This window comes from Phyllostomus hastatus, unplaced genomic scaffold (genome assembly GCF_019186645.2).
Source record: "Phyllostomus hastatus isolate PE091 unplaced genomic scaffold, TTU_PhHast_1.1 phas_scaffold_78, whole genome shotgun sequence".
In the NCBI taxonomy this organism is placed as follows: Eukaryota; Metazoa; Chordata; class Mammalia; order Chiroptera; family Phyllostomidae; genus Phyllostomus; species Phyllostomus hastatus.
This window is the reverse complement of record NW_025334041.1, coordinates 81,798,216-81,870,304: the sequence shown is the minus strand read 5'-3', so window position 1 is coordinate 81,870,304 and position 72,089 is coordinate 81,798,216. Positions and strand designations below refer to the sequence as shown.

Genomic DNA, 72,089 nt, shown 5'->3' with positions numbered 1-72,089 from the left:
AAGGAGATGGTAAAAAAAAAAGTGGGCTTATACTGCCTGCAACCAGAGGGAGAGCAATGGCACAATATTTGAGATTATGTGGAAAGAAAAGTGGTAAGGAGGGATTATCTTAAAATAACACCTTTCTTTATTCTTATTTTTTCTTATTGCTTTTTATTAAGAGATTAGGGACTTCCTGTGCAGATCAGATACTTTGGGTCCTGCTGGTGTTCCTCCTCTTGGGAGTGTCGGGTTTGTTTTCTTTCAGGTGTCTGTCCGGGTGTGTCTGTGTGAGGCAGCCAGTGGGGTCAGCTTGTGCCTTTTGCATGCTCCCCACTGCTGGGCTTCATTATGTGTACCTCACAGTGGATCACTTTGGTCTTCCTTGAAGCCACACTGGACTGCTTGGAATTTATTGCACTTCAATGTGTAATATAAAACCTTTCATACAAAAACAAAGTGTACCAATGCTAGGAAGATTTATAGAAATTGTCAGTGCACTTGAAGTGAAGGTGAGTTACAGAGCCAAAGCTCCTGCAGTCGATAGCTCACTCCCGTCTAGAAGTATGTCTCTCTGCCCTTTAGAATAGAGCTTTTGTTTGCCTTGCACCATCATCTCCTCTTGTGACTTGGATATGTCTTCCTAAGTATATCCTGGGCATTCAGAAAAGAATCACCTTGCTACAGAGGTTAGAATCCACTGGATCCACCTGATGGGTTTCCCAGGGCTCATGAGCAAGTACCACATGCTACAAAATGAGGGGGAAGAACTCTGAATCAAAAGACTGCATGTGTAGACACACTTCCCATTTTTCCAAAGAAATTCTCTTATGCTTATTAAGGGATATGAGTTGTTAAAGTGATGAAAAAGGATGAAACTGGGAGGGGATCATGCAGTGGGGAGGGAGGTTATTAGCTACACCAACTTTTGTGCAAATTTCTTTTGAATTGGACTTGAGGTATCACCTGCCTATTCATGACAGATACATGGTAAGTGCAAGCCTAGATAAAGTGTCCTAGTATTTGGCAAACACAAACCACCTCTGCCCTCCACCTTGAAGCTTCTTCTACACCTGGAAGTCTATACTTTTGCAGAGCAGAGGAGTCCTGAAAATACTGAAAAAGATGATAAATAAGGTGAGTTTATATCATATTTGAATTGACTCTATTCTTATTTTCCAAAGCATTACCTCTTCTAACCCTCATAATAGCCTTACAAAATAAATGGTATGATCCCATGTTATGGAAGAAAACTAATTCACAAAGAAGGAAAAAAAAAAAAAGTCTAGTGTTAAACAGCCAAGAAGTGGAAGGGAGGAGGCCAGGTTCAACCCAGGCAACTCCTACTTCTAGTCTGCTCTTAGTAGACTCCAGCCTCTAGCTCATAGTAGAACATAAACTCATCTGCTGATAGTGAAGTGAGCCAGGTTAGTTAGCATGTTAACCAGTCTGGGAGTGTTTGAAACGAGGTTGAAGAAGACAGAGAGAGAAAGAGAGAGATCTCACTAGTGTTGGTTAAAAAAATTGTGGGGCATGCTGAAGAACGGGAGTTTGCAGAAGCACCAGTCCACATGCTTGGGTGATTTTTGTTTTTCATTAGTGGTCTATATTTTAGAACAAAAAAGATAAACAGTTGGGTTTCTCCAGACCAGTACACAACCAGATGGCATATACTTCAGAGAACATGGGGCTTTGACTCAAGAATAGAGAATGATTTTAAAGAAGCAACAAGGAGCTTGGAGAAGGCAGACCACTCCAGGTCCTGTGCTTCCCGAAACTGGGAGGCTAGGCAGCCTCCATCCAGAGACTGCAGGGAGAAGGGATGCCCTGGAGAGAAGTTTCGTTTCTATTCCAACAGATGTGCAGGAAACCCTCAGGAAAGAGGTTGATGATATAGGATAAATTGTGTTTTTTTTACCTTATAATGAGGTCTCCATAGGGCATAATAGAAGAGTTTGGAAAGGACAGGGGAAAGAAAGCAAGGGCTGTATGGTATGGAGACCAGAACAGAATGGCCCACCAGAAGGCTTGTATCACAGGCATTGGAGGTGTTTAGTGGGGGAGGAGAGGTACCTGCCCTACAGATCCCCCGGATTTGTCCTGGCTAATTCAGAGTGAGGTTCCAGAGTGCTGGTCTGCAGATGCTGAGGCATGGGCTAACTAGGACCAAGGGGGAGGGGCAAGTGGGGAGGGGAGAGGGGATTGTTCTCTCCTGCATTTTCAATGTGTGTGTGTTCTTACCAAGAACCACCTGAAGGACTGAGGCTGAGACAGGAAAGCTGTGTAAGGTAGAGAAAACCCCAGGGAAAATGGTGCCTTTGGGCCACTACCCACGTGCCTCAAGTTCCAAACAATATGGACTCAAAACTAGATTTGCTCTCAACCCACCGTCATGTATGTGGGAATAGAAAGCAGGAGATCTGAGCCAGAAATTGGTAGGAGCACCCTGCCCTCTTGATACAAGTACGGCACAGGCCTTCTTCCACATCCTCGCAGAAGCCTTCTCTGCGCCCTGGTTGTTTGTGCCAGCAGAGGTGCTGTGTCGGTTTGGGCTTTGGCCAACACTCAGGACAGGAGTTCCTGAGGTGATTCAGGGAAGAAGTCTGCCAGAGCCTTTTCCCTTGTGACCAAAGAAGCTGATTTTATTATTGTTTTTAAGTCATTTTACAGCTCAGTGCTGTGTCAAGAATGTCACTTTTGACCTGAATGTAAAGCCTGGCCCCATTCATCAATACCCTCCTCTCAAGCTTCCCCCACTGGGAGGCCAGGCCAGACCTCTCCGAGTGTGGTCTGAGGACCACCCACAGGAGAGGGACCCGCTCCAATCTTCGGGCTCCCGGTGCTCGGCTGCAAATGCTTATCAAGTCCCCTATACACTCTCAGGCACATTCTAGTGCGAGGATCACTATTGGCATGTTTTGACTGCCATCTTTTCTCCTTAATAGAATGTTCCTTATTTCTTCCATGAACTTTAGTCATTCACTTATCAAAAGCCATGAGAATGGAAGGTCTACAAAAAAAAGCGGATATGTCTATCTTGTTCACTGGTGTATCCCAAATTCTTAGATGAGTGCTCACATAGTAGTTGCTTAATAAATATTTGTTAAGTAAAAATGTTTTTTGAATGCTCACCTTGTGCCTGGCACTACATGCTGGGGCTGCCTTGCAAGCTAGGCTGGCCCATTTGGATCATGGCCTCAAGTATTTGGGGGAGCTTAGTGGGGGACCGCAGACTTGGCAGATTAAACAAGCGATTATAATACAGTGTACAGAGTATTATGATAAAGAGTGGTGAGAATAATTTTAGGGTTTGGGTCAGTGAGTCTAAAGGCCACTGAAGAGAGGGAAAGGTCTAATACCCTTATATGTATCATTCAAATGCAGATGCCCCCCCACCTCACCCTACTACAGACTTGTGGGAGCCCATGCTCTGTTACACCTAAAAAGACCCAGAGGACAGGCAATGTGGGAGGCAGACTGGGCATGCCCTACCCCCATGGGAATAACAGAGAAATACAACAGGGTGTGGAGAGCTGTACATCATCTGCAGAATGATGAGGTGAGGACAGAAGTCTGGGACCACTTATATTTCAGTGTCAGCGGGAGGTGGGCCACTTTCCCAGTCAGTCCCTGTGGCATCTGAAGCTTCACCCAGAGTAACAAGCAGCAAAAGCCAGAAAGTAAAACCAAGGTGGGCTTGCTCAGAGCACAACAGAAAGGGTGTTGTAAGAAGTTTACACTCCCATAATGCAGCCAGCAGCTAGAAGGTGGAAAGAAGACAGACCATGCATGGGTGAAAGTTTTATGGCCAGAAATAAGCGTGAGTGTGGGGCCAGCATCAGAGGGAGAAAGGTGTCTGTGTGGTGTGATTCTGTTCACTTCAGCGCTCAGTCTCCCCTTTGCTTTTCATCTTGGTTCTGCATCTCTTGCTATAGACAGGTTCCCTTTTCTAAATTTTGAATAATTAAAAAAAAACCCTGATATTTAATCCTTCTGCTCTCTTTTCTTCGACTCCAGCTATGAAAATTGTCCTCTATTTTATCGCCCTTGGTACTAGAAAATTCAGAGCTAAAGTCAATGTCCAATTAAAATAACCATATTTTTCTAGGCATTTTGTAAATTTGTTTCCTATTTCTTCCCCTTATTTTAAAACATATATATTTGTATTTCTATTTTAACAGCTGTACTGCAATTGTTTTGAAGAATTGTATTGCAATTCTTGAAAGCTGCCTTAAATTTCTGAAAGTTTGATGCAGATATAAATTATAAATAAATAGAACCCATGTGTCCATTTTTCCCATCCAATAATCCCTTAGCTCTCCAGGGACTAGCCACATTGCCATGTAAACATTGACTTGCCCTTTCTTTGGCCTTTCCCCAGTCTCCATCATAATCCTTTGTTACTTGTCACTGGAGGCGCCAACATACTCTTGGAAGCTCTTATTCCCTTCATTTTCTCCTTGATTTCCACTTGCTGGCCTTGCTTTGGCTCCTGCCCCTGCCTTGACCCCTAAGGTTAGAGTTCAGCATTCTTCCTGTCTATGATGCCTCACTCTGTCTCCCTGATCTTGGCGCCTGTTCTGCTTGAGTGGGATTGGTCGCCTTTCTTTCCACAAAGAATTCCCCCAGGGAAATCAAGCGTTCAGTTAGAGGGCACATAAGTGGAACTTGGATCCGGGATTCTCACACCCTGGCTCCCAACCCCAGGCAATGAAATAAATTAACCTGGATCTCCCTTTGTGTATGTCTGTCCTTCCTCCTGCTTGGTGAGTGTGCACTCACTCATTCATAACTAAGGCTTTCAAACCCAGCATTGCTCATTGTGCTGTTTGACAGTTGTGCCTCCCAGACTCTTTGAATCTTAAATTAGTGTCACTGCAATTGTATGATTCATTGCTCTAAATCTTTCTCAAGATTCTGGTTGTGATTTTTTTAAAAGCAGCTCTTCCATTAAGGTGGAAGAGCCAGCATAGAACACACATGTGTCAGCCCAAACCCTCAGATCTGTGGGTGGTCCAGCTGTGTTCCAAATACAGCCTCTGACAAGGGGAGGGAAGGGAAGTTATGCTTGTTTATCCTTTCCTAAAACTTAATTTGCAATGGATGTTGGTACTTGTACGTGTGGGTTATAGGGATTCTACCCTCCTTTTCTTTCACTAAAACACAGTAAAGAAGTTTTGAAAGGGGTACAACTGTCTGAATGCTGTACTGTCCTGTGAGTTCTCTGGTCTCAAAGATAAATTTTATCTTAACCCAGTTCAACTAATACAGATCATGAAAATCATTCATTCATTCAACAAATGTAGGTTGAGGAGGCTCTGTTTTAGAGGCTGGGAATGTAGCAGTGAACTCCTTGTGGGTCTTATATTCCAGTGAAAATGGACAATAAAACATGTATACAAGATATAATATTAGATCATGCTGAGTGTTATGAAGAAAAATAAAAAGATAATTTTGGATAGAATAATCAAGGAAGACCCCTCTAAAGAGGTGTCATGTGAGCAAAGATCCAAATAAAATTAGAAGCCCTTCCTCTTTCTCTTGCCCATGGTGGACATCAATAATCAATCAGATCCATCAATTCTTTTCCATGGAGCCATCCGGTCCTCTCAGCACATAAGGCCATCACTGCCATTTGATGGTCAACCTGTATAATTAGGCCTATTTTCCATCCTGTTCCAAAAACACTTTCCTTTCTAAAGCAAGAAGGAGAATGTAAAATAGAGAATGATCTAGGGACCAGCTTTTACTCTTCATTTCAGAGCCTCATGATGTAGGATCAGTTGTGTTCTTTCCTTTTCTTGTCATAAATACAAAATGTTTGCCTCCCTCTGCAGTGTTTATTCAGTATGTTTGAGTTTATAACTCAACCCTCCAGTGTTTTCTGACCTGTTCACATTCACTGCGCTCTGCAGCTACCGAGGCTGATTAAGCCTGACTACTGGCCTTAAATCATGGATGCTGTTATGCTGGAGGCATATTCTCAGATTTCAAACTGAGGCACATTGTAAATAGCATGTTTCCTCTGGCAGAATCCACTTTCACAAGTAAAACGTTCTGTATATACACCTGCATTTTATTAATTCATTCATTGAGCACCTACTGAGCACCAGACAGAGTGTTAAAGATGAATAAGAAAATAATGTCTCAATTCAAGTCTTATTCAAATGCCAATGGAGAATAAAGTGCTATAGAGGGCAAGATACAAATCTTATGCTCTTATAAAGATTTTTTAAGACCATGACCCTGCAAATCATTACTTCAATGATAACCAATGACTTCCAGTTGCCAACTCAGTGACTATCTTCATTCATCTTCATATTTGACCTTTTCTTAATCCTAAGGACCATTTCCTTCTTCATCCAATTGGCTCTTTTAGTTCTTATGTCTAAGCATTTTCCTGATTTTGTTTCCTCCCATCTTTCTCTACATTCTTCCTCTCGGGGACCTCAGTCACTACCACAGATTTAGTATGTAAATAAGTCTCAAATATTTATCCCTGGTTATTACTTCTCTTCTGATTTATAGTCCACCAAAATGTCATTCTGGAAACTGAGATTCCATATGTTTGGAGTCAAACACATTATCACTGTATTTACCAGATGTTTTGAATTGCAAAATGAAAAATCAAAAAGTAGCTTATGTGGGAGATGAGAAATATTCCCCTCTGTGCCCTGGCTGGCATAGCTCAGTGGATTGAGCACGGCCTGGGAACTAAAGTGTCCCAGGTTCTATTCCCAGCCAGGGTACATTCCTGGGTTGCAGGCCATAACCCCCAGCAACCGCACATTGATGTCTCTCTCTCTGTCTCTCTCTCTATCTCCCTCCCTTCCCTCCCTAAAAATAAATAAATAAAAATCTTTTAAAAAAAAAAAAAAAGAAATATTCCCCTCTGTAACCCTGAGAATCCTGAGCTCAGTCCAGCAACTCAAGTGATGTTGCCTGAAATTGAATCTCTTCTCTTGTTAATTATTGATCCTTGGAAGCTATGGATTAGCTTCAATCAAATAAACTTTATCCTCTAGAAAAATTGAGAAAAAGGAGGAAGTATATTGAATAAATAAAAGAAACAGATATTAATTACATTCCATCCATCCCCAAAATAAGTTTTCCCCACTGATTTACTTGTTTCTGTTAAAGACATGATGTATATAAGATGATACATAAACTAAACTATTTCTCAAATGTTATTAATCTTACTACTATTTGAATGATATCACATGTTTAAATAATTCGCACTTCAACACTTCCATCCTCCTTGACTTTATCTCCTCTCCATTGTCTCCTATCAACATTTAATCAGTTGTCAGATCTTGATTCTGTAACAAAACTATTGTAAAAGTCTTCTGCTTCAACCCCTTTCCACAAAACTCCACCCTTTCTAATCCAGATTCTTTAATATCTGAGGACATCTTATTTACCCACAAAGGACTTTGATAATTTCTTGACCTCATAGAATTTAGAATCTACTGGAGGAGACAGAAAATTAAACAAGAAATTACCTGCTGATACCCCTTATGCATTGAGTACATAAAACAGTTAAACTCAATGGACAAATTGCATGCTTCTCTACTTGCAGTATGTTGATGTTGATTCTTGGGGTTCTGTTTTATATTCAATTGGAAAATACCAGCATTCTTATAATCCTTCACACTTTCAGAATTAGGCAAATGGGGTAGCATTGGTCATTCAGCATATCAAGGAGGACTTTTGTGCACTTGCTGCCTTTCTGGTCCCTAGAGAAGTCTTGACTACGGTTCCCATCACCTAGAAGGAACTGGTGATTTTGGGCTGCAGGCATCTTGGGAAAAGGAACATTGTGGGTCATTGCATCCATATGTAAGTTGTTTCAGAAAGTTTAAAAACCACTCAGATATTTGTAAAGAACCTCCAAAAGTAGCTTTGTATTTTCATGCTTTTATATTCATATTCTTCATAAATAATTTGAATTGTAGAATCTGTTCCAGTATAGACCATAATTTCTGAAAAATCCTTAGGAATTCCATGTACTGGTATATTTTCTGAGATCTGGAACAGAAGCAGGAACTCACCCCCAATTTCTTTCAATCTGTGTTTTGCATTCAGTTTTAATAACTTAAGGAGGTTCTTCCCAAACTGTGTTCTATGAACTCCTGGTTCCCAGGAATGGTAACTGGTGATCTGCAGGACAAAATTTGAGATATGTTGTCTTAAGAGATATTGGTCTGTTTAGTAAATAGTTCTGGAATAAGGACATAATTTTGATCTGTAAGGGCTGTATCTGCAACAAATTCTGGTTGCCAAGGATACCACTGTGTGAAAATAACAGAAAACACAATGTACAGATAGATTCTTCGTTGGAGGCAGAAAAAATTTATCTGAACTTAAGAGGTAGGTGGAGATAAATATTCTAATTGGCTGACAAAAACACACCCTTCCGATTGTAAGGGTTTTCTTCCCTTTTACTCTTCTTCCAATGGAGACATCATTAGAGTTCAAACAGATACCTGAGTGGAATCCATTCAAAACCTAAGCCTAGTTAATGCAACTACCTCTCATCTTTCAGGCCCCTCAATCATTTACATTGACTTTCAGCCATATTCCCTCAGGCAGTTCTTTCTTCCCTAACGGATTATAATTGAGCTCTCCCTTGGGTGCCTTTTCCAAATGCTCTCTAACCCATCAACCTGCAATTAGTTGTATGTTCCACACTCTAATCTTCCTCTCACAACTTTACCCCTCCCTCTGACCCAGCTTGACTGTAGAAATTCATTATACTTTGGGAGACTCTATGGTAAAGCCTATGATTCTTCTGCAACCCAAGAAGCACAGGGATGATATATATATATATATATATATATCATCCCTGATATATATCAGGATGTGTATATATATATACATATACACACACACACATATACATATGTATATATATACATATACATACACACACACTATACACACACATATGTATATAGGAGACTGTGTGTGTGTGTGTGTGTGTGTGTGTATAGACTACATATATAGGAGACTATATATAGTCTCCTATGGCTACTATAACAAATTAGCACAAACTTAGTGGCTACACTAACAACACAGACTTATAATTTTATAGTTCTGGAGTTCAAAAGTCCAAAATGAGTCTTATGTGGCTAAAATCAAGGGAAGACTGTTTCTTTGCTTTTTTTAGCTTCCAGAGGGTACTCAAGTTTCTTGCCTCATGGTGGCATCACTGAAACCTCTGCTTCTGGCATCACATATCCTGTGTGATTCTGACCCTTCTGCTTCCCTCTTATTAGGACCCTTGTGAGTGCACTGGGCTTACCCAGATAACTCCAAATAATCTCACGTGTCAAGATCCTGATTAGTCATACCTGTGAAGTCCCTTTTGCCAAGTAAGGTAATACAGTCACAGGTTCCAAGGATCTGGACATGGACAGACATCTTTAGGGTCATTATTCAGCCTGCCACAGTTGGGGAGGGGATAGGATTCTGCACTAATCCTACTCTCTACTGATATTTCCAGGCCATTACTCTACAACAGGTATCAGCACACTTTTTCTATAAAGGGCCAGATAATATTTTAGGCTCTGTAGGCCCTGATGTAAAACCAAGGCTATTGGGTAGGTCTTATATAACCATTTTAAATGTAATTATTTTAAGATGCTAAAACCATTCTTAGCTTGCAAGTGGTACATAAACAGGTGGAGGACTGGATTTGGTTCTTGGACTTGTAGTTTGCCAAATTCTACTCTCCAGTTTCTTATAAAATACTATCTTAGCTCATGCCTCAACTAAATGTCCTCTACTTTATCTTGCCTTTATCATTTGCCCATATCATTTACAGACATGCTGGTGACTGTCATACATATTGATGAATTACTCACTTGAAGAAGTATCAAAAAAATCAGGAACAATCTCTTGAGTCCTAAATATGCAAAAGTCTAATTCTGCAAAGTAACAATAACATCATAAAAAGAAAATTTATTTCTGTTCATGCATCTCTCCTTTCTATCAAAAGTTCCTAATTCAAAAATGCATTTCTTTTTCATTCAAGGAATTCACTCACAAATATACAGATACTGCAATAAGTAGAAATAATTTTTCCATTTCAAAGACACATATAAGATCTGGTGTCATAACACAGTATGAGGCATTAGGTACTCTCCATGAAAAGACCGGAGACTATGAGTAAAAAATGTAAATTATCAGGAGTACAAAGGAAAACTTTTAGTTCATCACCACATTATTTTGACTATGCAGAGCTGGTTGCACAATTCTGAGTCTGAATGGACTCTCAAATATGGGTCCTGGCTTCAGGCCCAAAGAAATATTTCTTCTTAGAGCCTCAGAGTTCCTTGTGTTTTTCAAATGGGAATTGGAAGTACAAGTTATTTCTAATGTTATTGTTGTCAGTGTTAGGCCCAGACCTCTTTCCACTGCTAAAAGAAAGCCAAAAGGACTAGATGGCCAGGAAAAGGGACTCTCATCTGGCAGTCCCCTCTCACGGTGACTAAGTGACGGTTCTTCTGATAGAAAAGAGATTTGAAATGCCTCTGAGGGTTGAAGTGCCTCAGATCAAGTGAAACTAAGATGATGTTACAAGTAGTGATAATAAAGGATATATGACGTGACTGTTTCGGAGGCACAAGAGGCACACTCCCAGAGGTTCAGCTTCAAAACTTACCCTCTACTTCTTCAAGCACGAGGGACTAGAAAATGGATCAGTAATGAGGTTTATAACAGCCATTGTAACTTCAAGAAGGAACATCCATTCCTTACAAACCTGTAAGAACTTTGTGAGACTCTCTGCTGAATCGAACTTGAAAAAGTATATTGATAGCCATTCCACATGGCCGGCCACATATGAATTAATGTAGAAAAAGATGGTAGACTCTAAAGTTGAAAGAGGCAAGGAAATGATTAACAGCAGAGAAAACAATAAATAAAAGCAGATAAAGCTTCATAAACTTAAAATCATCTTCGTCACAAACAATTAATGCTTTGAGGCACTACAGAATAGCACACTGCAATAGGCCTTATTTTCCATTCTCTGAATCTTGTTACTTTACTAATTCCAAACTTTTGAAAAGTCAAAAATTTTTAAATCCTAATTAGTGATGAAGTCACGATGAAGATTTTCAGGAAGACTTGAGGAGATTATCATCTTGCAGGCTGATACTACTGATACTAAATTTTTAAAATATGAAGTCCAATATTTAGGGCAAGGAGATAAAGTATCCTGATCAACAGAGACTGATTTGGGCTGGCCTCCAATAGAAGACTGACACTTTGTGACCCCTTTTCTGACTCCTATTTTAAAGAGGAGTCCATTTTTCAACTTATGCAATCAGAAATAGTTTGAGATAAGGAAAGATAAAAAATGAGGCTAATTTTTCTCTGCCCAAAACTGATTGGAAGAACGAGTGTAAGAGCACTGACTTTATCAGAACTGCCACTCGGATGAGAATAGTGTTAAAGCTTTTGTGAAAACTCTGACAAAAGGCAGGAAGTATTACCTGAAACATTTTACTTCAACAAAGTGAATTTAAGACATGTTTACATATAAGTGAAACACTAGGATAAAAAGGAAGAAGTACTATGAGAAACATGTGAATAAATTTGAAAATATTTAGCACGAAGAGAGAAAAGGCAAGGAACTTAATAACTATGATCTGATATGAATCATCACAAAGGGAGATGAATAAATATCCTTGATGAAGATAATATAACTCCAAGAAGCATAGAAATTTAAAGGTAACCTTTTATGATTAAAACTCTCAACAAATACATAATAAAGGCAATATATGACAAGCCCACAGATGATGTCATACTCAGTGTTGAAAGGTTGCAAACTTTTTCTTTAAGATCAGCAACAAGACAAGGATGCCTCATTTTATCACTCATATTCAACATAGTACTATCCTAGCCAGAGAAATTAGACAAGAAAAAAGAATAAAAGGCATCCAAATAGAAATGAACAAATGGTATGATCTTACATATAGAAAACCCTAAAGACTTCACCAAAAATCTCTCAGAACTACTTAATTCAGTGTAGTTGCAGGTTACAAATCAAAATACAAAAATTCATTGTATTTCTATACACTAATAACTATCTACTTGAAAAAGAAGTTTATCCCATTTTTATTAGCACGTTTTACAAAAAGTGATGAAATATTTAGGACTAAATTTACCCAAGAAGATAAAAAAAATCTGTACATGGAGAACTGTAAGACATTGATTAAAGAAACTGAAGAAAACACATATAAATAAAAAAATACCCTGTGTTCATGGAGTGAAAAATTAATATTGTTAAAAATATATATACTTCCCAAAGCCATCTATAAATTTAATGTAATCCCTGATAATTTCAATGGCACTTTTCACAAAAATAGAAAAAAATTTCTAAAATTCATGTTGAACCACAAATGACCCCAAATAGCCAAAGCAAGTTAGAGCAAGAAGATAAAAATTGAAGGCATCACATCTCTTGTTTTCAAATTATACTACAAAGCTATAGTAATCAAAACAGTATGGGTACTGGCATAAAATAGGCCAATGGAACAGAACCAAGAGCCTAAAAGAAACCATGTGTATATGGTTAAGTGACAAATATTTGACAAAGGAATCATGACTACTCAACAGGGAAAGGATAGTCTCTTCAATTAATGGTGTTGGTAAAATTGGATATTGACATGCAAAAGAATGAAATTGAACCCTTATCTTACACAACTCACAAAAATCAACTCAAAATGAATTACAGACGTACATGTAAGACCTGAAATAGTAAAGCTCCTAGAAAGAAAAACTCCATGACATGGGTCTTGGCAATGATGTTTTGGATGTGATACCACAAGCATAAGTGACAAAAGCAAAAAGAAACAAGTGGGACTACATCAGACTAAAAAACTTCAGCACAGGAAGATGCTCTTAAGGGAAGTTGGTGGGAGCTTTCTGAGGCACCTACATTTCTAAACATCTTCTCAGATATATCACTGTCAACTACTACTTCTCTGTGGAACCATGGAAGATGACCAGGGAAGCTGCACCGAAAGCATCCCTTCCATGCTGTCTTCTGAGGTAGGTAAGCTGTGAATTTGTGGCAAATACATAAACACACATAGAACCTGTGAGTTGTGTGGGAGTTTGATCAGTGGCAAGCAGTCCAGCAGAGTATACTGGTACACATGTATGACTATTTCATCTGAAGTAGAGGAAACTGAGACCAGCAACAGAGAAGCAATGAGAGATGAGAAAGACTAACCTTTTGACAGCATTTGAACCTTAGGATGCAGTCATCCCTGAAGCCAGATTCAGTGCTGCCCTTCCCAGTTATATAAAAATGCTCTTCAGTTCAGTACCTTCCTATTGCAAATTAAAGTGTCCTGTTACAGAAACTGGAACCAGGAGTGGCAGACCTAAATTGTGAAACTGCTTGAGTCAAGATAGGGAAGATAACAATGGAGGCATCCCTGTCTCTGGCAGAAAAGTTGGAATCACTGGTATATAGAAGTAAAGCAGTGGGTAGAACTGTTACCTAGTGTATTTTCCCTTAGGCAAAGCCCCGGCCACCCTAGAAATGGCAACTTTATAAACTTGGTGGAAAGACATCAGGGTGTTGGAGAACTGGGAAGGCTAGACGCCCCAGAGCCTCCACCAACACCTCTACCACTGTAGTCTCAGTAGCCTCTGCCTTACAAGGGTTGTATCCCTCCCCATTTCCAGCGTTAGATGCGTCCTGGGGATGGAGGCAGCTCTCCATTGTTTCGTTTTCCTGCGAGCCAGAGACCAAGACAGATAATGTTCATCTAAAGCCCAGGGGATTTTTAGCAATTATTACTAGCCAATGAGGCTACCCAAAATGATAAAATTGGGCCAGCCACTGAGGGTTCCAAGCAAATTGTAATGTCCCCTTGGCAACTAGAGATCTGTGATTGTTCACTTCTTAAGCCAGCCCTCCAAGCCTCTATCTCAGAGAGTAGGTTGCAAAGCAGTAGAGACCCCAGAGGAGGAAGTCTCCTGACCATCCTCTGAGGCATGGTGATAAAGCCAATGGACATGGGAGATCCTCCCAGTCGAAGGCTCTGAAGCCCCCACACAGGCTATGGAACCCATTGCATGTCAAGAGAAGGGAGTGGACAGATAGAATCCACTGTTTCGATCTGGCTGGAGGAGGCTGCTTCCTCCTCTGTGATCCATTTCTGAAAGTGGCACAGCCCCGCCTCTCTTCCCTCCCTACCAACTTCTCTCCATGTGGGGCCACCACCCCATTTCTAGCCTTAGGTAATTCTATTTCTCTATCTGCTTAATAATTATTCAACTATCATGTAACCATAATAGATAACATACAGAAAATGAGAAGCCTTTAGTCACACAGGGGCTATTTCTCCATTTTTACCAATTCTCCAATAATTTCAGGGGCCTGGTAAAAGACCAAACCCACCTATATAAATGGGTTGCCATTTAAGGTAATCACAGAGACAGACATGAAACAAAAAAGATTTTATGTAACATTTATTTTTTTTATCCCATCCTAATTTTGACTTTATTCCTCATCTCCTATTCCAATTCTTTTCTTGGAAATCCAAACTTTTTTTTTAACAGAATGTTTAAAATCATGATTATCTAGAGTCAAAACAAAATTTTCTTCTCTCCAAAAAGGAGGGAGGGACATAGCTTTTATTCTTATGCAGCATTTTCAAATATCCAAGTTAATATATATTTTTAATAAACTATTTAAAATAAAACCCTTCATCCTTTGAGGTTATTGGCATTGTCTAGTTCACTGACACATCTCCAAAAATACATTAGTTCTATTCATTTTCAGGAATGAAGTGGGGAATACACTAAAAAATAGGATTTTAATCCCTGAGGTGCCAGTTAAAATGGACGAGGTTGCCGTTGCAACACATGACATAAAAAAGTCAGCCTTAAATAATAAGCACGGTTCATGCTCTCTGGGTCAGAATCGCCTCCACAGCACGAAGTCACTTAGACAGTTGCGTTTACAGGGTTAGGTTCACCCTGCTGCTCCTAGCCCTCACGCTATGATCATCTTTCCTTTCATAAAGGAGTAACACATAGCTATGAAGTCTGCAGAAACTTCTGAGATCCTCAGAAATCATGAGAAACCACAGTCCTGTTTCTCTCATCTCCATCCACATTATTGGAGAGAGTTCTTGAGCACCATTCCAAGACCTGGAAAGGTTGATAAACCGACTTGGTTTTTCTACTTCTCCATAACGTTAGGCAAAAAGGAGAAATCAGTCCTTCTGTCTAGAAAACAGGGTGTACTGCTTATCTCCGGCTTCCGCGGTAACCTTAGAAGAACTGTGCCCACCTTCCCCGCAGCCCCCCTGCCTTGTGGAAGGCTTCCAGTGGTGCGGGGTCTGCTCCTGCCGCTAGTAGTAGCGGTTCAGGCTCCTGGTCCCGGGAACCTCGGGCTGGCCGTTCAGCCAGATCTCCCTGAGGATGCGCTCCCGCTCCTCCAGCCGCTGGGCGCGCTCCAGCTCCTCCGCTGACGTGAAGACGTTCTTGTTCAAAGTCTTCTCAAAGCGGCGGTGTCTCCTGACCGAGATGTCAGATGCCGTGTCTGAGCTGCCATCCTCACTGTCGCTGCTGTCGCTGCTGCTGCTCTCTTGGTCCTGCAGGAACTTCCTCCGGGGACGCCGCTGGCAGTCCATGTGGCAAGAGATCCTCATCACCAGGGCAGCCAAGGTGAGGATCAGCCCGATGCACACGCCAGAGACAAAGTACAGAGCTGCTCGCTCAGGGTTTTCTGGAGGAGGAGAAAGAAGATAGCACTTGAGAGATGGCAACTCCAGCCCACCTCGTACACCTCTCACCAGACCCCAAAGCTTTTATAGTTACAAATACAGTGACAAATCACATAGTGCATTCAAAATATAATTACCCACCAGTGGTGAATCTGGGTAAGGAGTGTGTGGGATTCTTTTACTATGCTTGTAACTTGAAATTATTTCAAAATGAAAAGTTAAAAGAAAGAAAAATTTTTAGCACTTACTATACGCAAGCAACTATGCTTAGATGTCATCTGACTGAGAGCATTTGTCTAAAGGTTATTTTAGCCTACATTAGAAAAATCTTTGCTTCTTCATTTGCTCCGGCAGCCCCTTGAGTAACCTGTTAATCACATTTGTAGGCAGCTACTGCTTCTTCCTCTTCTTTATCTTCTTCCTCCTCTTCCTCTTCTTCCCATCCTCCCTTCCCACCGCATCACCCCACATTCTCCTCCTCCTCCTCTTTGTTCTTTTTTGACAATAAATTTATAATTAATGCCAAGGACAGTCTTTTTTATTCTAAGTATACCATCACAGGCCTTGTCAAAAAAGGTAGGTAGGCAGTTTCCAAGATGCCCCCCACCTCTTGGTATTCACACTCTTAGATAGATGCAAGCACCTCCCTTTGAGGGCAGCTGGACCTAGTGGGCTGGGCTAGACCCAGTGACTTACTTCTAACAAACAGAATATGGCAAATGTGATGGATGAGTCTAAGCTTAGATGACATAAGACTGACTTCCAGCATGCTCTCCAGATTTTCTCACTGGCTCACTCTGATGAAGCCAGCTGCCAGGTTGGGAGCTGCCCTACGGAGAGGCCCGTATAGAAAGGAACTAAGCATACCCTCTGGCTAACAGCCTGCAAAGAACTGAATCATGCCAACTGCCATGTCATTGAACTTGGAAGTGAATCCCCCTGGTGCAGCCTTGAGGTGACCACAGCCTTGGCCTCACAACAACCTTGTGGGAGACTGTGAATCAGAGAACCCAGCCACGCCAAACCCTGATCTCTGACCAACAGACACTGAGAGATAATAAATGTATGCTGTTTTAAGCCATTAATTTTTTAGGTAATTTGCTATGCAGCAATAGATAATTTATACAATCACATATGGAAAGCCAGTGTAGGCATTTTGGAATGACATCCCCAGGTTAATTTGCAGAAGAGGTATTTGAGCTCCTCCTTGGCAAGAGAAGAAAGTAATCATTCTGCAGATAAGCATTCTATGGATATGCTTGGTGTACCCAGTGTTGATCACTGCATGACATGCTCAGTGGAATGAGAGCTTTGGGTAAATAGGTTCCCTTTCTAGGTAGGTGTGAGAACGTGGGACGTGCCTGGTCTTTAGTCACAGGGCATCATCAATTTGACAGGACCTGAAATTGACACCAACAATTTAGTTCTCTATAATCTATGTTTATTGGTAAATATGAATTAAAATGTACCTTGTTTTGTGGCTTTTTAAAGACTATAAGTGGGATCATATATGATACACATTTACTTTTTAAATTTAAGAATATTTCCTAGACAGTCGCAGATATGTCACCAGCATTGTTTTTGCCTGCCTCATAGTGTTCGTGTTATAGACCTACCAAAGTTTATTTAACCATTTCCTTATTAATAGCATATAAATTATTTCCAAATTTCTCACTATTACGATCAATGCTAGAGTTAATATTCTTGTATACATCTCTTTATGAGCAAGTGGAATTACTTCTACAGGTTAGTTATCTAGAAACAGTTGCACCAAAGGACATAGGCATTTTGAACCTTTGTGCATTCTACATTGTATTCCAAAAGGCTCTATTAGTCTAAACATAGCATATTGAACATACACATTTATGACCCCTCTTCTCTCTGAAACCCACCAAAATGCCAGGGGAGTGAATAAAATAAATAGGAAGTATAGATACAAAGAGAAGAGTAGAGAAAGAAATAGAAAACACAAATAGTCAGTACAAGAACAGTCAGTAGCCCTGATTGGTGTAGCTCAATGGATTGAGCTTCAGCCTGTGAATCAAAGGGTCGCTGATTCAATTCTTAGTGAGGGCACATGCCTGGTTGCAGGCCAGGTCCCTAGTGGGGGTCATATATGAGGCAACCACACATTGATGTTTCTCTTTCTCCCTCCCTTCCCCCCTCTAAAAATGAATAAATAAAATCTTAATAAAAAAAACAGTCAACAAGCAATGTAAATGCAGTGAAAGGACAGCAACATCAGCATTATGGCACATAAGCTATCTCTATTATTTGTTCCCCTTTGAAACAACTAATTAGGCATCTATCCACAGACAGAAGTTTCTCTGTGGAGTTGTTCTTTCCAACATGTGCCAAGGGACCCAGGAGGAGTCTCACCCACATGTGCATCTGGTAACAGGCAGATAGACTTTGGTTTGGGCTTCAGAACCAGAGGAGCCAGCAAACCTGCCCCAACTACCCAGTTAGGGAAAACCTGGAGAGTGCTGACTTGGGCAAATACCCACAGCCAGAGAAAATTTGTAAATCCATCCTTCCAGAGGGGAATTCTAGCATACCATTGGAGCAAACAGACAAACAAAATGAGTTGGGATTCAGTAAAAAAGGGGAAGAGAAACTTCCAGTACTTCCCCCCAAGTGACAAAGCACAAGACTGACTATCCCATGGAGACCTCTCCACAGGGCAAAGAGAAGAGCAGTGTGTGAGCGCCCAGCTACCCCAGCTATGCTGGATGCTGCAGGACAAACCCATTTCTCACCAGCAACACCAGAGTATTGAAGCAGGGTCTCCATGACTGAAGGTAGGGAGGAGATTGAAAAAGACAGGTAAAAATATCAAAGGGCATTAAAGTGACAGGGTTACTGCTGACTACATCAGGAGTTCAGCAAGAAGTTCTCCCAGGAACCTCTGGGAGACCTCAGGGAGGAATGTCTCCACCAGCTAGCAGGTACCCCCAATACCCCAAGTGCTAATCCCACATCTGTCCCCACTCTACAGTGGCTCCTTGTACACTCTCCAAAACTGGCAGCAAGTAAGCTTAGTAAATAGAGTGCTATCAGAAAAACAGAACAGAATCTGTGGGCAAGAGAGAAACCAGAAACTTGATCTATAGCACCACCTTCTGGAAAACAAAACAGAAGTTTTCAGCAACCAGCCAGGTGAGTTGAAAAACCATGCAGGAGTCAAACAATGAATGCATAAATAAATGACCAACAAATCAATATTCCTCTGTCTCTCTTTTCCTCTCTCTCTCTCAAGTATCAATAAATAAAAAAAGACATAAAAGCTACATAATTCTGCTACAAGGAGAATTGCAGAGCAGATGTGTAAATAAAAGGTCAGAGAGTGCTCCAGCTATAACAGCTTCAACAGACGGTATACCCCACGTGAAGGCAACTAGAAAAGATCTAAGGAGGTATCCACTATATCAAAGGCGAAATCATCAATGCAACCACCCAGCAGTTAGGGAAATGTAAATCTAAGGAACATGAAGAATCAAAAATTAAAAAAAAAACAACTGTCATCACCAAAGATAATAATCCTTCAAATAACTGAGTTCAAAGGCACAGAATTTTGCGATGTAGCAGATAAAAAATTCAAAATAGCTGTTTTGAGGAAATAAAGAAAGAAAAACACAAAAGACAATTCAACAAAATCAGGAAAAAATACACAAACAAAATGAGAAGTTTAGCAAAGAGATAGAAAATATAAAAAAGAATGAAACTAATTCTGGAACTGAAAAATTCAATGAATGAAAAAAATTCAACACAGGAAATTTGCAGCAGGGTAAATCAAATGGAAGACAGAATAAGCAACCTAGATGATAGGAAGCTTGAAATAACCCAATTAGAGGTAAACAGAAAAAAAAAAGAATGAAAAAAAAGTGAAGAAAGCTTACATGATCTCTGGGATTCAACCAAACACAAATATTAGCATAATCGGTGTTCCAAAAGGAGAAAAGATGAAGAAGGGTTCAGAAAGTTTATTTAAAGAAGTAATAGCTGAGAACTTCCCAAATCTGGAGAGAGACTTAGACATCCAAGCTCATGAAGCTAATAGCTCAATGCAAAAAGACCTTCTCCAAGACACATTATAATGAAACTTTCAAAAATCAAAGAAAAAGGACAAATCCTAAAAGCAACTGAGAAAATGTTGTAACATCCAAAGAAACCCCCATTCGGCTACCAGTGAGTTTCTCAGTAGAAACTATACAAGCCAGGAGAGTGGAATGACATATTCAAAGCACTGAAAGAAAAAAATTGCTAGCCAAGAACACTGTATCTGGAAAATTATCCAGACATGAAGGAGAAACAACTTTTCCAGAGACACAAAAGCTGAGGGAGTTCATCGCCACTAGACCTGCCTTGAAAAAAAAATGCTGAAAGGAGCCCTTCAAGCGGAAATGAAAAGGTGCTAATAAGTGACATGAAAATATGTGAAAGTATACAATACACTGGTAAAGATAAAATATACAGTCAGTCTTAGAAAACTCTATTTCTGTAATAGGATAGTGTGTTAGACAGTTAACTACAGGATAAAAATTAAAGGAAAAGAGTACTAAAAATAACTATAACTACTATAATCTGTTAATAAATACACAACATAAAGAGAGGTAAATTGTGACATTGAAAATGTAAAGAGGCAGCTCTGACTGGCGTAGCTCAGTGGATTGAGCTCAAGCTGTGAACCAAAGTGTCGTAGGTTCGATTCCCAGTCAGGGTACATGCCTGGGTTGCAGGCCATGTCCCCCAGCAACCGCACATTGATGTTTCTCTCTCTCTCTCTTTCTCCCTCCCTTCCCTCTCTAAAAATAAATAAATGAAATCTTAAAAAAAAAGAAAATGTAAAGAGGCAAATAAAAGGGTGGAGGTTTTGTATGCAACTGAAAGCTTTCAATCTTTCATCAATGTGTCTGATGTCAACTGTGGATTTGTCATTTATGACTTCTATTATATTGCAGTATTTTTCTTTTATATCAAATTCATTAAGGGTTTTATCATCAAAGAATATTGTAGTTTGTCAAATGCTTTTTTCATCTATTGAGATGATCTAGAACACGGGAGGTGAAATCACGGTCTCAAAGAGACACCTGTATTCCCATATTCACACAGCATCACTCACAGTACACAACACATGGAAACAACCTCAGTGTCCATCACCAGATGAGTGAATAAAGAAAGTGTAATACACACACACTCAGGAAAATTCAGCCATAAAAAAAAATCCTGCCATTTGCAAAATCATGGGTGGATTTTGGAGCATTGTGCTAAAATTGAGATAAATTAGTGAATACAAAAATACTGTACCATGTCATACTACTAATATATGGAACCTAAAACAGTTGAACGCATAAAAGCAGCATAGAATGCTGATTACCAGGGGCTGGGGGCAGGGGATTTGAGAAAATGTTGTTAAGGGTACACATTTGCAACTAGTATATAGGTAAGTCCTGGAGATCTAATGCACAGCATAGTGATTACAGACAACAAGATTGCAATATAGACTTCAGCGTCTCTAAGAGAACAGATCTTAATTGTTTTCAACACAGAGCAGTGATAATAATTATGTGACATGATAGAGGTGTTAGCTAATGTGATGATGATACTCATATTCAATATATAAATGTGTCAAATCAACATGTTTTCACTGTAGATCTACACATTATATGCAAATTATATCTCAACAACAAAAAAAATAAATGAATACAGTGAAGGAGGCTGAAACTAACTCTGTCCAGTTGATATTCAGCAAACGCTGGGAGAATTGAGATCTCTTGCCTCGAGGAGCTTAAATTCCAGCAGGGAAGGGGACACGTAAGTTTCAGGAAGTGCTATGGCAGAAGTGTGAAGAGGGCTCTCTGGAAACACAGAGTTGAGCAGAAAAGCAAAGCTGAGATGTGAAGGTCTGAGAGGGCTCTCTAGAAGAGACTTGCAAACCAATGCTTTTACCAGAGTGGAAAACCATCAGGCAGACCTGCATTGGAAGCCTCATTTCAGCCTCATCTTTTAAACAAAGACAACATTACCTACCTACTCTGCTGAATTGTGGTAAAATGTAAAGGTACCACAGATGACCAGCATAAAGCGATTATTTTACATCCATAAATAAATGATATTTCACTATTTTCTTTCTTTCTTTTTTCTTTCATGCATCTTTCTTTTTTTCTTTCTATCTCTCTTTTATTTCTTTCTCTTTCTTGCTTCTTTCTTCCTCTTTTCTTTCCTTCTTTCTGTCCCTTTTTTCTTTTTTGTTCTTTCTTTCCTTTTGTCTTTTTTTTATCTATGATCTATCTATCTATCATCTATCTATCTAATCTCCCTGCCTCCCATCCATCCATCTATTTAGCCTACCTGTCTCTTTCTTACTCTGTCCTCACCCCACCTATTATACAGGTTCACTTTGAACATGGTCACTGAACTGAACCTTGGAAACCACTGTTGTCCCTCTAGCTTAACTAGTCCATCCTGTCCTGCTACCTGATTAGAAAACATCCTCTTTTGCCTATAGCAACTTCAGACGGGGATTCCTAGAGGAGCCCAGTCAAAGCAACCAGAGAGGGCAAAGGAGCTTATTGGGCCTCACCAGGTCCTGAGTGGTGACTCAGGTCTGATTTTCAGAGCTGATATAAATTGTGTTTGTTTCTCTTCATCACTCTTCTGCAAAAATCAAAACTGTAGCTCCCTCATGGTTGTTTTTTCTCTCCTGTGCTCCAGGTCACTTCCTCTTGGCCAGTGATCTAGCCTGGTCTTGAGCAGATCCAGACAGCTGTTAACTGCTCAGGAAGCAGAGTGGGGAGGGCTATTGTCGGTTGTTTTCCCTCAATAAATAAAAATAAATGTATTGCTGTATCTTGCTTCCTGCAGGGTGATTGTTTTCCTGGGAGGAAGAGGCTGTGTGTGGAGGTCCTGGGGTTAATTTCATTTGCACCTTTGGAGGTCAGATTATTCCCTGTAGACTCTACAGGCCCGGAGCAACACCAATCCAGGCCAGACCCACTGGTGTGCCTGCAAGTGAAACCTTTTCCCTACCCAAACTTTCTTGCTGGCCCCAAAGCTTGCAGTCCTTTCAGTAGAAAGGGAAAAGTTTTAAAAATAGACCTTAAAGACAATAATGGGCGTTTGTGTGGAATCAGGGATTATTCAGCATAATCACTCCCTTGTCTGAACTTTCAAGGCAGGGCAGAGGACCTCTTTATGGGATTCTGCCCCTCCCTGTAGAAAAGTGAAGACTCCCACTAACACTTCTGCCCTCTCTGAAATGCCAGGGAAGTTTCTTTCCTTCTCCTTCTATCCCCAACTTGTTCTTTCTCAGGAAGAAGGGGTGTTGGAGAATCACTGTCCCCACCAGGTGGGCTCTGGTGTATGGTCCTTTCTTTTAACTCTTCCATCTTCCCTTTTCTTTCCTTATCCCCCTCCCCTCACTCCCCAGCAATAAGCACTGCAGAAGAGGCCTTCCCTTACCATTGTCCTAATCCATCCCACCCACTTGTCATCACCTGCAGTGGGACGGACCTACAGTTTTACGGCTCTAGTTCTCAGGGGGAGCTAGGAAGAGGCCCTCACCTTTCTCTGAGCTGGCTTAACCATTGCAGAAGTTAATACTGTGTTTGACACTTTTCTGGCTCCTTTAAGTCTGAAAGGGAGGGAGAGTGATTAATTAGCCTCTCTATACTAGGAAGCACTTTATGTAGTTGTAATATAATTAGTTATGTAACCATTATTTTTCCCACATAGACAGTGAGAAATGTGAAGGCAAAATCCATGAGTCACTTTGGATTTCCATGGCATCCAGCACAGCACCTTGTTTACAGTGCAAATCTCATTAATTATTAAATTAAATCATGAATGACATACAATGTCAAAGTTCAGTTAATAAACTTATTATATATGAATAAATACATATATAGATGCATATATGTATATATATGTATATGCATATATACATAGTATATATAATAGTACAACATTAAAAGTAAAGGATGGAAAATGTTTATAGAATCACCATAATCTCACAAACTAAATATGTAGTGCAGTAAATTTTTGTTCTGTTTGTTCTCATATAATTATGTGTATATTTGTTTTTACTTGGTTACAGTCAGAGTGTATTCTTATATATATACATACACACATACAACTGTATATATTTTTATCTGGCTATACGCTTTTGTTTTTAAGACTATTTTTAGGGGAGTTTTACATTCACAGAAAAATTAAGAAGGTGCAGCAATTTCCCATGTACTCTGGCCCCACAAATGCATAGCCTCCCCATGATCAACACCCCCGCCCCCGCCAGAGTGGTACATTTATTGCAACTGATGAACCTACACCATCACATCATAATCACCCAAAGTTCACAGCTGACACTAAGGTTTACTGCTGTTGTTGTACCTTCTATGGGCCTGGACAAATGCACAGTGACATGCATCCATCATTACAGTATCATACAGTGTTCTCACTGCTCTAAAATTCTTCTGTGCTCCACCTATTCACCCCTCCTCTCAAGAATACACATTTCATGCATCTTTCCATCCATCACCTTCCCCTCAATCAGGCCTAAGAATGGCTACATAGTATGCTATCCAGGGAATGCACTACAAGTTACAAAAAGAGTTTTCTACCTTTGGATACTTAGGTTGTTACTTTTTTAATTAAAAGTAATGATGGAAGAAATATTTCTGTGCTTAACACTACTTCCACTTTTATTTATTTCTTTTATTTACTGCCTTATAATGGATTCTTAGAAAAGGAATCCCGATGCCAAAGGGGATACATATTTTTCTTCCTCTTGATATATACTGCCAAGTGGCTTTCCAGAAGTGGTACATCAATTTGTCTTGCCATCAGCTGTGTATGAAAGCACCACTTTCACCAAACTCTCCCCAGGAGGGGATATTCCAACTGCTAATTTTTTTTTAAATTTTATAGTTCAATAAATAGTTACTTTATTCCACAAAAATTTACTGAGTCTACAATGCCTTAGGGGCTAGAGACAGAAAATTTCCCAGCCCTCACAGGATCCCCAGTATAAAGAGGAATAACAAAAACAGAAACTATAGCACTTTCTAAAATCCTCAAATTTGTAACTATCAACTGAACTATGGTGGGTTAGGATCCCTTGCTGATGAGGAACCACTCATGACAGGCTCATAGGAAAAGTGATTCATTTTCTGGGTAACTGCTACCAGGTCCATACTGCTACACTTGCAAAGAATATGGTTAAATTAAAAAAATAAATAAATGGTCCCCCAAAATTTCTTCATTGAAAAAAATTACTGTAAGCACAGTAAAAAGACAAAGGCCAAATAGGAAAAATATTTGAAATATGTAACAGAGACAAAGGCCTAATACATAAAGAACACCTAGAAAGAGCATAAAGAAAAAGACAACCAAGAAAGAAAATAAACAAAAGATATGAATAGTTGGCAGAATAATAAATATGAATAGTACTTAACCACATGGAAAGGTGCTCACCTACAGCAGGGATCGCGCCCCACAGCTCAGAGGCCAAACCTGGCCGGCTGCTGTGTTATTATTGGCTGGCACAGTCACACACGTTCATTTATGGTATGGTCCACATCTGCCTCAAGCTACACTGCAGAGTGAAAAGTTTGAACAGAGACTGAAAAGCTTGCAAGGCTGAAAACATTTACTACCTGACCCCTTATAGAAAAAGTTTGCTGACCTATGACCTAGAAAAACAGAAATTAAATGACATTAGGATGTCATTTTTCATCTGTTGGACAGTCAAAAATCCAACAGTTTGAAAATACTGTTGCAGGGCCTTCTCATACTTCTTATAAAGAGTAAACTGATAAAATTCTTTAAATTGCAGTTTGGCAATATTTACCTTAATCAGCAACTTAAATACAATTTTATCCAGCAATTCCATTTTTGGAAACTTATTTTTCAAAAGCACTTGAACATGTAAGCATGCAACAGTTATTTATTGCCAACAACGCTGTTGCCCTGTTTGAAAAGATCTGAACTATTCCCACTGGCTATCAATAACAAACTGGCTAAACTATGGTTCACATACACAGTGGAACATTATGTAGTTGTCTAAAAGAATGTGGAAGATCTCTATAGACCGATATGACATATCTTCGTGATATATCGTTCAGTGGAAACAGCGAAGTACAAAACAGTAGGTATGTCATGCTACCTGTGCCTAAAAGGGGAGAGGATGAGATTACAGGTTCACATTCTCTCACACCTGCACAAAGAACTCTGGAAGGATGCAGAGAAACCTGGTGGTGGGTCAAACCTGGGAACTGGCTGGAGGGGGCAATTCTGGGTACGGTTTCACACCGTGTGTCTTTTTACATTGTTTGATCATTAACTCCTGTTCATACACTGATGTGATGCGCATCTAATAGGCATCAGGCACTCTTCCACATGCTGAAGATACAGCAGTCAGAAAAGAAAGAAAAATCTCTGTGCTCCAGGGAACTTACACTCTAATAGAGGAGATAGATAGTAATCCAGATAAATAAATGAAATAGGCAGTATGTTGGGTGGTGATGAGGAGATAACAGGAACAGGGGGTAGGAGGGTATGAAGTACTGAATGTATGCTGGAGGGGAGGAGGCAGATAGGGTGACAAGAGCAAACCTTTCCAAAAAAGTGACTTTTAAGGAAAAATTTAAAGGAAATAGAAGAGTGGGCCTGGAGAATGTATTATCAATTTAAAGCATTAAATTAAATTAAAAAGAGAATGTATTATCAATTCAAAACATTAAATTAAAAAGATACCATTTAATCTTTGTAGCAATCCTATTAGAAGTTATTTTGGGGGTTATTACTATTAACAAGATTATCACTCTCATTATAAATTATTATATTATGATTCCAAGGAATTGCTTGCAAATAGTTGAAACAAGAAATGCTAACTCCTACAGTCCAAAAGGGAGACAAAACGTGTAGGGAGCACATCGATGAACACCTAAGCCAGGGTAGGGACTGAAGGGAGAAGGTGGCACTGAGAGAGATCAGAAGACTAGAAGTGAGTTAGCCAGTCCAGGCCTGGAGGGAAGAATTTTTGGTGAAAAAAATGACTGTACAAAAGCAGAGAGGTGAGAAAAGGCCTGACAAGTGGTTTAAAAAGAGTAGAGTGAGGCCTTCATCAGTGAGGACAATAAGTAATTAAGGGCACGGAAATGTCAAGGTCAGGCTCTAAAAGTTCTGGGAAGGCACATAAGAAACTGCAGGTTGGAGAACCTCAAACCATTCCCAAGTCCCTTCTCCCTCACTTGCCTCTACTCTAGAGCATGTTAACTTTGGCACCATTGATATCTAGAACCAGTTAACTCTTTGTTGTGGGGACTTGTCCTGTGAACTGTAGACTGTTTTACTACCTGCAAGATATCAGGAGCAGCCACCCCTCCCTGTCCCAGTTATGGCATTACCTGAAATCCCGCTGTAGAGCAAAGTCACTCCTGGTTGTGGACCACTGGTCTGGACATTAAAAATACTAAAATTCTCATTTTTCTCACCTCTCTTGCAGCTAGAGATAACCATGTAACACAGTTCTGGCCAATGAAATGTGAGAGTAGATCTACTGGAACATTCTTCCTCTTACTGCATTTTTTTTTATCTTGAATGAAGACAAGAACAATAGCAGCCACTTTGCAGCCATAACAAACATAAAAGAAAAGCCATGAGAATCACATAGATGTTGGCCCTTACATTTTTGAGCCCATGGACTAATGCTGGCAAGCACCTACTTCCAGACTTCTTATTTTGTGAGTAAGATAACTCCTGTGTGTTTAGGCCACCCAGTGGAGGTTTTTTATTATTTGCAGCTGGAACCATTCTGACTATGAAATTATAGATAGTGAGTATCGACTAAAGGATTCTAAAAAAATTAAAATAATTTGATCATTACACCTACATTTTGGAAAGACCATTTTGCTACAAAATACTGTCTATGAAGCAAGACTGGAGGAGGGTAATGGAAAATGCCATTATGGTAAGGCTGACAAATACATGATGGAACCTGGACCACCTCAGTGGTGGTGGGAGTAAAGTGGAGGTGATACATCTGAGGGACATTGAGAGGCAAAATAGACCAGCCCTAAGCAATTGGATACAGGCAGTGAAGACGATGTTTCAAAGGTTAAAAATTATTTTTCTTGTATAGGTGATACCCTAGATGGTATACAAAAGAAGGAGCATGTTTAAAGAAAAGAACAATGTTCCATTCTAGGCGAAGTTGATTTTGTAATGCTTATGGCACATCCCAGTGGTAATGTTAAAGGCATTTAGATACACAGCTTGAAAGTCAGAAAAGAGTAAGATAGTGGTAATTTTTAAAATATATGTATGATAGATTTCAAATTTTTAAATGCAAATAAAATAATATTACTACACAAGTACTATTAATGAAATATGAAATATTTAAAATATAGCTAAACAAAAGAATATTTTAAAATACAGATGCTCATACAACCCCAGCTTCCAGGTATAATTTACAGTAAAATGTGGTTATATATACATGTAAATACACACATGTAAATGGTATTATACTGCAAATGCTGAATGGTAACAGGCTGTATTCACTTAACAGCATATCATAACCATCTTTCTACTTCAACTAACAGTCACCCATTTTTCTGATTTTTTATTATAATAAACAGTGCTGAGATCAACTGTCTTCAGTAAAATTTTTGTGTTTTATCAAAAAAATTTTTTATCAAAATTGTTTTATGTTTTATCAGTAATTATATTTTTTCTTTGTCAAATTGCTAATTCTTGTGCTTTGCCCATTTTTCTTTGGTATATTTACCTTTTATTGATTTGTAAGAGCTCTTTATATGTTATAAACTTTAATCCTTCATCAATGCTACATTTTTTTCTTAGTTTGCATTTGACATTTAATTTTAAGGTACATTTTGATCAACAGATATTTAAAACTGTTGGACTACTCATGATTTGAATTGGCCATTGTGAAGAATAGGAACAGGATGTAGCTAAAAGCAAATAGAGAGACTGAGCTTTATTTGAATGGCTCAGCTGAGGTTGGATAGCATGAATTTCTAATGACTTCAATCCGCAAAGTTGTAGCAGCATTTGGTTATTTGCATGCAGAGAGAAAGGAAAGAAAGATTTGTTTAGAGTCTGTATTTCCTTGATTTAATCAGAAGCCGGACTTAGGAATAAGAGAGTTTTGTGCAGTAGCAATTGTGTTACTGAAATCCTGGGGCCACGTGGGACAAGATAAGAGGCAACTGATGTGCTGGGAAGGGCCGGGGTCCCCCTGTAGCTGCAAACCAGACACAGCAGAATGAGAACATGAGAGAGCTACAAGATTAGGAAATTTCTACAATTTTCCTCTGTCAAACTTTTCTTATTGCTTCTGATCCATTCTATTTTCTCTTCTAAAGCAACATGTATTTGTATCTGTTATATTTACCTTCATATTTTCAGTTTCTTTATTCATTTCCTTTACAGTCAGGCTGTGTTCCCACCACACTCAGAATCAATTTTCTACCGTCAAGTCTAAAGATTGGATCGAACACAGTTTAGCCATTCTACTTTCCATTCCTTTACATTCTCTTTTTATCTCAGCCCATACTTACTTAAAAGAAGCATTGTCTTCCTGTATCCCAAGCAATATTTAATTCCAGAATATGGGGTGGAAAGGAGAAAAGCTAGAGAGAGAACAACAGGGCCATGCACCCATTCGGCCTTAACAAGATCACAAGACACCCAGGCAACACCAGACCATTCACCAAGTCACCACACTCGAGGGCCACAGCTCAGGGTCATGCTGGCCACAGTGGAAAACTGCCAGGTACCTCCTGTGCTGACTAGAGTTCTAAAGTCCAGTACCCTGTTTGCTCTTACCATAGATATTTTCTTGCAACAGCTGACTTGCAAGTGTCTTTTGAGGTCTTAAAAACCCCAGACGACCTCTCAGACACTCAGTTCATTTTAGGGGTATCTTCACTATAGAGTTGAAGGACCATTGTTCAACTGCTTATGGACACTTGATACCAGAGTTTCAAACATCTCTTTCCCAGCTCCAGTGTCCTTTTTCCCAAGAACGGCCTTGAAGAGCAAAGCTGAGATTCCTCGGATGGGTGGGTGCAAGGGGAAGGAGGCCCCAGGCACTGGCCTCAAACCACCTAAGGAGGGAGGTGAGGAGTTGACTAAGGCCCTGCTGGGCCTCTGCTGATGCGAGAAGGAAGAAGCTTAGACTTGAGGCAGCGTAGACTACATGTTGCACCCAGCCAAACACAAAGGAGGCAGCCCTGTGTGCCTGAGAAGTCCTCCTTTCTAAAATCAGGGTGCACATCATCCGAGATCACCTCACAGAGAGAATGCATGAGCTTCCTTTATCCTCAACCCTAGCTCTGATTTTCCATTGTAAACAGAAATGTCAGGTTCTGCACCACATACCAACCCCGGCTAGAGAACTAGAAAGCAAAACCAGTCCTTGCCCAAAGGATATCTAATCAGAACTTCAGTCCCTTCCTTTTTATACAACATCCAGAGACTTCAGGTAAAACAAAACAAAGTAAAAACAATTTAAAAAAATTAAAAACTCACTCAAGCTGTATGAAATCAGTCTGTCATTCCAACCAGTAAGCATTTTCATACATTTTTCTTAAATTTCAGCTTGATTCAGAGGTGTTTTTAAATGGCTTCTCTTATATGAAGAGCATCTGTTCTCAAGCAATGATCTTAAGGAGAACGTCAACCATCTTCCGACAAAAGTACAACTTTGACCCAAGAATGGAGCAAATAGCAGACTCTCCCCAACTCACATACCCTCTGTCTCCATGTCTCCCAGAAGGTTATCAAACACCTCACAGAGCACACAGCCCCCAACACAGGTCACATGCACACACGGAGAACGGGGTTGAGAACCACTGCACAGACACAGCCAGGTGGAAGACACTCCATCCGGGTCTTTCACAGCAGAGTTAAATGCATAATGACAGAAGCAGACAATAGCCCCAGGCTACATCATTCACTCTGTTAAGCCCAAAATGAAACAAAGCATTTTCAGCAAGGTAAAGCTCTTAGCACTGCCACCCCCAATCTGCCAAATCAGAGAATGCCGTGCTTAACTCTCAAACCAGAAGGCCTTGCCTCTCAAAACTCAGCACACAGGGCTCCTCTGCTTGGATTGCATAGCATGTCTCTCCAGAATGTGGCCTGTCCCCAGCCCCAGGCCTCAGCCCTGGCCCAGCTGAGACTGACAACCTACCTGAGACAAAGGAATAGGCCGCTAGGATGTTGCTGAGTAAAGCCATGTCCACTCGCTGGGCAGTCAGAGGCTCCGTGCTGGGTGGAAGGGCGGCCTCCATGTGGCATCCAGAGGTGCCTCCTGGAGGTGCTTCCACTGGATCAGCGTGGCCCCTCCTCCTCTTCTCTTCTGTTTGGGAACACAACGTGAGTGGTGAGAACACATTCTGCTTTCCCGAGGCTGTGTTCCAGGTAGCCTGGGCTCAAAACAAAGAGCCAGTCTCCCAAATGCCAGCCAGCCTCCCAGCCAGGGGATCTGGAGTCTTGTCCTTTGTGCTCTAGTGAGCTTCTTGGCTTTCAGGGAAGGAACACCTCCTTACATATCTGTTTTTCCTGGCCTTTCTCCTTTCTTTTCCCCATATCCTCCCAACTTCCCATTCTGGCGCTTGTTCCTCACCTTTTCTGGTACTTTTTATTGTATTCTCCCTGTTTGCCGTGGAGACACAGCCCACCCTCACGTTAATCACTGCACTGTAACCCCAAGCCCAGCTGGCTCTCCGCCTGGCTCTGCTTCCCCTGCACAGACAGCACCGGTGGACTTTGATCAGCTTGCTTCACCCCACAGGTCACCAAATGTGTGTCCTTGGCAGTGGGTGTGAGCTGGCCACTCCAGACCTGCTGAAGTAGGTCCCATTCTAAAATGTCCCCAAGAACTTGGGAGCTCGAGCCCACTCCCTGAGTACAGTTTCATGATTCCACCTGTGACTGTCATGGACCAACCAAATACACACACAGGGCCATAGACTGCCCACCGGCGGAGCCTCCCCAGCAGGGCTCAGCGCTGGCCCTAGGGTCCCAGTGTTCCGGGGCTCGGCCTCTGGCTGTGGGAGCGCATCATGTCACAGCTGCGGCAAGATCATTATTCAGTTCACTCAGAGAAGCCCTCACAGAGCACTTGAAGGATGGGAGGGGAAAGAATCTTTTTTTTAAGATTTTACTTATTTATTTTTTAGAGAGAGGGGAAGGGAGGGAGAAGGAGAGGGAGAGGAACACTGATGCAAGAGAGAAACTGATCAAATCAAACCGGTGCTCTTTCGCTTTTCAGGAAGTCACCCAACCAACTGAGCCCCATTGGTCAGGGCCGGGGAAAGACTCCTGATGACACATATTCAATGATGCTCTGAGCTGAGGGCAGGAAACTGAGTCGCAGGGTGTGGAAGGATGTCAGGATGGGGAAAACCAGAGAAGCAGAAGGCTCCAGTCATTGTGGAGAAGCAGGGTCTCAGGTGGGTCACCAACATCGTCACAAGGGCCACACTTAGGGACCTGAAGGCTGCAATTCCAGAGGTAGGTGGGATAGGTCGCAACTGAAAAGCCAACTCTCACTCTGGTAGGGGAGACCAAAAGGAAAGACAGGCCGACCTGCAGGTCAGAGAGAAATGACCGCAAGGCCCTGGAAGCAGCCCGAGGCCCAGGGCATGGCAGGGTAAGGAGTGGGTGCCCCGCAGCGCTGAGAGGGGCTGGCTGCTGCTCCCGGCTGCGCTGTGCCAGGGCACGGCGTTGCTTCAGCAGCTGTCTGAGTGAATCGTTGGAATCACCCCCTGAGTTCAGAGACTTTTCTGTGGGTCTGGGGACTGTGGGACCCAAGAAAAGTGTGAAGCCACTGGAAAGTAGCTGAGTATGTGGTGGGAAAAGGCCATCTCAGATCCATTCCCTCCTATCAATTCCCCCTAATTCTACCATGGAGCAAATCTCATCATTTTATTTCTAGGAGTTTTGCAACAGTCTCCTCCCTAGTCCTTCTGCTAACAACTACTTCCTGCTCAATCTAGCACCCACTCTCACCAACAGGGTCATCTTTATGAAGCACAAATCTGATCACTCCACTGCACAGCCCTGCCCTTCAATTAACCTCCATTAAACTTCTTAATACAATACGCATCAGCTTCCAAAAAATCTGACCCCAACAGCTCAGTTCCTATTTCATCTCCTGCTTGAGTCTACACCCACACACGTGAACAGATACAAGCCTAATGCCTAATGATCCAACAATATCAGGTTATTTTTCGTTCCCCAAATACACTAAGCTCTTTTATTTTTCATGAGTTTGATTATGCTCTTCCTTTTACCTGAATGCCCACCTCCCCTTACCTGTCTGGCAAATGTTTTAAGGGAGAATTTAAAAGTCCTATGGCAGTCCTCAAATCCCAATGACTTCTTCTGAAGAAATAGAAAAATCCACACTAAAATTCATATGGAGTCTCAAAGAATCCCAAACAGCCAAAACAATATTGAAAAAGAACTAAGTTAAAAGTCTCACATTTACTGTTTTCAACACTTATTTCAAAGTTACAGTTATCAGCACTGGCCAGTGTGGCTCAGTTGGTTGGAGCCTCCTGTGCACCAAAATATCACTGGTTCTATTCCCAGTCAGGGCACATACCTAGGTTGTGGGTTCAATCCCTGATCGGGGCATGAGAAGAGAAGGAGGCAACCAATAGATATCTCTCTTTCACACTGATGTTTCTCTCTCTCTCTCTCCCCCATTCTCCCCTTTGTCCCTAAAATCAATAAATGTATACTCAAGCAAGGATGAAAAAAACAAAAAGCTACAGTAATTAAAACAGTGTAGTACTGGTATAGACATATGCTCCAATGGAATAAAGAGCCCAGAAACAAACCCTTATGTATGTGGTCAAGTGATTTTCAACAAGGTGCAAAGACCTTTCAAGAAGGAAAGAGCAGTCTTTTCAACAAACGTTGTTGACAAAACTGGATACTCACATGAAAAAGAATAAAGTTGAGCCCTTACCTTATACTATATTTAAAAAATTAAAAATGGATCAAGGACCTAAATGTAGAACTAAAACTAGAAAACTCTTAGAAGAAATATACGGGTAAGCTTCATGACACTGGATTTCACAAAAATCTCTTAGCTATGCAAGGCAACAAAAGTAAAAATAGATAAATTGAACTATATCAAAACTTAAAATTTCTGTATGTCAAAGAACACAATCAACAGAGTGAAAAGACAACCCATGGAGGGAGAGAACATATTTCCTAATCATATATATGATAAGGGGTTAATATCCAGATTATTAAAGAACTCCTACAACTTATCAACAACAAAAACAAACAACCTGATTAAAAATAAATGGACAAAGAACTTGAATAGACATTTCTCCAAAGGAGATATACAAATGATCAATAAGCACATGAAAAGATGCTCAACATTATTAATCACTAAGGAAATCCAAATCAAAACCACAATGGATACCACCTCATACCCATTAGGATGGCTACTATCAAACAAACAAACAAACCTAAAAGAAAATAAATGTTAGAGAGGATATGAATAGAACCCCTTATACAATTGATGGAAAGGTGCTACAGATAACAGTATGGCAATTTCTCAAAAAATTAAAAATAGAATTACCATATGATCAGCAATTCTGCTTCAGGGTAGATACCCAAAAGAATTGAAAACAGGAATTCAAACAGATATTTGTGCACCAATTATTAAGCACTATTCACAGAAGCCTAAAGGTAGAATCAATCAAAGTGTCCAGCCACAGATGGATGAATGAATCAAATGTGGTATATATACAGTGAAATGTTACTCATACATAGCCTTCTCAGGGAAGGAAATTCTGATGCAGGCTACAACCCAGATGAACCTTGAGGACATCATGTTAAGTGAAATAAGCCAGTCACAAAAGAATAAGTACTGTACGGTTCCACTTACATGAAGTACTCAGAATAATCAAATTCAGAGAGGCAGGAAGTAGAATGGTGGTTGTCTGCGGCTGGCAGTGGAGGGGAATGGGAAGTCACTGTTTAATGGGTACGAAGTTTCAGTGTGGCAAGAAGAAAAGCATTCTGGAGGTGGGTGGGGTTGTACAACAGTGTACATGTATTTAATACCACTGAACTGTATACCTAAAAGTGCTTAAGATGGTAAGGTTTCTAGTTTATATTTTACCATAATCTTTCAAAATAATAACAATAAAAATAGGGTGTTGATGAGGTACAGCAGGAAATTCTGAAGGTTACTTTGTACAGAGGATCCTGAAATCCAACTTTGGTGTTAACAGGAGTGGCAGCAGGATTATCCTTTAGTGATACTCCAACTGAAGAAATCCTAATTTATACCGCATTATGAATATGGCCTAATTTTTAGTAAAAGATGCTATCTCACTTATCAAATATTGGATAGTAATAATTTTAATCTGTCACATTTATAAACAGAAAAAGCATATCATTAAATGCAAAACTATGTTTGTGTAAAACTTAATAAAAATTTGTAATTTTAAAAAAGTTTACAGCAGTGAAACTCCAAATCCTCTATACTCTTGGGCTATCAAAGTATCCAAACATTCCTCTAATATTGCACCTATGGTATAGTAATTAGAATTATCCCTTTACATGTTTGTCTCCCACGCTGAAGAGGCATCTTATAAATCTTTGTTACACAAGCACCTAACTTGGTGCTCATGAAAGCAGGTTCTAAGTAAATGCTGGCTGGCTGGCTGGCTGCAAAACAAAAAGAGTGATCAGGCATGAGCTTGTCTCAGAGGGTATTTCTGGGCAGGTCTGAGGGTAAGCCACCTTGAAAGGATAGCAACGCTGACTGGCTCTGAGTGGGGCGCCAAGCAGAGCACTTCCTCAGGACTAGGAGAGGACCACGTGCAGGATGGAAGCTTTACTGTGGCACAGAAATTCTTCCTGCACCTCCTCAGGGCCCAGGTGCTAATTGAGGGGGTGGCAAGAGCCAAAGGTAAGAGGAAGAGGGACAGAGAAGGCAGGACAAGCATGAAGAAAGACAACCTCTGGATGGTCCATCCTAAAGAACAACCAGGAAGGCCCTCCGTGGTACACGTGGCACAAGTCAGCCTAGAGCAGGGGTCAGGACATCCCTACTATAAGGGCCAGGGAGTAAGCATTTCAAGCTTTGAGGGCCAAATAGTCTGTCTCAACTACTTGGCTTTGCCATTGTGGTACCAAAGGCACCATAGATGATATGTAAACGAACGTGTGGCTGTGTTCCAATAAAACTTTGCTTTTGAAAATAAGTGGTGGACCCAGTTAGGCTCATGGACCATAGTTTCCGGGCCTCTGGTTTAGTTCTTACTCCTCAAGGTATGGTTCAAGGACCAGCAGCATTGACATCACTGGGGAGCTTGTTAGATCGGCATAATCTTAGATACCACACAAGACTCTTGGAATCAAAATCTCACTTTACAAGATGCCAAGGGAAGTTTGCCCAGCAGATCTGTGATCTGCTTCAGCCTGAGCACTAAGATGCTGTAACTCCACCTGGTCGAGTTTCACTTAGTGCATCCTTCATAAATGGGACCTAGGGAAGGAGAGCATCCTCGCTGGCCCTGCCGCACAGTCAGCGCTGTAAGTGGGTTCAGAGCACCTCAGAGAGGACACCAAGCCCGAGGGCAGGACTCGGCAGAGAAGTGATGAGCCTCAGAGCCAAACTCTATGCTCCAACCCTTCTCTCTGAGCCCTCCCTTAATAGTGATGGAACAGCTCCAGGTAGCTCAAGCCATTTTCCACTGGCCATTTGCCCTCTAATTAAAACATTACTGCATCTCCTACTGTGATGGTAAATTTTATGAGTTAACTTGACTGGCCATGGGTCCAGATTAAACAATATTTCTAGGTGTGTCTGTGAGGGAGTTTCCAGATGAGATTAGGATATGACTTGATGGACTCATAAAAGTAGATCGCCCTCTGGTGTGGGTGGGCGTCAGCCAGTCTGCTGCTCCATCTATAAGGTGGAAGAAGAAGGAATTTGCTCTTTTCTTCCTGCCTCACTGTTTGAACTGAGACATCCCAGCTCATCTCATCTTCTCTGGCCCTCAAATTGGGTTTTACACCATTAGCTCCCCTGGTTCTCAGGCCTACAGACTCAGATTGAACTCTACCATCAGATTTTCAGGTCTCTAGCTTACAGATAGCAAATTCTGGGACTTCTCAGCCTCCATGATCACATGAGCCCCATCCTCATAATAAATTTACATTAGACATAGACATAGACAGACATAGACATAGACAGACACAGACATAGACATAGACATATACAGGCAGAGACATATATTCTCCATCCTGCTGGTTCTGTTTCACTGGAGAACCCTAGTACACTGACTGATATAAAGGTAGGGGGCATGAAGCACTCATCCACCCCAAAGTGCAGTTTTGCGCTCGGCTCCTCAAGAAAGCTCCTTATCACTGGCTAGCACCTACAGCAGTGAACAGTGATTCTCAGTTGGGCAGTTTGCCCTCCAAGGGACAGTTGACAATGTCTGGATACATTTTTGGCTGTCACAGTTGCACGGGGTTGATATGTTATCTATTGGTTAGGGAGCAAAGAAACTTCTAAATGTCCTAAAATGCACAATAGCCCACCCCCAACAAAGAACTATCTGGTCCAAGATAGTCATGTCTTGAGGTTAAGACACCCTATTCTAGAACAAACATCATTACTTCACTGAGCAGCCTCAGTGACTCCCAGTGTCTGCGACCCTCGTGCACATCACCACTACAATTAGAAATGTGTCAGAGAGACAGGTTACTTGGCAGCTCCCAGAGCCTTGATCAGGACCTCGCAAATCCAAGCCCTGGGCCAGCAACTCAGTGTTCCCAGCGACCAGAAGTGGATGGGCTCACATTAACCAAGTCCTCAAGAAATTGTAACATCATCCAATACCAGTTTATTCATACATAACTGGAGGAGCCACCTACTGCAGGATCTAGAACAAGTCCTCCTCCAGACAATGACCTCAGGGATTATCTTGGCAAGGGCAAAATTAGGACGAAGGAATTGTACATTTTCAAAGCCACGGCTTTCTTCTAGTGATGACCCATTGCATTGGCCACACACAATTCTAGGGAAAAGTGACGTCTAGGGAACACTCTAGGGCCAGTCAACCCACATCACAGCACACACTCTTTGGACAGAACCTACCAATTCTTATAAATCTTACCCTCCGACAGCTTTTTTTCATCTATGACCCATAGCTCTTTCACCTCATTACTGACAAAGTGTAACATGATTGAAAAGAGAGAGCTCATTTCCATGACTTACATCTCAGAATTTTGCCTTCCTGAATACATGCCAGTCTCTCTCTTTTTAAAAGGTTTTATTTATTTATTTCTAAAGAGAGGGGCAGGGAGGGAGGAAGAGAAACACCAATATGTGGTTGCCTCTCCTGCGCTCTTAAATGAGGACCTGGACCACAACCCAGGCATGTGCCCTGACTGGGAATCAAACCCACAACCCTTTAGTTTGAAGGCCAGCACTCAGTCCACTGAGCCACACCAGCCAGGGCAATGCCAATCTCTCGATGAAGATGACAATGTGCCTTATGAGTACCACCTCCTAGATTGAATGACTAATCACATACATTATATGCTATTTTCCACTGGCTTTCATTTTAAAGGTAACCTCATTTCCAGTGCTGCAAATTCATCTTCTCTGGAGCCCATTTATACTGAGCATAAGCACTGAATGCACAAATTGAAAGGTGTCTGGTAATGAAACATTTCATTTTAAATCACAGTATCAGCAGTGAGCATCCCTGGCGTGTAAGCCCCCATAAGGGCACTATTTTCTTACACAGTGAGCAGAGGGTGGTATAAAAATCTCATTATCCCCTTAGCTACCTGGGGAGAGGTGTGCTGTCAGGAACAGGAGAATCTTTGGTAAGAACAGTTCATCCTAGATCATGTTAGCATTAAATAGTACAGGTCCTGAAACTTGATTCACCCCTGTTGGCTTCTCAGGCTCTGAAAGAAAAGAGAAATGGCACAGAAACCATCAGAGAGCATCACACGCCCTGGAGATCACATCATGCTTTAGACCTGGGGTTGTCATGAACCACTGAGTGGAGCAGCCTTGGTGATGTTTGTCTGGACCTCTAAAAAGATGGAATACCATCCCCTGCAAGGGCAGAGCCCACTGCCAGAGCTTAATCTGGACTCTGAACCAGACAACCAAAGAAACTGATCTCTGAAGGTCATAGCAGAAAGGGATGCAATGGGTAAAAAGATCAAAGGCACATGCTTCCTCTTCCCTCCTGTGAGCCAAAACCCACAAAACAGCTAGTGTGGGATGTATCCACATGGCCCCTCATCAGTGAAGTTTGCTGGCCAGCCTCTCTGAAACAGGAAGGGAGGGGATTCAGTTCCCAGACAGCAATGCCCAGATGGGCCATGAAATGAAGTCTCATGAAGTCTATGTGGGCATGAAAAACCTGGAAATGCTGGTGTGTGGATTCCAGTAGCCTGTCCCTCTCCTCCAAGACTCAAGACCTTTGCTCACTCAGCTAGGGGAGCCAGCGAAGGCCTCTGGAAGGCCTGGATTCCACACAGCTCCTTTAAGTCGCCAGCTTCAATTAGGAATGTGTAGAAAGAATGAAATCAGTCATGGAGCTCACAGAGCCCTGAGCAGTCCCCCTGCTCCACCCAGACACACTCATTCATCATCACTGCTTCCTGCTGACTCCTGCAGCGCCCAACTGCTGCTGCTTTATTTACGTCTTTGTAGACACTAATCCCAGCTGCCTCTGCCTCACAAGGATTTGTGGCACCTTCCTATCTCCATTTCACTGGAGAAGAAATTAAAGAAGGGAACTCAAAGCACAGGACTGGTAGTTCTTTAGAGAGTCGTGCACCGAAGTGTGGAAGCAGCTCTCTGGGATGCACTCACCCTCCACTCTACACTAGAGAAACCCCCCTGAGAATAGACCGCAGCATGGTCACAGAGTCTGGGGTGCAAAAGCTTCAGTGGAAAAACAGCTCACACATCACAGGATGGAAAGAGGATGCAAGTGGCCCCTGAGAAATGACTAGCAGGGACAAACCCGATTTTCTCTGCAGGACTGACAAACACCTGTGGATGACACATCCAACACGCTGGCTGGCCGGCTGCTCGGCTGCCTGTGCTTGGCAAACCCTTCTCTCCAACCCATTGCAGCAAGTCCAGGGATGCATCCAGGACCTTGTTGTCACCTGCAAAGTGCTGACTCTGAAACTGGGCTGTGAATTCCTTAAGGACAGAGTTTATGTTTTTGTTCTTCTCTCTGTTCCCAGAGTTTCCCACAGCACAGAGATGACATTGACAGTTGGATGAATGACTCACACTCAGAAATCTCACTCTCAAACCAGAATCATCTTCTATCCTTCTATCTTTCTCACTCCCAGAATCAAAGTAAACATGCTCCTCAACCTCTCTGAGGCCTCTGGCCTCCAATAATTTCCAGCTCACCCAGTGTGCAAGCTTCACCTTCCATTCACCTTTTTCTACACAGCAAGGTTACTACTGTAGCTGCATACACTTGGCTCTTACCGGGACCTTTCTGCTGCCCTTCCACACCCTGCAGGTCAAACTACAGAACCACTCCAGCCCTCACTTGCCTGATTTCCTGCCCACAGGCTGAGTGCTTATGAAAAAAAAAATCATTCTTATTAGCATCACTGCAAATGTTTGGTTTATATCCTCAGTGAGGCCCTCCTGGAGCTAGGAAATGTTACATGTCTCAGGCATCGCACTTTCTCATTTTCAAGAAGTGCACCAAACCTCTACCTCTTTCTTCCGGTGCCCTTCTCCATCTTCACCTCTCCTATGTGCCCCAACTTCCCAGAGAAAACCAAGGCCAACCTACATAAACTGTAACCTCCTCTGTTCCATCTGATCCTGACCTTCCTGCCTCCTGTCTCTAAGGGAGATTTACCTGTTTTTAATCAAATAATTTCCCCCTTATTCCTATTTCATTCCATCAATAATTCAGTCTTCTTTCACCTTCCCTTTATTGGCTGATCTCCATCTCTCTCTATAGTAATAGGAAGACATATAGAAAGAGAGACAGAGAGAGAAAAAAGAAACAAGAGATTATATAGGTAATTCTCTCAGACTTTCAGTCTCTTTCATCCTTTTCCCCTTCTCTTCTTCTCTCCCTTTCTCTGTATACATGTGAAATATATATCACATATGTACATATATACAGAGGTATGTATATGCATAAACACATATGTATTTACACACATATATTATACACATACATAGATACACATATATGTACAACTACCTATCCTTTTCTTTCAAACATTTTCTTACTTTTTTCCAAGCACTCTAGAAATCTCTCTTTCAGCCTCCTGGTCTTATCTGTTCCTTATCTACAATAAACTTGCTTAATTTCTTTCATCCTTAAAGATCTTCCCTTTGCTCAGCCTCCATTCTAGCTCCCTGCCACTTGCTCTCTTTCCCTTCACAGACACACATCTTCACAGAAACTGACATTTCCTCTCTCCATCTCTTAACTGTCGCTTTACTGTCGTTCAACCCCTTGGCCCACAAACATCTGGCTTCACATCCAGCCCATCTACCAAAGTATCTGTTGGTAAGGGGGCATGATGGAACCATCAGGCCTGCGCCTCTAGTGAGAGTTCTCAGGTGGAGACTACGAGGTGAGGTCTCGGCTGTTGGGGATCTCATATCATTTTCATTCATGCTGGCGTGCACAGTAGCTGGCACACAAATTCTTTAAAATGAATTCTGTCAGAAGATGAGAGTCAAGGACTGAAGTGAGTGAGGCTAAAGTGGCCAGACACAGGCTTTAGAACAGAATGAATATGGCAATACAATGGTGAAAGGATAGCCTTTTTGACAAACAGTGCTGGGACAACTAGTCATTAGTTTTGAATATCTTTACCTGGACTACTATTCTCTACCTGGACTACTGAGCTAGCCCTGCCAACCCAACCCAACCCAGCAGGTGCTGACCAAAAGCACAACAATAACAACCGCAAACTCCTGCTCTCTAGACAAAGGACCAGGAAAAGAACAGCCTGGTAAGATGATAACCATTCTTCATCAGCCAAACACCATCAAAAAAACTGTGGCCCCACCTACACCAACTCAAGCAAAGGCTGAGTGAGGAGCATAGGCTTCTACCTTTGAGAGATTATAACAAGACATCCCAAAGTCCCCAGAGTAAAGAAAGGCAATGGAGAGAAGGAAGACCATGAATTAAAGTATATGGCATGTCTGGAGCAAAGGGATGGGCAGTAAAGGGGTAGACACTGGCTTGGTGTCAGCAAAAGCCAAGTAGGAATATGGGACTTTCATCTCAGACAGCTGGTAAAGGGCTACTCTTCCGGGCAGTATCCGTGGAGAATACATGGGAAGCCTGGACGTCCATCCCCACCCAGCAGGAACTGGATGCCCCTGCCAGCTCCCTGCTGGGGTAGTGTCTGAGGGGACTTCGTGCAGAGTCAGCACTCCCATTGCCTCTAGTGGTTACGAGCCCCACAGTCACCAGCACAATGTCAGTGGAGAACAGGCGGGATCCGGAACTCCCATTCTCACCCAGCAGTAATGAGAAGCCAATCGGCACACAACAGATATTGGAGTTATCTGACAAAGATGTCAAAGCAGCCATGATACAAACACTTCAATGAATGATTCTGAATGTGCTTAAAACAAATGGGGGAAAAGGGGGATCCCCAGAAAAGAAATAAAAAGTCCTAGCAAAGAAATACAAGACACAAAGAATAAAATTAAAGTTTTAGGATTAAAAAGTACAATAATAAAAAATTTTTAAGTCTAATAAATGGGCTCAAATAACAGAATGGAAGGGACAAAGGAAAGAACTGGCAAACTGGAAGAGAGAACAAACAAGAGAACTTACTCAAGGGGGCAACAGAGTGCAAATAGACTAAAAAGAAAAAAAATTAAAGGGGGCCTTAGGGTTCTGTGAGATGATAGTGAAAGATCTAACATTCATATCACCAGAGCCCCAGAAGAGGAGGAGAAAATAGGCAGAACTGAAAAACTGATCAAAGAAATAATGGCTGCTCTGGTTGGTTGGAGTGTCATCCCATGCACCAAAAGGTGGCAGGTTCAATTCCGGGTCAGGGCACATACCTACATTGAGGGTTTGATCCCAGCTGGGGCATGTATAGGAGGCAGCTGTTCAGTGTTTCTCTCTCACATCGATGTTTCTCTTTCCCTCTCTCTCTTTTCTCCCTTCTCTCTCTCCCCTCCTCTCTCTCTAAAATCAATAAACATATCCTTATGTGAGGATTTTTTAAAAGAAATAATGGCTGTAAAATCCCAAAATTTGGCAACAGATATAAACCTGTAGATTCAAGAAGTTGAGCAAATCACAATCAAGATAATTAAACTCCTGAAAATCAAAAACAAAGAAAAATCTTGAAAGCAGCCTGAGAAAAATGACCAAATGGAGATCAGAAAGAAATAAAACCATGCCTGTCTGCAGATGACATGTGGTGAGCACAGAACCTCCCAAGGAATCTGCAGAAACAAAAACAAACCAAAAAACCCTAGTAAGTGAGTTCAGCAAGGTCACAGATGAGATAAACATACAAAAATCAAGTTTATTTCTATATACTAGCAAAGAACATATGGACAGTGAAATTTAAACTATAATACCATTCACAATTGCCTAAAAATGAAATACTTATATATCTCTAGTAAAACATGTACAGAACTTGAACACTAAACACTACACAATGCTGTGGAGAGAAATGAGAGATCCAAACAAATGAAGGGATACACCACGTCTGTAGATTGAAAGCCTCAATGTAGTAAAGATGCTAATTCTCCCCAAACTGATAAACAAGCATAATACAATTCCTATTAAAAACACCAGCAAGATTTTTTGTAGATATAGTTAAGATATGCTAAAATTTATATGAATGCAAAGGAACTAGAAGGGTTAAAACAAGTTTCAAAAAGGGAGGAATGAGTCCACCCAATTTCAAGACTTACTACTCAGCAACATTAATCAAGACTGTGTGTTACTGCAGAGAGACAGATATATAGATTGATGGAACAGAACAGAGAACCCAGAAATAGACCTACATAAATATGGCCAACTGATTTTTGACAAAGGTGCAAAAGCAATTCAATGGAGGAAAGACAGCATTTTCAACAAATGGTGCTACGAATGGAGCATTCGCAGGTGAAAGAGTGAGCCTGGAACTGAGCCTCAACCTTGTATAAAATTTAACTCAGAATGGGTCACAGACCAAAATGTAAAATGTAAAACTATGAATCTTTTAGAAACAAATCTTTAGAACCTAGTACGAGACAGAGTTCTTAGACTTGACACCAAAATCACATTCCAAAAGAGGAAAAATTGATAATTTGGGCTTCATCAAAATTAAAAACATGTCATCTGCGTTAACAGGATGAAAAAGACAAGACATAGAAAGAAGCACAGGAGTGGGCGAAAGCAGGTTTATAATTGTGAGTATGTGAAACACAGAGTTAATAAAGCTACTGTAATCAACATGACCTGCATGCCTTTTCCACACAAACAACTGCACACCTACTTTTGCCCACTCTGGTATTTGCAAATCATATACCTACTAAAGGCACCTGTATCTAGAATATATAAAGAGCCTTCAAAATTCAACAGTAAAAAAGCGAACTATCCCCTGGCCAGTGTGGCTCAGTCATTGGCCATCATCCTGTAAACTGAAGGGTCACTGGTTTGATTCCTGGCTGGGGCATATGCCTGGGTTGCAGTTCGGTCCTGTGTCAGAGCACGCCCAGAAGGCAACCACTAATGTTTCTCTCACATTGATGTTTCCCTCCCTTTCTTTCTCCCTCCCATCTCTAGTCTCTAAAATAAAAAATGAAATTTAAAAAAATGTAAATATATTTTTTAAAAGTGAACAATCCATTCAGAACAGTGACAAAGTCATGAAGAAACAGTTCACAGAAAATACATAGATAGCAAAAAAGCACATGAAAAGACAGTCAACATCATTAGTCACTGGGAAAATGCAAATTAAAACCACTATGAGATACCACTACACATATACCAAAATGGCTAAACTAAAAACTAACAGCATAGATGCTGACAAGGATGTAGAGAAACTATCATTCATTCACTGCTGGTGGAAATGTAAAACAAAACAGCTTCTCTGAAAATCTTTGGCATTTTCTCAAAAAAACTAGACATGGGATTATCTATCTTACAACCCAGCAAATGCACTTCTGGGCATTTGTCCCAGAGAAATAAGGATTTATGGTCACACAAAAACCCACACAGATATTTATAGCAGCTTTATTTGTAAGAGCCAAAAACTGGAAATGACCCAAACTTCCTTCACTGGGTGAATGTTTAAACAAACTGTGGTACATCCATACCATGATACACTACTCAGCAAGAAAAAAAAGGAACACACTTTGACACAGGCAAAAACACAAAAAAAATCTCTAGAAAATTATGCTGAGTGAAAAAACTCAATCCCAAAATGTTGCATATTACATGATTTCATTTATATACTATTCTTGAAATGTCAAAATTATAGAAATGGGAAATATTAGTGGTTTCTAATTTGGTAACAAAGTAGGGATTAAGGGAAGAGCAGGGTCAGAAGGGAAGTGAGTGTAGCTATAAAAAGACAGCAGAGGAATCTTTGTGATGACAGAAGAGTTCTGTATCTTGACTATATCACGGTCAAGTTCTGCTCATAAAATTATACTGTAGTTTTGCAAGACGCTACCATTAGGGAAACTGGTTGAATGGAATATAGGATCTGTGTGTTATTTCTTGTAAGTGCGTGTAAATCTGAAATTATCTTCCCTCCAAAAAGTCTCATTAAAAACAATTATGCATGATCTCCAGAGTCATCCTAAATCATAATCTTCACATTAAAGTTCAAGAAGCATCCGTCTAGAAGATTCAACCAGAATATTAGGAGAAATTCTTTTTCATGAGGAACAGTTGAAGGGAAGAGAACATTTCATCTTGGGAAATCTTGGAGAGGGAGATTATGAGAGTTTTCTTTTTCCAGAATGTAAAGGGATTAAACAGGAGAAATTACACTTGGTTCATGTGGCACCGAGAAACAGACTGGCTGGGGTAAGGGGAAGGGCACGAGCCTCAGGACTGATCTGGCCTGAGCTGAAAACCAAGCACCACTGTTTCCTATTTTAAGACTGCACAAGTCAGTTAACTCTCTGTTTCCTTGTCATTAAAACAAGGCTTACACTTTCCTCCTCAACCCACCAATCAGCATCTAAGCAGAGAAATAGAAACTGCTTCAAGTATTTGCAACCAAAGGAATGAATGTAAGGCAGGGAATTGATTGCATTGGTAAAGCTAGATGAAGGCGATAGAGCAGCTGAGATGTACAGATGGCTGCAATGACAACAAAGTCCAGAGTTGAAAGATCTCAACTGGGTGTGAGTTTAAAAAGACGAAATTAGTGGGAGTAAGGTCATACAGGATGGGACCACGAGGTGATCTACAGGTTAACAATAACAGGCAGCAGGCAGCTGAAGGAACAAAGAAAGGAGGCAGAGTTACCCAGCAGCCAGCATCACCAGGTAACCTGGAGGACTCAAACAGGGGGAGCCGGAACCATGGAGATACAGTCACTACTGGAGGAGATGCTTAGTGAAGAGAAAGAGGGAAGATGTACTCTGGCTTCCTCCTCTCCTCTACCCCCAACCTGCCACTGGTACGTGCCTTCACGCACCAAACCTAGCAGGAAGCCAGAGCACCCCAGAGCCTGAGAAAGGCAGCCTCCAGGTCAGCCCTGGCCCTCCAGGGCAGAGCAGGGGTCAAAGGGAAACAGACCCAGGGCTGACACACTCACAGCGGGGTTGTGAAGATGCAGAATATGTGAGGTGCTGAGCACTTACATATTCTGCACTTACATAGTAGGTGCTCAGTAAATGGTAATTCTAACTTCTATGGGTCAAAGTTCTGTCATAGGCATTTTGAACCACATTTTCTCATTACTTTATATCTAAATACATAGAAACACAAGCTGGATATTTGGCTCATGCCACCAGGACTCTGCCAAGAATGCTCCCTCCTCCCCCAAAATGAGCAGCATATCTGAGAAATGTGAAAAGCAGCCTGGTCCTAAAATTTCATTGTATAAAGCAAATGTTGAGTTTCCACAGCTGCTGGCTTCAGCCTACCCCAAGGAACAGTTTCAGTGAAATATTAAATCTCTGAGAAAGCCACTCTGGGGCAAGACTGCACAGTAATTCAAGCAGCGTGTGCAAAATTTATTTAGTGTTGGCCAGGAATGGTTTTAATTATGTGAAGTCTTCAGAACGAGAAGAAAGTGGCTGAAGATGTTTGACTGAATCACAAAGGCTCTGGATGCTCCCAGCTCTCTTTCCAGTTTCAGTTTATTTCCACACTCCCTAAACCATAAACACAAAGGAAGCTCCCATGGAGTCAGATGATGGCACTGTGAGAACCACAGTGCAACCAGCAGCAAAAAACAACCAAGAAGAAACATCAGCACCGCATTCCAAAGACTTCCAGTATAGTGTGAAGACCACACGTCCAGTGTGGAAGAACAATCAGGGTAGGGACAGAAGGAGGGGAGAGAATCCAAAGGAATGATCAAAACCTGGAAGGCAAGATGCAAGATGCTTTCATCAAAGGTCACAGGTGAGTGCAAGGTGCAGTGTTTACTGTGCATCTATGGGACACCTTACATTTCCTTGGGAGTTACTGGTGAGGTGTTGGTGTTGGACTTGAAGTAGCACCTGGGAGTAAGGAGAAGGCCAGGGCCCATCCCTGAGGATGATACAGGCACTGCAAACTGGGCCTGGAAGACAAGAGCTGAGCCAACCCTATGGGTCTTAAGATAATCACTGAGTAGAAGCCATAATGTCTCCCACAGGCTGGTGGTACAGACAGAAAACAGGAAGTCCTGTGACTAGCTTTCAGGAAGTTCCTACAGACAGGAAGTCCTAGACTAGCTTTCAGCCTCTGGGTTCTGACCATGGGTAGCAGAGCCCTGGTACCAGCCTGGGGGCAGGAGGTTCTGTCCCAGGAAGGCCTCTATGAGTGAGAACATCAGAAAGGGGATATGAAGAGACAAGCAAAGTCTGGTCCTGTGAACAAAGCACAAGGTGGGAGATGGGCAACAAGGTTCTCGTGACTAGCCTTAAGATGCCCATCTGGACTAAAGCCCTAATATCTATGGCCAGAGGGTCAGGGCTCGAGAATTTACTGCTTCTAGTCAGATAAACCTGAGCAATAGGGTGGGTGCTGTTCCTGGCTGGAAGGAGGAGGACAGGGAGCCATACCGTCTTGACTTGAAAGGGGAGTCCAGAACACTGAGGTTGGACGAGGGGAGGATGGGAGACTCTACCTGGATTTCCCAAAGACCTCTCCAGCCAGAAGTGTCTGAAATTCATTCCCCCCACCAATCCACTTCCTCTGTTCTCTGCAGTATTCATAATATCCTGAGCTTCCCAGTCACTCAGGCTAGAACATGGGGCATCATCACAAACTCTTCCTCTCCCTTGTCCTGAAAATTCTATCTCATGTCCATTCAAACTCTTCATTGTCACTACCACTCACCTAACTCAGGAGTTCCTTCCTGTTGTCCTCCCACCCCAAAATCATATACTGGTGCCAGGCGGAGCATTCAGAAACAGTGTCCTAATAATGCCACTGCCCTCCTCTAATATTGTCACCCACAGAGTAAAATTTAAAGGTGAGGCTGTAGATCAAGACTCTTCATGGGTCTCTGCAACCTTTCCAACGCAACCCCAAGTCCATGCAAATGATGTCACTCTCTTCTCCATACAGTTTCCACCTGGTTTTACCTCTGGGTTTTTCTCTGCCAAATGTACTTCTCTATGTGACTGCATTTCTGGGTCCTACCCATCCTTCAAGATCCATGTCACATCCCCACATAATTGTTCCCTCCTTTGGACTCCCATAATCCTGTGTGCCAATATTTTTCAGATAGTAAGAGCACATGCTTTTTATATATTTGTATTAGTCTACAAGCTCTTTGGAAATAAGGACCTTATACCATCAGATTCTTCTTTGTAGAGAAGACATAGGCAGACCCAAGCACACTGAGTTTGGCCAGCTTGTTAGAAATGTAGTGTAGTGTAGAGAGGTGGCTAAACCAGGAAACAGAGCAGTTGACTGATTAGGGCAAGGCTGGTGCCCCAGCAAAGTCCCCATGTTCAAGTCTCAGCTGGTCTAATTCAATGGGTGCTTGAGTAACGCTCAACCTCCACATGCCTGAAGTCAACCCAGCTAGAAGGCATTAGGAAGAAAATAGAATGTCATTGAAAATCAACACCTGCTTCCAGGATGAAGCTTGTCCCACCCTTTACTGCCATATGCTAAAAGACTCAGAGCTACAATCTTGGGGCTGATAATATATATATATGAAATCAGATATATATTACATCTATAATATTATATATTATACATTATACTATATATTATATATAACATTATATATATATATATATATATATATATATATATATATAAAAGAAATGCAAAGAAGTTTGTGGGAAAAACTTTGGAAAGCAAGATTGGAGTCATATTGAGATTCTGGAGTGATAATTAAGACATTGCAGAGTCATCCTCTGAACTATGAAAATAAATGAGGTAACCCTGACAAAGAACACCAAATATAAAGGAAAAGGCCCATGGCTGGACCCTGGAGAAAAACAGCCTGCTGCGGTCATCTGGAGAGGAGGAAATTGCCATGGAGACCGGCAGGAAGTGGTCAGATAGAATCACAGCCTTCATACCACACTGGGCATGAAAAGAATTTCATGTTGGTCACACCATGTACTGGAATAATTCTGACCAAATCCTGTGTGGCTTTCTCTCTAGAATTGCAAGTAGGGCAGGACATGCTGGTAGATTGTGGACACTTAACCAAGGCCATTAGAAAGACGATTCACTTGCCATTCTATTCCTAACCAGTATTTAAGCAAAGGCTTCAGTCTACCACCAGGGAGGCCTCGCAAGTCCAGCATGTCTAAGGCATCTGCGAATGTATGCTCACAGAAATAATGCCCAACCGGGGAATGTGCACATGGGAACAAGAAGCATTCTAGGCCATCAGATGCTTTTCTGTTTTGGCCTACAAATCCCAGGCTGACTTCTAAGTCTATTACAAACCAGAGCACAAGCACAGGGCCCCTGAGGAAGTCAGAAGGGTGGATCAAAACCCCTGAATTTAGGGAGTCTCAAAGCCCAGGGAAGTTCCTAATGGAGCCAGAAGGGAAATTCTAGGTAGCAGGGTACCAGCCCACCTTGGTGGGACCTGTGTGGATCCTTGAGGAGGTGGGAAGCTTCTACCTGAGATCCTCCTGACGGCTCCTCACCAGAGGGAGCTAGTCCCACAACCACACAGGACCTGCTCTGTGCCAGTTCTATTCAATTCACACACCAACTGCTGAGCACCTGGGACGTGAAAGTCCTGAGCTGGACAGACGGTTCTCTGGTCCTACCAGGGAGGCCCATCAAGCCAGCTCTGCAGCTTCTCTGAAACCACAGTTGTCTTATACCTTACTCCAACACAACAGAGTTCAACCTATTTGTTTCAAGGGGTCTACAAATGTTAGATTTAAATAACATTAACATTTTTTTAAACTGCAGACAGACACACTCAAGTGTGTGATATGTCAAATGTGAACAATCACAGACCCCATCAACTACAGGTTAATATATTCACACCTAATTCAAAACAAAGGTTGTCTTGCCAAAGCCATGAGTATGTTTGAACACATGTAGGTATGGCATTAATTAGGAAAGCCAATAAGTTCCAAAAGTGTCTTTTAACAATTCAGATCCATACAAGTCTTCTCATGCTGTGAAACTGCAGGATCAAGTACACTCCCACCACCCTGGCTCACATGAGCCATCTCAGCTGAATGCCAGGCAAGGCTCAGGAATACCCATGCTGTATAAAGACATAATAATGAATGACCACATAATATGTGGCATAATGACTGAGTGTTATTGGTAGCTTTTGTGCCTATTTTATCCTTAGAGTGCTTGGCTACACTCCCTGTATTTTGCCCCCAGCCTCTCCTTTCCCTACTCTGCACTTTGCTCATTCACTTACTAGTTCATAAAACAAGGAGTGTTGAGTTTAAAATTCCAAACAAGACTAATTCAGGAATGCAGGGCCCTGCTGTTACCATCCCTCCTATAGTCCATAAAGCGTTATGATGAGTTTTGACTTGACATGTCAAAAATTTTTACTGTGTCAAAGGTTTTAAGTGAGTACTAGAGAGAAACAGACACTAAAGTTTCTGAAAATAATTTCAATAACATAATTAACAACCGATAATGGCAAATATATTTTTGGGAAGCATTTTCTGTCAAACAAAGCTATAACTTGGTTGAAGAACCTGTTCATGTAATCCTTTTAATCAGATGCTTTATAATTAAGGAATGCAAAGAGTTACATAGTGTCAGTGAGTCGACTTTACCCACATTTTGCTATATTCCTCTTTCAAGTTTCTGGGTCAGTTTAGTCCGGGTAACCTGAAGCTGCCAGGCATCCTGTTAAAAGTGCCATCACAGCCCTGGCTGGCATAGCTCAGTGGATTGAGCACGGGCTGTGAACCAAAGTGTCGCAGGTTCGATTCCCAGTCAGGGTACATGCCTGGGTTGCAGGCCATGACCCCCAGCAACTGCACATTGATGTTTCTCTCTCTGTCTCTCTTTCTCCCTCCCTTCCCTCTCTAAAAATAAAAAATAAATAAAATCTTTAAAAAAAAAAGTGCCATCACTTCAGATGTCTAGCAGTCACAGTTTTCTCAAGGCTGTCCAGCCAATATACAGAATACAGGGATGCATTAAGAGTGAGGATGCTATGAGGCTGCAACTGTCATCCCAAACCCTCAATTTCAAATTTTCGTACTCATCATAACAATCTCATTGTTTTCATTAGCTGTATGTTATAAATTAGAATTATCAAATAATATAATATATACAAAAATATTTGTTTCTTCTGTTTTACTTATTCATATTCCGTACAGTATTTCATTTGAAGAGTTCTAATGCTACAAAATTGAAAATCACTGTGTTTTTCAATACACAGGAGAAACACAAGAAAAGATTAAAAAAAACATCTTTTTGCCCAGGCTGGGTGGCTCAGTTGGGTGAATCGTCACCCTGTATACCAAAAAGTTGTGGGTTGGATTCCCGCTCAGGGTACGTGCCTGGGTTGAGGGTTTGATCCCCAGTCGGGGCACAAGTGGGAGGCAGCCAACTGATGTTTCTCTCTCACATCGGTGTCTCTCTCTCCTTCCCTCTCTGAAAATCAATAAACATACCCTTGGATGAGGATTAAAAAAGAAGAAAAATGAAATATCTTTTTGGTTAAAAAAGAAGAAACTAGTCGTGTGTTAGTGTGCTTTACACATAGTCCCAGGTGGAAACTCAAAAAAAAAAATGCTTGTTGAATTAATCAGTAGTGAAGCAGATACAGTGCCCTTGCTCATGGAATTGGGAGGGAGGAAGCTTTGGAAATGGAGAAACAGAGAAGGCCATGGAGGAAGTTCTGCTTTTCCTATGAGAACCTCTTCTCACAAGTAAGTAGGCAGGGATCTCACTGTGTGAAGCGGGGCGGACCAAAGAGGTGACGGCCAGCGGTAACCACATGTGGGCCCTGACCATCAGACCAGCAGAGCTGAGGTGCGGCATAACGGAAACACTGTCGTGAGCCTGAGGTCTCTGGATTTGTGGCAGAGAAAACCTGGTAACTGGATATACGGTTTTGAGGGAAAGAGGGCTAGGAAAAGTAAAGCCTGCAGAGCAGAGGCAAAGCACTGACCAGGAATCATTCATTTACTCACTTGTCGATTAAGCACCATTAACACAGGTATACTGGAGTCATGAAGATAAACAAGCCTTGATCACTGTCTCTTTGGGGGAGGGGAGCATAGGGGAGCTAAGAGAAGACTGGCTAGGGGGCACAGACAGCTTCCTGAAGAGGCAGCCCCAGGGAGGATGGTGAGGGGAACAGAGAGAGCATTCCTGCAGAAAGACAAGATTTGAGACAGAAAACTGTATAGTTGGAAAATAGCAAGTAGATAAAAAATGGGTACAGCACTAGGTGAAAGCAAAGGGGTGGCAAGAGATGAGGCTGCGGAAGGGGCCTGGTGCGCTCTGCTAGCCTGACCTCTCTCCTGTCAGCATGAGTGAGCCAAGGGAGACGCTATGCTGAGGACAGCGCAGTGAAACCCTGCACACACTCCTTTCCAATAGTTTCACACTGTTCGCTTGTATGGCTTCCCACAAGAACTTCGAGGGCAGGAACTGTCCTTTTCACTGTTTTCATCTTTATATCCTTGGAGCTTAGCGTACACCTGGAATGCAATAGGAACTCAGCACGTAGTTACATGAACCGATGAGTGACTGAGCAAAGTGCAAAGTAGGGAAAGGAGAGGCTGGGGGCACAAAGCAGGGAGTGTGCCTAGAGAATGCTGGCAAATGCAAAGGCTGAGCAGTTAGGACAGGAAACCCTCTGAAATATGATAAACTATGAGCAAACAGAGACAGAACCCTCCTGTCCCAAGAATCATATGGAGGAAGTAGACAGAAAAAATGACCACAGATGAAAATACTTTGAAGTGGGATCTGGACTGAGCCCAGCTTGGTCACCTTAGTCTGAGGAAACAGTCTGAATTCTTCATGAGAAAAGAGCTGTGTTATGGGTTGAATTATGTCCCTCAAAAAATACATGTGACAGTCCTAACCCCCAGTACCTCAGAATGTGACCTTATTTGGAAATAAGGTCTTTTCAGATTTAACAAAGTTAAGATGAGGTCAGTACAGTGGGCCCTCATCCAATGTGACTGGTGTCCTTATTAAAAGGGGAAATTTGGCCACAGACATGCATAGAGGGGAAACTATGTGAAAAGCCACCTCTGCACAAAATGCCTAAGGCTACCGGAAGCCAGAGGAAAAACATGGAACAGAGCCTACCCTAGTGTCTTCAGAGGGATACCTCTTCTGGCCCCCCTTGGACTGTGAAACAATACATTTCCCTTGCCCCAAGCCAGCCAGTTCATAGTGCTTTGTTACAGCAGCCCCAGGAAACTAATACATCCTGGTTGCCAAAACAGATCAACAATTATGGCAGACACGTTCACCTCCCTGACAGGCACCCCCCTTCCTCGGTGCTGGACGAGCTCCACTTCTGCTGTATGCCCATCCTTCCTGGCCCACGGTGTGGCTCATGCTATTGACTCACATTAGTCATGGAGGTCTCTTTGCCCTTCTGTTTGTCATGTGAAGCAATCCTGGCCAGTAGGTCTCACTAAATGGACCTCTGTATCCATGATATAATTCAGTTCTTCTTGATTATTTTTTAATAAAAGTTTTTAAAGACTTGATGTATTTATTTTTAGAGAAAAGGGAAGGGAGGGAAAAAGACTGGGAGAGAAACATCGATGGGTTGCCTTTTGCACACCCCCAAATGGGGACCTGCCGGCCTACAACTCAGGCATGTGCCCTAACCAGGAATTGAACTGGTGACCTTTCGGTTCTCAGGACAATGCTCAACCCACCAAACCACACCAGTCAGAGCTGCTCTTGAATATTTGTGTCTCTAAAGTCCTGTTGAAAATATTCAGCACAGAGGGCAGTCTCTATTTGAACCTGGACAGACACTAAATTAATGATCAGTAGGGTTACTAGGCAACCTGATAGAGAATGGTAACTGAATTAATTTGCTCGACTCATTAGATTTGTTCTTTCAGATGTTAACCTTGACCTCCAGAGGATTTATTAAACCTGCAAGTTTTCCCATATCTGATATTATTACCTCAATTTGACAAATATCTCCTGTGCTTCTGTATTACTCACTGAATAAGGCAATGTTCTAATCTAGGTATTGTACTTAAATTCAGGGATTTCCTAACCCATAACCTAATACCACATTGTCTTCATGCTGTAACATGAACACAATAGTCTAGTTAGAGCTCTAAGTCCAGATCTGAGTTTGGCTGCATGTCCTTCCTCAGACACAGAATAATTCACACCGAACAGTTTTTGCAGCTAAAACACAGGTTCAGTTCTCACTATGCCACAGACGTGTTGAGAACTTTAAAAGGCTAGATGGGTCTGAACAGGGAGAGGGAAGGCAGAGGCAGGAGCTGCACAGTCGAGGAGGGGAGAAGACCACATTTTAGAAATGTCACAGGCTTTGCCACCAGGCCCCCTTCCACCTCAATTCCACCATTTACCAGCTATGTGACTTTGGGCAAGTGACTTACCATGTCTAAACTTCAGTATGGAAAATAGCAAATACAACTTAATATCCTTATGAATTCTGCTTAACATTAAGGTGCTAGTATTATGAGGTGCTTAATCTATACAATGCTCCCAGTGTGGTATCTTGTGACCAGCAGGTAACGTCTGACGATGTGCGCATGGTTCTGAGTTATACCTCCACAATAGCCACAATTTTTTTCCAGCGAGAAATCAGTCCACTAAGCATTAAAGAAACAACCAGACATGTTCTCATTAAATTGGTCGTGTAGTCCTATTATTTTAATGTTGAAGCATATCACAAACCATTTCTCCCCGTGGTCTCTCCCTTAGTTCCCCTGAATTAAAGCAATATCTCCTAACTGGCCTCCCTATCTCCATTCTTTCCCCATCTTCCAATCTAACCTCCATAGAACCACCAGAATTAGTGGTTTTTTTGTTTTGGGGGGTTATTTTTTTACATTTTCTTTATTTATTTTTAAAGAGAAGGGAAGGGAGAAAGAGAGAGAAACATCGATGTGGGAAAGAAATCTCATTCAGTTGCCTCTCACACACTCCCAAAAGGGGACCTGGCCTGCAACCCAGGAATGTGCCCTTATGGGGAATTGAACCAGTGACCTTTCAGTTTGAAGGACGAAGCCCAATCCACTGAGACACACCAGTCAGGGCTACCAGCATTCGCCTTCTTGAGCAGGGCTTGATAAACTACAGCTCACAGGTAAATCCAGCCCATGGCCTGTTTCTTGTGTGTAAAGTTTTATTGGAACAGAGGAACACTGATCATTTACACACTGTCCGCGGCTGCTTTTGCACTACAGTGGCAGAACTGAGCAGCTATGACACAGCCAGGAAAGCTTAAAATATTCACCACCTGTCCTGGCCAGTGTGGCTCAGTTGGTTGGAATGTCATCCCATACACCAAAAGGTTACAGATTAGATTCCCAGTCAGGGCGAGTACCTAAGCTGTGGGTCGATCCCCAGTGGGGGTGCCTATGGGAGGCAACCAACCAGTTGATATTTCTTCCATGTCAATGCTTCTCTCCCTCTCTCCTTTCTTCTCTCTCTAATATCAACAAAAGTTCTTAAAAAATAAAAAAATAAAAATAAAAAATATTTATTACCTAGTCCTTCACAGAAAAAGTTTGCTGACCTCCCAGTAACTTGTTCTAGAACACTCCCCTTGGTAGCTCATCACCCCCTCCAGTGACCTGCCTCTAACATAAAGTCTAAGCTGTGGGCCTTAGCCCTCGCCTAACTTTCCAGACTCACCTCTCACTACCCCCTACATGCAGCCTAAACTCCATCTTCACTGAATGAGAGTCCTCTAGACACACCAGGTTCCCTTCAACTAGAATACTAGCACCCCTTTCCAACAGAAGTTTTCCACAGAAAACTTCTACCTGTTCTTCAAGATTCTTCTTCAATATCCCCTTCTTTACGAAACCTTCCAAAACTTCCCCCAGCCCTATCCTAGGGTCAGGAACTCCCTCCTTCGAAGCAACATCCCACCAATAAATGGTGTGTCATACACAGTAGATAGGGGTCTACATATCTGTCTTTGCTACTAGACACCCTAACTCTAACCTGTTCTTTCCTATTCCCTCCCGGAGCACCTGTTCTTTTCCAGCATCATACCTACCATAGTTCGTAGCCGTGCATTTCTTTGTGTATTTATTTCCAAGCAACTGTCTCCTTCTACAGAATTACCTTCTATCTGTCTTTCCCTAACAACTGTGAACTGCAAGAAGGCAGCAACTAAGACTGTTGGATTCATCACCACATTACCATCACCTGGTCTGGAGCCAGCCACGTGGTAGTTGCTCAATTTGTTCAATGAACAGATGATTGGATAAATAAAAAAAAAAAGATTTTATGAATGAATCAAATACAAATGAAAGAAACTAAGGTATCAAAGTTGTTATTTTCTGGGCATGCTGAATTCTGCCCCTCAGACCTTCTTGCAGCCCCATGGTCCAGAAGGTTGGATGGGTATAAGCACCACTGATAACTCTAGAGCACGTATACAGCCCTTAGCCATTCTTGAAATCAACGTGGAATGTTTCCATAGCCCTTACCTATGACAGCAAATTCAGACCCCATGGAACTGGAATAAAGTCACATGAAGGATTATATGATTGAGTACATGTTTGCACTGAACCATATAGTATCCCAGACATGCCCCCTGGAGGACATCCTCCACTCTTTGTTTACTGAGGAAAGGTGGGCAAGATTCCTGCAGCTTCATTCTTCTGTCCCTAAAGAGAGCATCCTATCTGTCCATCACACCCACACTCAGCCAAAGGCACTCTGCACCATGCTCACATACAGGTGAGAGAGCTTGGCAAGATGGGGTGGGGAGAGGTTGAGCAGGAATGATCCTCCCTTGGTTCTCACAGTGTCTCGTGCCAAGGGGAACTTCAAGCTTGAATGTGACTCTTGAAAGATGTACTATTCACTTTTTCTGATACTCAAAGCTCAATATCAAGCAAACAGTTCATCTGAGTTGCTACTTCTTATTTTACACACACACACACACACACACACACACACACACACACCCTCCCAAAGCCATTTACTATGTGGCCTTTCTGATTCTTCAGGACAGATCCATCCATAAAGGCCCTCTGTGGGGATGTGTGTGTTTCATGAGATGTTTCCAGGAAGAGCAAAGATGCATTTTCAACCAAAGCAAGTTTATGAAGTTGGCAGCCTGAGCCTTAGGGATGGCAGCACCATGAACCAAGGCAAAGCTGAGTTTCTTGTTTAAGTCAAATATTAACCCTCTATGGTATCTACCTCTGGCCTGAACTACAAAGGAGTTTTATGTACTAAATACAGAAATTGCCTTTGGCTCTAAATAAATACATCTCCTCAGAGCCTACTGGACCTGTGTCCTTTAAGACTGGTAACAAAGCATTCATAAGGAAATGTCAGTCTTTTCCATTATTAAGAACTTAATAGTAAACTTTGGCAGCAGCCAAATCATCCAGGCTTCTAGGGTCTTACTAAAGGATTGCATAGGATTGTCCCCCAGCAAACCTCCTTATAATGTGTCTCCCATTTCCTACAAGATCCAAGCAACTGTCTCCTTCTACAGACTTACCTTCTGTCCAATCACCTTTCTCTCTGCTCAGGGATCTGCTGTCTTGGGCTCAGTTCAAAGCCAGTGTCCTATCCCCTCCCCTCCCCCGCCCATCCCAAACCCAACCCCCATTATTCTGTGTCCCTTCCTCTCCCCTCAAGGCTTTGTGCCACCCATTCCCCTTACCACCCTGATATCTACAGAGCACACTCGGCCCTCTCAGAGAATAGTTCAAAGACATTCAGAGGAGGATGTACTGCACATGACTTTGGTATGGTCTGGACTTAACAACATGTAATGATTCACAATTGAGTATTGTGAAAGAAATTTTTTCTACCCTACCTAATAAAAGCTGAAAGTTCCAAACACCTATCATGGACCTCTAAGTGACTTCTAACCATTAGTAAGGAAGTCATCTAGAACATTCGGAGAAATATGTCAAATCTGTGTGGAAGAGGAAAGGCAGCACGAAGGTGCCTTCTCAGTGTGCACAGTGCCTTTGCAGCCACTTCGTGGGGCCTCCTCTGTCTCTGTCTCTCTCCACTTATATATTAACAGGCTTTTCCATCTCCAAAACAATCCCCCTATCTAACGCCTCTGGTTAGCACCTTCTCTTCCTGACACCTTCATAGCCTAGCTTTTGAACAGAATTACCTGTGCTTTGTGTCTCTGCTTCCTCACCCCACATTTGTTCCTCAGCCAACCTCATCTTTCAAACTCCACTAAGTCACCAATAGCCTCTGAATTCCCAAATCCAAGGATATTGTATTTCTTTTCCTAGTCATTTCCACATCACTTCATGCTATTGATTCCCCTTCCTAGAAACTCTTCTCCTTCGTTCCAGTCTCCCATTTCTTACTACCTTCCCTGCCCAGCCTCTCCCCCCACTGCCTTTACTAGGTCTTCTCCTTCCCTTATGTCAGAGGTCAGTGCTGCGACCCAGGCCCCCCACTCACACGGGCAGTCTGGCACAGACACTGACAGTGCAGGCCCTGGATCCCGGCTGCCTGGGCTAAAATCTCAGGTCCATCACTTAAATCTGTCTGTATGGCCTTGGGCAATTACTATCCCATGCCTCAGTTTATTCATTTGAAAAACAGGTAATAATTATAGTGTTTCCTAGCAAAGGTTATTAAGAGGATTAATACACATAAAGTATTTACAACACAAAGTACACATTCAATTAGCATTAGCCATTATGATTCCTCTTCCCATACTCTACACTCTCCTCAAGCAACCGAACCATGCCATGACTTCATTATTCTTGTCAAAAGTTTACACATGCACCTTCTTTAAGACCTCTCTCCATAAGGTCAACCTACAAAACCATGTGCCCACTAGACATGTCTCCCTGGCCACCCCTGAGATGCTTCAAATTCAGTGTGTCTGACCGTGAGCTCATCTCTTCCTGCAAATGCTACTCTTCCTCCTTCTCCTCAGTTCTCTCTCCTAACAAATAGCCCTACTTAGGCTCTCTGACTTGGCCTCTCTTCTGTGTGAAATCCTGACATAGCTCCCCAGTGCAGGGAAATCCTGACATAGCTCCCCAGTGCAGGAATATACACTGTTCACCAGGGGTGTTCCTGATGTGATCATTTTGTCCATTTACAGGCCTGCCTCCCTCTCTTTTTTGGAGCACACCATGCCTGCTCACTCAGCCATGCTGTTCTTCTCGCTGGTCCCTCTGCCTTGTGGTTGCCCAGGCCAAATCCCAGAGTCATCCTAGACTCCTGCCCCTCCCTTACTCCCCCACTTGATCAGTCACCAAATTGTGTCAACTTCATTGCCAAAGTATTTCCTGAATCTGTGACCAATCCTCCACCTCTATTACCAGTGTTTTAGATAGAACCTCACTATTTCTCACCTGGATGATAATAAGCAACCATAATACGACAAAATATTATTGGCACCCTGGCTGGGTATCTCAGTTGGCTGGAGCATTGTCTCATATACCAAGAGGTTGCAGGTTCATGTGGGAAGCAACCAACAGATGTTTCTCTCTCATGTCAGTGTTTCTCTTTCTCTCTCTCCCTTCCTCTCTCTCTAAAATCAATGAACATATCCTTGGGTGAGGATTAAATAATAAAAATAATGTTAATAATACTACTAATAATGGCCACTATTATCACATGCCAATTATGGATCAATCAGTGTAGTAGAGACTTCACATACTTCATCACATATAATCCTGACCACTGTCCATACCATCCACGCGGGAGGAATTAGAGTCCCTGTTTTCAGTTGAGAAGGCAGAGGGTCAGAGACATTTAATTAACAGCGTAAGTTACACAAAGACATTGTGGGGCTGGGATGCAGCCTGGTGTTCATCTGACTCCAAATCAGCTTTCCCACCCTGTTAACTGCAATGGTGTCCTAACTGGCCTCCTGCCACCAGTCTTATTCCTCGTCAATATCCACTCTATTGCCAGAGATGCCTATTTTTAAAATGAAACTCTGACTTAGCCTCTCTTCTGTGTGAAATCCTGACATAGCTCCCCAGTGCAGAACAGAATATACACTGTTCACCAAGGGTGTTCCTGATGTGATCACTTTGTCCATTTACAGACCTGCCTCCCTCTCTTTTTTGGAGCACACCATGCCTGCTCACCCAGCCATGCTGTCCTTCTCGCTGGTCCCTCTGCCTGGGATGCCCTTCTTCTCTCATCAGCCTGGATGCCTCCATCTTGGCCTCCCAGGTGCACGTCCTCTTGGACCCCCCTGCTGCCAGGCTGAGTTCAGTTCCTGTTCCGCATCTGCCTGCCCACAGCACTCGGTGATGGTCTCTAGAACAGCATTTTAGAGTGGGGCAACATGCACTGATCAAGCACCTACTATGCACCAGTTTCCAGTAGGCTCAAGTGACTTGAGAATCAATAAGACACACATCCAGCTTTCGGAAAACTCACTTTAACAAGAGAGATGGACAGTGAATGTTGTGTTGCTACCTCTGATTCGCCTGTCACCACACTGGATTGCTAAGGTTCTTGGGAAGGAAGAGTATCTTGTTTATCTGTGTGTCCCCAAGGCCTAGAACTAAGGCTCCGTGCACAGGGGTGTCAGTAAACACTGGCAGCTTGAGCTGAGCAGACACACAAGCCCACCCACAGGGACACTCCACTCTCATGTGCGTCTTTTCCAGACTCTAAATGTCCAAGTCATCATCTTCTGCACCCCGCTGCTCTGACCTGCAGCAGGCTCTCACGCTGGAGAATTTCCAGGCCGGCCATACCGCCCATGTAACTCACCTGCTGAGGGATGAAGGGACTAGGTTCACAGCAGGTAAGTGGCAATGCTGACACCCCTTCCAGGGCTCACCCCACCCACCCCCAGGTTCACTGGCACATCCCACTGCAGGAAAGAAGGCAGCTGCTGTCTGAGGCTGCTCAGCCATGTGGCACACAGAACAGGAGCTTCAGGAAGGTACCCCACGTGTCTTCCAGTAACAGCCCTTCCCGCCCCCTCCCACGCTTGGGCGGCTGCAGCCTGTCTTGTCCTAACAAGACGAGCCAGTGAAAGGACAAGCGTGTCCGTGTTTGTGTCCGTGCCCAGGGCAAGACGGCTCAGGCAGGCCTTTGATCGGGGTCTCTGTGCAGAAACAAGATCCCCTGAAATCTGCTCCCTGCAGCGCTGCCTGTCTGAGTACAACAGGCAGGAGGGCACAGGGCAAAGGGGAAGGCTTAAATTACAGCAGGTGTTCTGTAAAAAGCCTTCTTTTCCTCACAAGTTTATGGTGACTTCTCCGCTAAGTGGCATTTCCGCCTCACGGTGGAGGACAAAGTGCAAGCTTCCCAGGTGATCAAAGAGGGGCGAGAGGAGGAAGGGAGAGGTGCTGACCCCAGGGCAGGGAGCTTCTCCCTGGCCAGGGTGGGATCTCAAACATCAGGCATGGGAGAGGGAAAGGGGGAAAACTGAGGGAAAATGGCTGTTTGTTCCCTGGCCTCAGCAGCCCACCCACTTGTACTTTCCCTCTTGAAAATTACCTTTTCTAAAAGCATCTTTGATTGTAATATGACCATCCTGAGACTGTCTGGGGTAATGGTGGAGGGCTCGGAGTCCAGTGGCCTGAATCTGATCCCAAGTCTGCCTTTTAGCTGTGGGTGGGACACTTTCTCCTTCTCTGATACCGACCTCGGAGGGTGGCTGTGAGCATTAATGCAAAACAGGCATATAAAGCCCTTAACTTGGGGCCTGGCCCCTGCCCCAGGTGTCACTACTATAATCGAACACTGGGAGCCACCTAGGGACCATGTTACCTGGAGGGAGGATGTTCAGAACAGACCACCCTCCCCTGTTTCTGTTCCTGACTCCTGGGTGGACTGGGTCTTCCCCTGCGCCCATGTCCTCTCTGTCACAGCACTAGTCCACAGTGTTGTGTTGATCTGTTTTCTTGTCCATCTCCCCGTTCTGGCTACAGGCACCTTGAGCAGAGACAGAATGTGACTTTTATGCTAGAGTATTCGTTCACTCATTTGTCACTCACTAAGTACCTCCTACATACCATTAGGTCACTAGGTAGTGAGTAAATGAATGAAGTCTGGGACATCCTACAGAAACACTTACATAGATCATCCAATCCATAAGCATATGTACCCATCACCTGTGGTGGAATCGATGCAAAGACTTTGGGTTCAAAGAGAAGAACTGCAATTGTGACTCAATTCCCAGGAAATGTGTCCATTCTGACAGTTGATCTGCTGGGTCCCATGCTGAGTTCATTTAAGACAGATCCGATCAATATCTATCTGTGTGCGTGTTGACTCTCTCTCTGTCTCTGCATCTCTCTCCCTGTCTGTCTCTCTCTTTCTCTGTGTGTGTGTCTCTCTCTCTCTTTTCCTTTCTCTTTCTCCTTCTAAGTTATGAAAATTTATCAATTACATAGCAATTCATCCAGACTTTTAGATGCTCTAAAGGTAATGTTCAAAACTCCAGACTCAGAAGGTACCATCACAGTCCATCAGCCACTGCCTTGAAAAGAAAACAAAAAACAATGCCCAACCACGGGGCACGGCTTTGTTTATGACTGTGCTTTCTTTGCTTACTGGAGACACTGTCTCTCCTCTGGTCCCTGGGCTCTGGCCCCAGTGTCCCAGGAGGAAAGAGGCCAGCCAGCAGAGACAGGAGGCGGGGCCTCCATTCAAAGAGCTCAGCACACTTGAGCTTTGAAGGCCACCCCATTGTCTCCCAACAGCAGGAACAGGCTCCTGAACCACTGAAAGTCAAGCCCACTTCCCAGGCCCATCTCCGGCTCCCTAGTCCCACCACCATTACCGCGACATCTGCTGGCCCTTTCCTGGTTCTGCACTGTGTACATGCAGTTTCCTATCTGCAACAGCCATCGTCACCAGTCCCCCCAAACCCAGCAAGCTCCTACATTAAGACCCAGGTCAACCATCCTCTGCTCTTGGAAGACTTTCCTAACTCCTCTAGCAGACACAGTGGCTGGTTCCTTTGAGCTGCCGGTCCTCTGCTAAGATCTCTCCTGTTCCGCTTAACACATTCTGATGACCTGTTCACGTGTCAATCACATGTCATGAACTGTGACCCTGATGATAAGGACCACGTCTTCTTCATGTTTGTGTCTCTGGCATCCAGTACAGAGCTACGCATCCCACGTGTATTCCAGGCACAGCCTAATGTCTGAAGATCCCGTCGCCACTCTAGTCTAGTCTGGTCTAGACCAATCACCCCTTTCAGCACCAAACAGGATTCCACATAGAGTCAAACAGGGTATGTTTCATGGGGAACACAGGCCAAGACCTAACAGGGTGACATGTCTCTCCCTAGAACCAGACACACAAGCAGAAACCAGCTTAACTAAGAACCTGGTCAGTTAGCAGGTGCTTCCCAAGACGGCGGTCAACAAAGTGTGACATCAGCGGTCTGAACACCTGGCACTAAGCCGGACATTACCTGCTGGGTTAGTTTCTCTTCTGGACCAGGCTATAAAAGCCTCAGTGAAAATGCAACTGATGCCCAGAGATCTGGGGTCTGACTTTTACTCCAGGCATTGGGAATCCCAGGGCAATCTGATTCTCAGATGCAGCAGCTGGTGACACAGGAGACTCAGGGTAATGCCTGCAGGCAGAAAGAGTCTGGGTCTGAAGGGTCTCTGATGTGCTGACGGCCAGGGAAGCTCTCATCCTGTCCGCCCTCCAAAGAAGCCTTACTAGAGTATTTCTGCAACCCCCTACAAAACCACGAGGCCTTGCACACACCAGATAACTTCATCCCACTGAAGTTTTGGGGGGCACTCTGCCAAAATAAGCAAATTCAGGGGATTGCAGATGTGGAGGAAGCCAGAGTACACAAATGTGCCAGGATCTGTGTAAGACAATCTGGTCTACCAAGTAAGTGGCCAAGGAACCAGCAAGGAGGGGACTCAGCTTTCAAAGCCCATGGCTGCATTCAGGGAAATAAAAGATTCCAAATGGGTGACATGACCAGCCATAACCTAGTATCTGGTGTCACACACAATTCACACAGGGTGTCAGTAACTAGTTCAAAACCTGGTTTTCCAAAACCCCATATAGGTCGTCAAATTCTCTCAGCAAGCTTTACCTTTAATATACACAAATGTTCCTCAAAACACTTGGAGAGAAAATGTACTCTGCACCTGATCAAGTATAAGGTAGGAGACTGAGTTGGTGGCATTCACCCATCCATCCCACATTTACTGATCGATTTCAGCATTATTTATGTACTAGGCACACACTGCAGGGGGCACATGCTTGGTAAGGACAAAGCTGAAGGCTCCATTTAGTATCAAGTTCATTGGTGCTGATCTGGCACTGTGACACAGTGGACTGAGCCCAATATCCTGTCCCTCTGTGACGGAGGGCAGCTGAGGAGGAGAGGAAAGAAAGAATTGTAAAAATAATGGCAGTCTTAGATCACAAGTGTGGTGTAGACGGAAAACCCAATGGATTCAGCTCTCATTAATGTACATAACAAACCACAGCTCATGTTTACTGAGCACTTACTACGTGCGCAGCATTAGGCTACACCCTTTACCCTCACAGTGGGAAGAGTGTGTTCTATAATCTGGATGTCTGTGTGAAACCTGGTCCTACCTCTCACTTACTGTGTGACTTTGGCCAAACTGCTTAGCCTCTCTGTGCCTCCGTTTCTTTGTCTGGAAAAGAGGGTAATACCAGTACTAACTTTAAAGCATTGTTATGAAGATTAAGTGAGGAAAAGCATAAAATGCTAAATCTGAACCATGTCCTCGTAGGCACTCGGTACTAAAACCAACAATTATTATCTCCTTAGTTCATCACACTCCTTTGCAGAGAAGGCAGACTCTTTCTTCCTATTTTACCAATAAGGCTTTGAGAGACTGAGTCAGCACACTCACGGTCACAGAGCAGAGTTAATAAGTGGCAGAGCTGGGACCTGAACTCAGGCAGCTTCACTCCAAAGCCCACAAGCTTAAGTACCACGTGAGCTGGCATTGTGCTAGGTCCTAGGTACATAAAAAGCCATAGGGAGATGAACTAGGGATCTTTATACAATGCAGCACACACTCTATGTGTGTGTGTGTGTGTGTGTGTGTGTGTGTGTGAGAGAGAGAGAGAGAGAGAGAGAGAGAGAGAGAGAGAGAGATTGATTGATTCAAAGAAAAAAGGGGCAGGAGGACTGGGGCTGGGGTAGCAGGGAGTGACAGCCTACAGGACCTGAAGAATGCTCCACCCAGAAAGGTACTTGAGTTCTAGACCCCAAGGACAATGAGAAATTTGTCAGCCAAGGAGGAAGGGCATTTTGAAAAGTCAGGACCTAGAATACCAAAAGATTAATGAATTGGGTATATGGCAGGTACTCACAGGACACTGCACAAAGTCAGGCTGGGAAGGTAAGTTGAGGCCGGTCATGAATAACCGTGTGTGCCAACATCACAGGTTAGATTTTATTCTGCAAGACAGTGATTCTCAGACTTTGATACATACAGGTTCTACCTTCAGTGTTTGTAAAACAGGTGTAGATTCCCATCCCTGCTGTTAGTTCTGGGGGCCAATAGGGTATTATGAGACTAGTAGCATGGCCTGCTGGGATTTTAACAACAGAATCCTGGCATTGGAATGAAGGGAGATTTGGGGACAAAACCTAGTATAATTGGTCAAACTGGAGCAGATAAGAGGATGAGCTGGGAATAACAGCACTCTTCACAAACTGATACATGATAGCAGGGTTTCTCAGCCTCAGCACTGTTAACATTTGGGACTGACAGTTCTTTGTTGGGAGTGAGGAGAGGTGCTATCCTGTGCATCACAGGAAATTTAGCAGCATCCCAGGCCTCTGCCCACCAAATGAATAGCATCCTCCCCCACCTACATTTATACAACCAAAAATGTCTCCAGACATTGCCAGATGTCTCTTGGGATGCAAATCAAAACCCTAGTTGAAAACCACTGCTTGAAATCCTCCCACTCCTATTTTACAGGTGAGGAAATTCAGCCACGAAGGGCCTCAGCAAGGGCTCAAATGCAGTTGTCTAGCTTCAGGGCCCCCACTCTTAACCATCTAGCTCCACTGCCTTTCAAGGAGAGAGACTCAATCCAGCCTTCTAAAGCGGAATTACAGATTTGGTGACAGACTGGATGAGAAGAGGATGGAAAACTGAGGTACACAGGTGAAATCTCAGTGCTTGGCACTGAACTGGGAGAATAATAGGTACTAAATTAAGACTTTGGATTTGAATAGAATCAAAATGCTTTGACTCAAAAGGGAAGAAACCTGGTCCACCAGCTCTATATGCCAGCGGGAGGTGGTAGGTTCCTGCTCAGACTGGACAGAGGAGCTCTCTGTAGGGCTGGGCCCAGGCGTCTTACAAACCAGCTGGTACCCAAATCCTAGCTGGCTCTCTTCCCAGCTGAATGGCCCTGGGCTCCTAGTCAACCTCTATGCGTCTCACTTTGCACGTTTTCAAATATAGGAATAAAAGTTTCTACTCAGACTTGACATGAGAACTCAAGGAGTTCATAAAAGCAAAATGGCAAGCTAGCACGATGTGGTTGGCCCCCCTTGCCTTAGGAACCTTTCTTATTATCTCCCTGCCCCGTGATCTTCTCTTAGCCAGTACTTCTGTCCACACACAACCGCCGACCCCCCACCACCCCCACCTTGCTGCCCCAGCCCAATCTTTGGGAAACAGAGCAGCAAGGAGCTGACTGCACCTCTCCACCAGCAGACCGTTCCCTTGGGGCTTTAGGGGGCGCCAACAGCCTTTTCACTCCTCAATCTGCTGTGATTTCGGGGTTCTGGAAGTCGCCAAAAGCGCGCGGTGAGCTGGGTGCTTCCGAAAGTAGCCAGGTAAATGAGTTCAACCTGAGCTACGGAAATTTCAGGCAGGTCTGCAGCCGGCAGGCCCCGCGTCAAAGCCAGTCGCTGCCCCGAAGGCAGAGGCGCTGAGAGACGGGGAGATCTGGAAACCCCCCCACCTCCGCCACCGCCCCCGCCAAGCCAGGCTGCAAAGGCAGGGAACTGAGAGTTGTTGGATCAGAAAAGGAAAAGAAAAAAAAAAAAAAGGCAAGGGGCGGGGGAAGCAACAGGAAAGTGGAAGAAAGAGAAGGCAAAAAGAAAGCGCTGGGAAGCAGAGTTCTCAGGGGGACTCAGCCTACAGCACCTGGGCAGGGGGTCGGGAACAAAGCTGCGGCTTCAGGTCAGAAGTGCTCTGGGTGTTTTCGCAGAGGGGGCGCTCCTGGGAAGCCAGAGTGGGCTGGGGATGCCGGGCACCCTAGCGCCCCAGGCGCACTCTCCGGCGCCGCTTACCTTCGCCAGGGCCGCCCGCACGCACTTCCGGGGGCTACGCGCTGGGGGCGCGGGGCCGAGCTGGGGGACCTGGGACGCGTCACCGAGGTGAGAACTTGACAAATCAGTGCCCGGGGCTTGGGCCGGAGCTGGCGCCTCCGAAAGAAATCCCAGTGGAGGAGTCACCGGGTACTGAGCGAAGAGTAGGGTCCCGCCTTGGCGCTCACAGGCGATCGCGCAGAGCCCCGCAGACGCTAGAGGAGCTCGAGTCAGTGAGAGGAAAAGGTTGTCTCATTTCCTTCGGTCTCCCCACTCCTCCGCCCCCTCTGCTCTGGACCTGCCCTCCCTCTCCCCCGCCCCCTTCCCCAAGCCTGCGGCCCATGTGGTCGCTCAGAGGACGCGAAACCTGAACGGTTGCAGCGTGCGGCGCCTCCCTCCTCGCCAAGTTAGTTCACCTTCCCAACCTCCTGCCTGTCCCCCCACCCCGCGCTTCCAACCACGGAAGGCTCCCCATGGTCCGTGCCCACCCCGTCCGGGTCTTTCCCCCTACTGGGACGAGCCCAGATTTAAAAGCAGACCTCTAAGCTCCTGCCAGCATCCATCCTCTCATTTCTGTCCTGCTGCCTGCTTTGAGCCTGAATTAAACCACTCAACCCAGACAGGAAATAAGTACTTACTTTGTTACTGTAAATTTGATCAACCTTTTTTTCCCCCCAGTGGGGAGTTTAAAGCCTGATGCATAATCTCGAAGTAGCGTTCATTTTGATTGGAAGAAGAACAGCTGAGATCTTTGTTTGGCCTTGCTCATTCAGAGTTGGGGTTTTGTTTGCTAATTCAATGACTATTGAGAACCTAATAGACTCTGAGCTGGGCAGAAACTAACCAGAAGGGCATATTGCTCCTGCTCCTAGGTTAGCGTCGTTGTCTAGGAGCTGGCAAAGAGGAGGTCCAGGTGATCTCTTAAGAGATAGGTCAAGGCCTGGAAGAACTTTCTCCGGACTAAAAACAGCATGGGCAGAAGCAAGACGTATGAAAAAGCCCCCACGAGGAGGCAGTCTAGCAGAAAACACAGCCAGGATGGGGGGTGGAGGTGGGCAAACAGGGAAGAGAATGTTAAACCAGCCTGTCAAGAGAGGATAGAAGCAGCAGGGAGCAGTGGGATAGAATTGGTAAGACCTAGTGACCAAGAATCCAGAGGCTCATAGTGACAGTGGATGACCAGAATCTCAGAGCATCTCAGGAGCTGCTGTGCCAACTGTGGTCCTGGGACTGAGACGTTAACATCCACTGGGAGCTTGTTAGATACGGGGACTTTCCAGCTCCGCTTGTTTTACTGAATCAGAATCTGCATTTTAACAAAGCTCCAGATGATTCAAATGTTCATTAGCATTTTGGAAGCACTGCTCTTTACACCACTGACTGTATATTACAATGACTGTAAATTAGAAACACCTGGAGAGCTTTAACAACCACTCTGGGGCCCCTGCTCCACCCCCACAAATGCTTATTTAATTGGTCTGGGGTGGGACTACAACATCAATATTTTGGAAATGCTTTCCAGATGACCTAATACAGTCCGAGTGGAGAACCACTGTTCTAGACTTACTCAAGGGCTACTTCATTTAACCTTGAAATACAGCTCTTCAGAAAGGAAAAGAACACCTGTTTGTGGATGAAGATGTAATAAGTTGTAGCCCTAATAGAGGCAACTGTCAGCTGGAAAGGGCATTGCCTGATCACAGAAGCAGATTCTAGTCTCACATGGCCACTAAATTATTATCTGAATTTGAACCAGTACTTCTCTTTAAGGCCTCAGTTTCCTTACCTGTAAAATATACATCTGACTAACCTTACACTCTACTCGCTGGGATGCAAAGTGCCATCATTAGAGCTCCCCTAACTCCCCAGATTTGTCAGCAGGCAGAGGAGGTGGTTGTGTTGAGAAGAGGGTTCTGCTGGTGTAGCACTGCGTGCCCGCCACATACACAGCCATGCACAAACATCATAGGTCAAAGGACTGGGTGCCAAGGGCTACACACATAATTGGTGCTCAGTGGACATGTACTAAATGAATGAATAAATTAATAGGGCACAGGTGCCAGTAGGTGGCATAGACTTTCCATGGATTGGCCCTAATCCGGAGCCTATGCATTTGCCCCCTAAGCCAGAGAAAGGGCATTTGGAAGCATTCTGACCCATGACCCATGACCCTTTAAATCCAAGCTTTGGATTTAAAACTACTACTATCAAGAACTGCTAACATTCGTGGACTGCTTAGTACGTACCTGGCATTGTGCTAAATACTCTGCTTAGCATCGCCTCATTTGTTCTGGTGAAGACACTGTTGAACCTCTGCACTGGTTTCAGGAATCCCAAACATGGAAGAAAGTGATCTGCCATCCAGAGCAGCCTTTGCCTCTTATACAGGGGGACACAGGTGGCCAGAGAGTCCCACTGGGGGGTCTTACAGGTCAAGAGCATGCATCCTTGCGTAGAGATCAACCTTGAGGAAGGGCTTGGGAACGACTGTTCCAGGGTCCTATGCTCCCAGAAGCTATCTCACCTGGGGAGTGTTTTGAAATAATAAGTTGGGCTCCAGACCAGACCCACTGAATCAGAATCTCTGAGTGGGGCTTTACAAAATTTTAAAATAAAAAATAAAGAAAACCTCTGTGGGTAATTATAACAGCAGTCAGGTTTGAGAACTGCTTCTCTAGGAAATGCAGAGACAAAGCCTAGATCTAACAGATAAGTTTATGAAACAGTAAGGAGCTCAGTGTAGTAGTGATCTCCAAAATTCGTCAGGAAAAGGAAATGATCGAAATCGTTCCCTGCCCAAAGCATGTTAAGACAATGCCAAGCTGACAAAAGTTCTTGGACTTATCTCAGGCTTGAGTGAGTGGGGTCACCCCCACATGGTCAAGGAGAGGAAATCTTGTTCCATCCCCAGAAAACACAAGTGATTGAAACCAGAATCCTTGCCCCTTCTGCTATGGCATTGCTATTTATGAGAAGCCTTCAAACACACAGTGCTTATGAATTCCAGAAGTAGTAAATGCTCTCCAGGAGCATCAGAGCAAGGCAGTCATGTAAACCGAGTAATGAAAGACAAAGGAAATTGCCTCATGGCCCAATGAGAGGCTAATGGATGTACAGACGGAGACACCAATGTGTCACCATTAATGAGGAAAATCTGGAGACTGAGACTTTTTAAAAATGTTTTGCCCTACAGTCATTTCATATTTATTCTTAGCAAAAGTAAACCTGAAAAGAAGATCTGTACTTGTTTAAAGTATTAGTGTGGAGAAGCAGGACAATTTCTTTTTCTTGCTTGCTTGTTTTCTTCTTTTTTTAACCCACTGTCTCACTTTTGCCATTACATTCCCTGACCAAGTAATGGGATTTCTGTTAAGGTGCATGAATAGCCATTAACTAGGTGGCATTTAAATTCATTCATTTCATAAGAGCTGAAATGAAACTGGTCATTTGACAGTGTTAGCTACTAGCAGCTCCTGGACACCAAAGGTCAAAGAATATAGCACCGCCCATGTACAGTCCAACCTTTCAGCAACTTTTTTTTTTTTACAAGGTCTAATAGATGCCTTTAATCACCAAATAAATCAGTGTTGATGGTTATGCCCCCTCTGAAGTTCTAGTTTCCAGACGTAGACAACTAAATCATAAATCCACATTCACCGGGCCTTCTCTTCCTTTTCAGAGAGCGACAATTTACCTACATGAAGGAAGAGGAGGGGTTGCTGGGAGCACCGTTCAGTGTCTTCAATGGACTTTTAACAGAAGCAGCAGCCCAGGGAAAATAAGCACACCACTGGTCCCCCCAGTGTTCTAATCACCTCCCCCACCCTTCTTAAAATGCCATGTGCCCAGAAGGGATGAGATAATGAGGAACAAGCATCAATTAAGCATGTCTTCAACCTATTATGACTTGGAGGCTTATCTTTCATTGAATTATTTCCTTAGGGCCCCTAGTCAGAAGACTAGAGTTTTAAATACTTCAGGCTAAACCACTTTTTCTTGCTTGGGCTAATAGAGTAGAAAGCAAAATATTTCTCTAGCCCATTGCTGCTGCCCAATACAAAGTTACCTCTGATTAATGATAGGTTTTAAATCAAAACATACTCCCCAGTTAAAGTATAAACATAACTGAGTGTAAATTTTGCTTCTTTTTTTCCCTTCATTTTCCATAGGGAGAGTTTCATGCCCAGGCCGACACCTCCTCTACTTTTTCATCTTGGCCAACAAGGT

The 72,089-nt window shown here is 43.0% G+C and overlaps 1 protein-coding gene across 1 annotated transcript; it reads right to left on the bottom strand.

Annotated features, from left to right (window-relative positions):
- Positions 1 to 14,455: 14,455 nt before the first annotated feature.
- On the bottom strand, positions 14,456 to 31,506 carry EVA1A (eva-1 homolog A, regulator of programmed cell death). The gene is made up of 3 exons (XM_045828035.1): positions 31,384 to 31,506; positions 30,949 to 31,116; positions 14,456 to 15,736 (listed from the first exon to the last, which is right to left on the bottom strand). The coding sequence occupies exons 2-3, from the start codon at positions 31,046 to 31,048 to the stop codon at positions 15,360 to 15,362; spliced, it is 477 nt and encodes a 158-aa protein (XP_045683991.1). The 5' UTR covers positions 31,049 to 31,116; positions 31,384 to 31,506; the 3' UTR covers positions 14,456 to 15,359.
- Between the last annotated feature and the right edge of the window lie 40,583 nt (positions 31,507 to 72,089).

Excerpts from the sequence above, each read along its gene's own strand:
- EVA1A (XM_045828035.1), bottom strand. The coding sequence starts at position 31,048 with ATGGAGGCCGCCCTTCCACCCAGCACGGAGCCTCTGACTGCCCAGCGA. Across the intron at positions 15,737-30,948 it reads GGCCTATTCCTTTGTCTCAG|AAAACCCTGAGCGAGCAGCT; the intron begins GTAGGTTGTCAG and ends CTCCTCCTCCAG.